Genomic DNA, 72,089 nt, shown 5'->3' on the forward strand with positions numbered 1-72,089 from the left:
TGAACTGTGGCAGAAACTGTCCCTGCACATATCCTGGCACAGCCACAAGCTTCCTTCCGGCTTCCTGGGAAGGAGATTGTATTAGTAAGCATGACTGGAACTGAGTTTGAGAAGTCAGCCTTCATATGACAATATCACCCTCTTTTCATCCAATTATAGCAAGTAAAATCACTGATGTTGTGGATGTTTGAAGACTGAGTTGGTATTTTAAAAATTATTCTCAACTTATGTTTCCATTCCTGTCAGGTTGTCCAAGTTATTCTGCACTGGTAGGTGTGCAAATAATAGGAGAAAAGGACTGGGATTTGTGGGCAACATTTTTGGAATATCGGGCCTGCTGTGGGTTGTTAGCTAGAATGTGCTGTTAAGTGAAATATGTTTCCAGGGCTGCTGCAAAGTCTGCGCTTGGTTCAGCAGAGCTACTCATTCCTCCAATCTATTTGGTCTCTGCCCTGGCTCCCCATTCCTTGCCTTGCCTGAAAAATAATGGTTAATCGCCAGCTACTGCCTACCCTCACCATAGAGGAATACCCTCATATCCTGTTACTCTACGCAACACTTAAATTGTCAAAGACATTGCTAGTTAATGCATGGTAATGAAAGTGAATCAATGGGGTATTTTGTAGATAAGGAAGATCCATTGGGTTTGATGATTGGATGTTGAGTTTTCTTTTTTGTTTTTTTCTTTTCCTTACGTATTTGTTATATTCTGGATTTCTTGATGGTGTATGCCTTATCCCAGGTGTTAGCTTTTAGCTCTTCCTGGCTGACGTCACTGACCTTAGAAAAGGAGAATGTTCACTGGGTAGGGATGAGTTTGTTGATAGTTATTTCTGGGTGTGTGGTAACTACCCATCAGATAAGGATGCTCTAATTTAGTTGTAATTTGCCTTATATCTTGATGAGTTTTTCAAGTGTCAAAGAAAAATGAAGAATAAAGTTGTGATGGTCTCCAAAAGTATGAAGTTTTTGGGATTGTTAATGTACTGCTTCTGAAGTTGATAAAGTACCTCAGGCACGAGCTTATATTGGCTGATGATTTCTTCACTGATACATTCTACGTATTGTCAACATTACCATTCATAAATGCATTTTCTCCTCTTGGACAATTAGTTCCCTGTAATAATCTTTGTCCCCAGATCTTGCTACTGTTTCCAGAAGTAACATTCTGATGGTCTATAGTTCTTGAACAAAGGGACATTTGCATAGATTGCAGCAATCATGCTGATATGAAGAATATCCTGCACTGGGGTATGGTTCTGAGGAAGAAACATCAGCTGTAAAGAGAAGAGTTCTGGAGGAGGTGCCTTTGAGAAGCATTAGATAGGATTTACAGAAATTGCAGTAAGAGGTAGTTAACAATAGACATACTAAGCAGATGAAGGTACGCAAGGAGGAAGGAAGAGTTTGTGTTGGATACCATTCTTGTTTTTCCTCTTGGCTAGTAAGATGTCCAAGATATGCACTTGCATCTATATTTGAATTTTAGATTCAAGTTTGTATTTCCAATGGTAAGGACATCCATCTATGACAGTATAGTTCACTGCATTGTATAATGAAGATGATTGTCATGACTGAGAGCTAGGCTTAACTTAGGACCTCTTACTACTTCTGCAAATACTATGAACTATTTCTGATGTTGTAATTTTAAATCTCTTCCCTCTCATCACATACATTTGATTGAAAACTGGGTTTTGTGAATATATTTGTGTAATTTTTTAAATTTGTTGAAGGAAACTGACAGCAGGTAGGCAACAGACAGTACAACGGAGATTGATGAATGGTTCTGGGGATTTTATAATTTGCTTTTGATCTAGGAAGAGATTGATTCACACTGGGGGAAATGATTCTCCATAATTTTCACAGAAAAATAATTCTGGAGCAGCATGAAGCTTTCAGTTTCTTTTAGGTTCGGGCACTGTATCTGTGAGCACTGCAATGTTTTCATTTTAGGTCTTTCATTAGGATTTGTTAGCTCTATACTGCTCTAAAACTGCTTTGCTTTGTAGGTTTCTTTTCCACATCCTGAGCATGATGTTAGTTAACTGTCAGTTACCAATACATTTCTTTAAATGAAATAGTGATTGCCATTGGATCTTGGCTAGCTACCTTTAAGCAGGGATTTGTACACTCCTTAGTTGTATGTCCAGTGTCTTTGTTTTCATTCTTTTTCACATCACTGATTCCCTAAAAGACCTGTGACACCTCAGCTGGAAAAGTAATATCAAGAATGAATTCAACAATGCTGAGGCAGCCCAATGGAAATTTTAAGGAGAGAGCAGCCTGGGACTGATTTTTCACACTGTTGAGTATCCATCAGGGTTTATATTTCTTAGCTCATTAAATTTTACCCAATAGATCTCACTCAAATTGACCCAGTATTTGCAGCTTTCTATAGTAGTGAATATGAAAGAGAAAGTATGGTTGCTGATTTTAGCATTGGAGGGCACTTTGATTTCTCGTGATGAATGCCTGTTTAACTGCATGAACAAATGAGTGAATATAGATAGTGGATACATATGGGATAGATGGATGGACAGATAGATATCTAGGGGAACAGTATGAATAGATAGATGGATGTGTAATGCTGCACATGCTGAGAAAAGAGTGATGACTATGGACTATATGTGGAAAAACTGGAAAGTATTTCTTACAGCAGTCTGAACTTCTGCCCTTTGTGTCAATTTAAGCAACAAAAACAAGATACAAAAAAATAGGAAATATCTCAATTACAGGCCACAGCAGCTTTGAAGAAAATATGCTGATTTCAGTAAAAACAGCTGAAATACCTCCCCATGCAGAGGAGGGTTTGGCATGTGTGCTGCAAGCTATGGGTAGAGAGTAATTGCCAGCAAACTTTGCACCTCCTCAGAAAGCTAAAATAAAATGTAGTTGAAGCACTTAAAAAAATGCAGTACTCTTCTTATGCTTTACGCTTAAAGAGGATGCTGACAGGTATGAAAAAGCACAGAGAAATGTCTTAGCAGCACAATCTGCACTAAGTGGTTGTGCTTTTTATTTGTGTTTCCTTCTTCTTTCTTTTCCTTGCAACAAGGTAAATTGATTGTGAACTTTGTTTTGATGATTTCCATCCTCCCCTACAAAATTAAGACACTTCATTCATTTCTTGATTTTGAAAAAGATATATATATATATTTGCTGTGAGTTATCATTCTTCATCAAAAAAGCTTTCAATTTTTAACTTAATGACATATGTCTTGTTATTTCAGAGGTGAAGAAGAATCAGTACTAATTTTAGCAGGCATGCAGGGTCCACAGATGAAAAACAAAAGCTTTGGCCATACTTGTGAATTCCCCTGAAAACCTGCTAATTGACGTATTTTTTGTCACATTCAAAAAATTTTAAAGCAAATTTTTTGCTTCCTTTACTGAGTTATATACTTAAAAACGTTTAAACACGTTCATCTTTAACAAGCATTGTTATTTCTGTTGCATGTCTAGAAACCGACTTTCTTTTGATCTTGAATAAGTAACTAGTGTTTTTAGGTAATTCAGTCTTGGTGAAGGTTTCATAGAATGGTTGAGGTAGAAAGGGGCCCATCTGGTCCATATCACTGCTCAAGCAAAGCTACCTGCAGCAGATTACCCAGGACCATGACCAGATTGCTTCTGAATGTCACCTGAAAAAGGAGACTTCATGACCTTTCTGGGCAATCTGTGCCAGTTCTTTCCAACACTCACAGTAAAAACGTTTCCTGACATTCAAGTGGAGCCTCCTGTGTTTTCAGTTCTGCTCATTGACTTTTGTGCTGTCACTGTGTACCACTGAGAAGAGTCTGCCTCCATCTACTTTTCAAACTCCCTTCAAGTATTTTTATACTTGGATAAAATTACTCCCCACTCCCTAAGCTTTCTCCATGTTAAGTAGTCCCAGCTCTCTTTGCCTGTCCTCATAGGAGAGATGATTGAGCCTCTTAATGTCTCTTTGGACATGTATCTTTGGACAGTTATGTGGACCCCTCCGAACTAGATTTGGCTCCTTCTATCACACACAGCATTATGTCAACAGCATCTGTACTCCCCCCTTTCCCACACTACCCCTTGTGTCATTACGCATTAGTCATCATGGTGTAAAAAAAGCCACATTTGTTGCACCATGATATTTCAGGCACTTGGATTGAGAAATCTCACATTATCCCAAGAGTGTGTTGTGGAGGACCTAGGAATATAAAGGACTAGTAGTAGGTGATAAAATAAGCTATGGTTCCTCCAGAAGTTGGCAGTGCTGTGCTGTCTGGATGTAAGCCACTCAGAACCACTAAAACTTCATCAGCAGGAGAGCCTCTCTGGCAGCATAAATGAAGGTCACATTCCTGTATTGTGTTAGCTCTGGGACAAGATCACAGTTATTGTAGGTATATTCTTGTGCTGCTGAGTCCTCCACAGCAGAGCAGCAATTTTTGTAGGTTCTACATAAGCTCAGACACTAGTAAGCCAAAATAAATTTACAGATACTGAAGTGTGTATTAAAATGTAAATAGTAAGAGAGAATAGTTTGTGTAAGTTTAGAGTAAAAAATATATATGATTGTTACAAAATCTGATGTAATGAAACGTGACAGCATGGGACCCTAGGGCTGAAATAAACTAGATTCCACTTTCTAAACTACATTATGCAAGGTTGAAGATATGGAAAATGGGAAAACTAATGCAGTCATTAAAATGTGTTGGAAAGGGAGATAGGGTGAACCAGCAGTCTTTTCCCTTACTCGAATCTCCTGCCAGTATCTTTGAATATAAGTTTTATCTCGGCCTTGTTTATTTCAAGCTCTTTTGAGTCTTGAAAGGATTTGTGGTATCTTTCTTTCAACTGAGTAGAATATGTAAATAACTCTAACAAAGAATAAATGATCATTTGCTGAAGCACATATGGACAGTTTATATTACAGTATGATCTGAGTCCTTGCCTCCTCTCAAGGCTTGATGTACACCCTTGTGCACAGTCATGCAGACATACTGCAGTTTAGATACTTCAGAGGTCAGCACAGCAAAGAGTGGGAAAAATTAAGAAGTCTGCCTTCATGTGGGATGGGAATTTTTGCCTTTAAAGAACACCAAGTGTGACAAGGGTACAGTCCCTTCACTGCTTTTTCTGTTTTGCTCTATAAACTTATGCTTTTGTCTCGCAGATGTGTTGTATTTATGACAGATCTGCTTATAGGCATGGTTGTGTTTATTATACAGCCAAAATTTGCTGATTTGGAAGGGACTTAAATGCTGGTCTGGCCTACAGCCCAGTAATGAGCTTTATCAATCAGTTTCAATAACACTCTGGAATCAAATGCATGGATCTCAACATGCACAGCCAGCATGCTTATGTTCCCATGAAAGAAGTACATGCCTTTACATTTTTATAAGCTGGGAAACTGAGTCAAAAGACATTAGCAGCCTGCTTCTGTTGCCCTGGAGTTGGTAGCAAAATTCCCTTCTACAGTCCCACAAAAAATGGAGAGTGAGGTTTAGATATACTTCAGTAGAAATGCCAAATCTGTTGGCTCCCAAGCTTCTGTAATCAAGCTCACTTTTTTGTTTCATCCCGCTAGACACCAGTGATCTATCATGATCAGTACTTTCTTTCTGTTGCACACCTGTGATGCTTCAGAAGAAAGTGGTACTTTTAATCTACAGTGAACTGATACAGGTTTGCAATCCCATGTCCTGGAAGAAAGAAGGTAGAAGTGGTTTACTTCAGTGAATAAAGCTTACACTGGAGAAAGAACTTTTCACATATATAACTGCAGGCATTATTTAATATGTGGTGGTAGAAGTACTAAACTCCTAAAATCCTATACAGGCATGTATTAGACTACTGGTATTTGGCAAAAGAGCACTCTGGAAAAATATGTGCCTTCCTTGAATTAGCAGTACTGTTCTTTAATGTCTTGAAATCATGCATTATTCATAAATTATAGGTAAAACTAAGGGAGTGAGAAGTTGTCACTCTGTAGTAGCTCTCTTGATCAACAAGTTGCCTTCTGAACATGAAAAGGATGCTTATGTGTCAAAGCAGATGAAACCTTTTGCTCTTTTCCTCTTTGTTCTGCATATAGCATCGGTACCACACATCCAGCTGTTTGAACAGAGAGGATTAATGTTCTCCTGGGACCAATTATACAGCACAGCTGTCTGCTGTCATAGCAGAGCTGCCAAAGAGCCCAGCCAAGGACACATGTGGCAGGGTACTGCTTTAATGAGTGTCCGTGTTTCAGGCAAGAGCTCCTGGCATTTCCCTAAATGTGGATTTGGGTAGATTAGAGCACCAGCTGTTCTTCTCTTGTGGTGATTTCTAAATGGATGCTGTTGTTCACTCTTGGTCACTGCACTGGCAGCTTGTACAAGTGAGCAACAGGTCCAGATATATTGAGACTGGTACCACACATCCAGCTGCGTGCATTGGCCTTTATATGGATCAGGAGATAGGCATGTGAACAGGCTTGTTAGGGCTTGAGCAAATCCTGGGCATTTCTAGGGCCCTGAATCTTTAATCTTTGTTTTAGACATCAGAATCCTGTAAATCAGTGCTCTAATGGGCCCCAAACATGAGTGGTCTGAGTTCCAGGTTATACGTGATAATTATTACCATCACGTTTCTGTGTCAGTACTAGCTGGCAGTATTAAAGAGCAGTGGCACCAGGAGCACAATCACTGCTGAAATCTCTGTATGTGTAATCAAATTTACTTGCTTCTCCTTTAGGGAGGAAGCACTAATATATAGTAATATAGGAAACCTGAAAGAATATTTGCTAGACTAGCCACTCATAACATGTAATTTGGGGATCTGTTTGGGGAACCATCCCCATCTGAGATATAAAAAAGCAGGAGGTTGATAATTGAGGTTGATAATTCTGGAGGTTGGCTGCCTGGGGATACCTCCCAAATCTGAAATGAACACTTCATTGAAGAATCAGGAATAAACAAAGAGTGATGTTTTCCTTTCTCTCTGTCTCTCCAGCTGAGCACACCGGGCCCATTCGCACAAACAAACATCTATTCTTTGATTTTTTTTTCATGTTGAATAAAAAGGGTGGAGTAAGGAGAAAGGAAAGGGAAATTATGCACTGAAAAATGACTATTCAATTATAAGTAGAAATGCTTGAAAACTGAAAGCCAGTCTTAGAAGTGATAGATTTTAAGAAAATGACCTTATTACCTTGGAAGTATTTCCCAAGTGAGTTCCATATTTTGTCAGGATATGGTGAAGCATAACTGTAGTGTAAGTTCAGAAATAATACCTTGAAATGCAGCCATAGCTGTAGCAATGAACACTAACGTATTCTGAAAAGTACATTAAACTTTAAGCCTATTTTTAATCGTTAGGGAACAAGCTGAAACATTACAGAATACTACTCCCACATCTGCTTACAGTGAGCTTCTTCTATAGCTCCCAGACTCTTCTGTTTGGCAGTAGATTTTGGCCTGATTATTTCTTCTCATTTTCTTAATTATGGCAGTGATTGGCCAAATCATTCTGAATAAGAAATTAGGTGTGATCTGTATGTTTACATTTGAGTCACAAAGGAGTCTCTTGGTTTTTTGTTTTGTTTTGTTTGTCTGTTTTTATGTTGACAAGTCTTGCTGAGCCAGATCTCCATTTTCTTAGTGCTTTTCCAATTCATATCTAATATCAGACAATTAATGTTTGTTTCTGGCATGTTTGAGAACTGGAAGATTCTGTTTCATAGTGATCCAGACAAAAGCTGTCAGTTGAGCAGTCATTTCTTTTAGCCTTGCAAAAAGAATATGAAATACCCAGCTGAGAATATGTGGATTGTATGTACTGATGCCTGTGAAATATAATGATTATTTTCTGATTGAAGAAGATGAATGCTGGCTTAAAAAAATAAAAAAGTCTTTAAATAGAAGTTGCAGCAGAGGACTGCATCATTAGATTTTAAATCAAACCATTGAGCAAAGGTTGTTGATATGTAGAGTGGGGGGTAATTGTTACTTCTTCAAAGTCATAAGCTATTGTATATCAAGTGATGAGAGATGAAAGCAGAGTTATGTAAAAAGGAAAAGCAAAGATAAACAAAAAAAGAGATGAAGGCAATCAAAATGCACATGACCCATCTCTTGAAACTGATGGGAATATTACTTTTCCAATACTTGAATTATGTATTATGAATACTTCATCTGATGCATTTAGTTTATGCTCCCATTTTAATTTCTGACTTGGTGAAATAATCTCAAGTTTCGCCTTATTCTCAAATAACTTACAATAAATAAATAAATAAAATTAAAGTTGTGATAAAAGTTCTTAAACTTCTTTCCCCTGCTAATAAATCTGCTACCAAGATATATATCCTAAATGAAGATGAGGATTTTTTTATCAGTGTGCCAAGCGTCCAAGCAGTAGTTGAACACTGAAAGCATTATCTTACATGCAAGCACTAATATATCAACATTCCACAGTTGAGGAATAATTTCCAAAAAAATTCTTGCCCGCTATTCTGTCAGACTGCTACTGGACTGTGATAATCAACCACCTGACTTTCAATGGCCTGTTTTCTTAAGTGCTTCATTATTTGTATAAGATTCTAATAACAGGAAAATATTCCCAGCTGTCACAAATATGCCCCTGGTGGCTTCGGAAAAGTGGTACACCCCTCTACCAAGCTCTGGTCCGGAAGAAGTACCAAATCATGTTGTGGATAAAAATGGGGCTGGGCATATTAAGAATGTTATTGCATAGTGCTTTTTATCTTGGTATAATTTGAAGCCAGTATCAGGTGGTTAGGCACGTTGATCAGAATAAAATTGTCACATTCCACATGTCTGAGATCTGATATCATGTTTTCATAAAACTGGACTGAAATAATAGAAATTTGTATGTGCAGTTCCCAATTACTTGCCTGTGAATGTGATTATCATGTTATTTACTTAACATGACTTGCTGTACATTAGTTAGATGTACATAATGCTTACTTGAAAAGGTCATATCTGAAAAATATTTAACTGTTCTAACATGTTTTTCACAACTGGATTTTTTCTGTGTAGTTTCTGAGTGGACCAAATATCATGGTAGTATCCGTCTTAAAATTGAAGTTAAGCTTTGTTTCAATTTGTTTTCCTTGTCTACAGTAGAAGTTGCTGTCTTATGAATGTGGGGGGAAGTAGGATGTTTCCATGCCTTGTTGCTACTGACAGTATTGAAGATGCTGATGTATTCTATCAGAACTTGAGAAAGTACCCAGACATACATCTGAAGTCCCAAAGAAGGCGGAAAAATATAAATGTGTACCTTGAGCATTGCGAGGATTTATGAGCTTTGCTGAACTGATTTTTTCTGCTGTATAAATGGAGTTACTATCCCTTTTGTATTTGTGTTGTACAAAAGTAGGATTCCAGACAAATGTCTATTGATTATGTTTTAAAATCGTGATGGTATTATGAAAAGAAAATAGTAAGACAGTAATAATCATAATTAACATCCTCATTTATTCTTTGGATAACTCAAAAGAAATTCAGTAGATAAACACAGAGCTCAGTTGGGCCTATTATTTGCAATTAGTCTTTCTGACACAGCTAAGATGTCATACAAACACTTAAAATTTGAAAAGAACAGCATTATTACATGCCAGTTCTGTGTTGTATAGACAATCAGGTCAGCCAGTTTGATTCCAGTCTCTAAGCAAAATAAAGCAAAAGAACTGCATTGAACTCCAAGCCATTAATTTAGTATGTAAAAGCAAAAAGCAATCAAGCTCATAACTCCATTTACTCATTTACTACCAAACAAAAATGATGCTTTCTGTGCTGGAATGAGCCAGACTCTTCAGGGTCAATAATGCAAGGGTCAATAAAGGCTTGCAGAGGAAATCTGCAGCATGTTGAATAAGTAGTTGAGAATAGATGTCAACAGGAATCCTCACTGTGTGCACATTTTTTGTTTGTTTGTTTTGTTGATTGTTTGTTTTTAGATGTTATGCATGTGCAAACAATCCCTGTACACGTATGTACATCTAGACATACATGAAAGTGTTTATCTAGTTGTGTATTTTGAGTACTTTGTCTTCTAGCATCTTACACTATGCTGTCCTACTCTCAGAAGCTCTTAGAGCTTCTGGACAGGAACAAGCCTTCTAAAGTCCCTTCTGATTTCTGTGCAGTTTTTTTGGGGGGGATGTAAAACTATAATCAGAGCAAAGGTTTGACTGAATTTATGACACAGGTTGCTGCTGACTACAGCCAAAGCCAGCCCTGAGTGATTGCTAGCAAGACTAAGCACAGGTTAATTTTCCTACCTGTACCTGGGAGAGTTGTTAAAAGGTTTTGTTATCAAATGTCTTCTTTAATTAAAGCTGAGAAGAAAAGGTTGAACTAATAAAATAGCTGCAGTCCCCATGCTTTTAGAAAGCTCAGTTTCTCCTACCAACAAGCATGTATTCCAAAGCAGTTTTTCATTAGAAAAATTTGCTGTTCCAGATCCACTGCTGAAGTTTCCACTTTCAGGCCCCTTGCTGTGTTACAGAGCTTATTATTAGTTATTATTCATCTGTCCTCAATTCAGTGATTAGATCTGTCTGCTGCTGCTTTAGGAGGCAGAGATTCTAGCCAAGCTTATTGAGAGAAAAATATAAAGCAGGCAAACATAACCATTACATGAAGTGTTTTTCCTGTGGGCTGCCAACCCCAACATAATACAGATCATGATTAATTTTGAATGAAGAAAGGCAGGGCTATTGCAGATGAGGTCTGAGACAGCTGGAACACAAAGTCGTGATGTTCTCATCTCCTCTGTAAAGTTGATCCTGACTGCTTCTCAAAGACATGGGTGACTGCAAAACACCAATTCTTCCAAACACCCTCTTAATATTTCCTCTCACAGTCCAGTCAGCTAAGAGGATGCAAAGAGGAATATAAAGTCTGCAGCAAAGCAAAGGAGAACAGTCCTGGCAACTGCTATTTCTTGGCATGGAAAACCAAGCCACTGAAGGTTACTCTGAAAAAAAATAAATGTAGGTCAACCTGCATCTTCATACATCCTGCTTCCAGGTGGATGAGTCTCACAGTGAATTAGAAAACTCATTCCTTATGAAGGTATTCTCAGCACAGTTCTGTAGGGCTTGGACGACCCTAGATCCATGCATCTGCCACTTCTGCCTCAAAGATTGCCCTTACTGGAAATAAAAAGCGCAGGACTGAGGTATAAATGGTGACAAGAAGTCTGATATGAAGCTGCTTGTAGGAGGAAATTTCTTGGGCCTTGGGAATAGGTCATCTCTGTTACCCTTCCTCTCTCCATGTTTCTTCAAAACACCCTATGTGAAACAGCATGGATTTTGAGGTGACTAGCTGAAAAACCAGATAGCAATCTGAAGTAGAAACCAGTTGTAGGTACAGCCCAGCAAGTTTGTCAGTGTTCATGGAAATTGCAGAAATACAACCCTGCTTGAACTGCGTAGATAGACTAGAGGAATCTGTCCTCCTGGAAAGCGCTAACATTGGAGCCTGGAAATAGTGATGATAGGGCTCCAGAAGAACCCCTCATCATCTTCTCAGTTCTACTGAAAGCCTTTGTGCTTGGCTCTACATCCCTCATTTTAAACATATAAAGAAACTTCCAGTGAAGTTCAAATGCTCAACCTGAAATGCCTTCCCATGAGAAGCTAAACAAGAGAAAACCAGGCATAAGCTCCCATAGGTGGGAGGTAGGTATGAAAGTAATGCTCTGCTGTATTCAGCCAAGGGAGATCTGGGTACCTGCCACTTTGCAAGCCCACAGATTTCTGAGATTATCTTCTGATGAGCAGACGTTTCCTTTAAATAGCATGCTGCAAATTAGCAGTTCTCAGAAATTTTGACAAATTCCCAGATAAAGTTTATTTCTTAACCGTTATGCTTCTGACTTGGAGATATTAAGGGAGAGATACAAAATGGGGTGCTGATAGAATTTCTGTCCTTCTGGTTAATACTGTTGTGTGGTAATCTGAGAGCTTGAGGTGTGTTTGTGATACGGAGGCAGCAGATAAATTCTGAGCTCAGAGGCTTCTGGTTTCTCTGTTTCAGTGCAATTTTCAAGACATTTTACATGTTCCTGTTGTGAATAAATGCAACAGATGTCTGTGGAATAAAAATCAGGACAAACACTTGTATTCATTTTTTTCTCTCCTCATGATGAAATCATCTAAACATTAAAACAACAAGGAATATTCAGTAATGTATTTCACATAATCTTGCACAAACTGACAGGTTTGTTTTTGCTACATGTTTTAAAATCTGAAGTTCTTTTGAACAGACCTTTTTCTTCAAAGAAGAAGTAGCATTTCTCAATGAAAAGCGTTGTCTTGAAAGTTATTATGCTTTGATATGCTTCACTGCAGAGGGGGCTAAAACTGCTATTTTTTAAATACAGGGTCATTTCATGTTCTTGCAAATGAAAGCACAGTAGTCACTTCTGCAATAAGAGGCATGACCCAAAAGGTAAACCAGCGAATCTTATTTCTGCCACTGAAGCAGTGTGAATAATATCAGCCGCATTATTTTGTCCCTGTTTTCTAGAGTAGGATTTCCTAGGACTGTCTTTGTCACAAACAGGTTTTGGTCCTGTTTTTGGCAACACATCCTTTGTGTCTCCCAATGCTTTTTCTGCATCAACCTTTGCTGTATATTTTTGTCCAGATCTGTAATAAACACAAACTTATTCAGAAGATAGATGCTGCCAATTCTTGCAAATGTGTTACTGTATTGGAACTGCTAGATTGTGGCCTGAGCCAGTAGTTGAGCACCAGGTGAGAAGGTGTGGCTAACCCAGGGAGCTCAGGTGCAAGCAATTTATAAAACCTTAACCCTTATTTAAAGGTTATCAGCTAAGGGAGTGGTATTTACATTTGGTGATTGTGCCCTTCTTGAGATTCCACCATCATTTGGAAAGAGGGTCCTCTTCCTCTCCACTTTCTCTCCTCTTCTCATTGGTGACAGGATGAAGGGAAATGGCCTGAAGTTGCACCAAGGTAAGTTTAGGTTGGATGTTAGGAAACACTTCTTTACAGAAAGGGTAGTTAAGTACTGGAATAGGTTCCCCAGGGATGTGGTTGAATTGCCATCCCTGGATGTGTTTAAGAGCCGTTTGGATGTGGTGCTCAGGGATATGATTTAGCAGAGGGTTGTTAGAGTTAGGGTACTATGGTTAGGCTGCAGTTGGACTTGATGATCTTTGAGGTCTTTTCCAACCTGTGTAATTCTATGATTCCTCCCCTGCTTCTCCTCCCCTCCTCCTCCCACTCTATTGCTTTCTGAACTAAATCTTGATGAATAGCTTTACAAGCATGTTCCTGTCCTGGTAGAACGCACTATCGTTGCTTTCTGTTTTCTCCGTGGTTGCGTAGAAATATTACTAACTTTACTTTAAAAAGATCTCTATGAATTCCTCTCTGAGGAAGCGCTATGAGCTGCCTTTTGTACTGTTGACACAATGGTTATCATATACAGTTATATTCAAATCGGGTTATACTTTGTTCTCTGTTCCATTTATTTAATTCCTTTTTGTTTGTATGTTTTCTCACTTGTAGGTGAGAACAGTTTTGTGTTTTTTGTTGTTTGTTGTTGTTGTTGTTGTTTTCCTTCCTCCTCTGTGATTATCTTATGGACCCCTTTCCAAAGTCCATGCTTCACAAACTGCTACAAGTCCATAATCTACAAGACAAGCTACAGAATGTCTTAATGCAGCACTGCTGTTATTCTTAATTTCTGAGAACTTTTCTGTATTCTCTCTCTCATCAAATTGTTGATCATAAAAGTAAATAATCTTAGCCAAGTCTCTGCTCTTCCACAGAGTTTTGTGGGATTTTGCTGGTGTGAATGGGAGCAGTCTCTAATTGAAAGATATACAACTCTGTGTGCTCCGAGAAAGGCAAACACACAATAAGCTACCATCAAATAATGTATGCTGTCCAAAGTCTGAATTGTGTCTATAAAATCTCTTGTTCCACAGCTCTTTCCTGATTATTCTCTCCAATGCTCTAATATCTATTGTTAGTTAAAAAGTAGCATAAGAATGATATTTGGTGTAAGAAAATGCTTTCAGGTCATATATTAGGAAGAATTTCATCTCAGAAAGAGTGGTAAAGCCTTGGAACAACCTGCCCAGGGGAGTGATGGAGTGACTGGCCCTGGAGCTGTTTGAGGAAAGGGAGGTTTTGTCCTAGGGAACATGGCTTTGTAGGCAGTATTGGTGGTAGGTGGATGATTGGACTAGATGTTCTTAGAGGTCTTTTCCAACCTTAATGATTCTATGAACATACCTTTTAAGTAGGTTTGTCTTCTTATAGCAGTGTCCTACCACACAGCTTTTTCATTTCTAAGAAGAAGGATCAGGTGTTTTTTCAAGGCAGCTGGCTCTTTGGGTCTGTTGCATCTGCAGGCTTCAGTATGTCTCTGTCAGGTGTGCAGGTGAAGTAACTGCCGCAGGGCCATGAGATACTGAGGTGTAAGAGAGCAAAGGAAAATATATTGTCCAAAATAAAAATAGAAACGGAGGACTTCTGAAGGCCTTGAGAATCTGTATCTTGTTTTGTATTTAAAGGAGGCTGACTGAACTCAGAACATTGGTTTCTATCTGCAAGTGCTGAATATGGCTCTGATATTTATAATGTTACTGCATCTCAGCTCAGCTACGAGTCTCTTTGCTAGCTTTTGTGTTCTTTAATATGTCCTGCTGTGGCAGCTGGTCTCTATGGATATTTCCCTCCCCAATACAAAACTTTCTTCAGGTTATTTTCTGTACTTGTAAAATGCGAAAGCTGGAATGGAAAAAATCAGTTTGCAATAGGTGTACAGTGCCAAGGTCTGGAACAGTCAGAGCTGATATCTGAAAGAGACTCACTGGTGAAGAAAACCAGGCGAAAATGAAAAACAGAAACAACATTCACTGTATTTAACATCAGTTGTACTACAGCTGGAATTGTCCTTATGAGTACACAAAAGCAGTTGGGACTTTAAATTACAAATGCATAATTAGGTTGTTCTTGTAAGTGGACCTCACTGTAATATTATACTTATTAATACTCCTGAGTCTCATCACAGCACCAGTTTATTGAAAAGAGCTTGCTCTCTAGGAACATAACTACATTATAATTCAGTGTAAGTGTTTATTCCAAGATGCAAGTCTTCTATGCAGAGACAATTGAAGGCAGCATGTAGTGAATTAGTTAACAAAACAAGAAGCGAGGGGTGTCTTTTCCACTGATATAAAATTGTCTTTTGATCTCCCTGTCCATTGTCACTGTCATGCACAGCAAAATGTATATTCATGCCTCCCTGTTTACTCTTAATGGATCATTCATAGTACACAATGAATGGAAAATACTTAGCTGATAAATACTGAGCTACACCCTTTCAAAAGCTGCTTGAAAATAGACATCAGATCTTCAAAGACCTATTATGTCTTTAAAAAGAAAAAACAAAACAACAACAACAACAAAAACCGGGAAAGAATATTAACCCTTATTTCCATCTCCAGGAAAGAAAGAAAATAGGAGTGCAAGGTAAGGAGGTTCTTGAAGCCAGCCTTAACTCAGGCTTCAACTACACATTTACATCAGTATGGTGAGAGTGGATACGATTCAATGCATTCCAGCATCTCCTCCAGCAGTTCTTTCTTGTACTCTTTCAAAGAGCATAGAGAAAAACAATCATCTATTCTAATGTGCCTGTGTTTGGAGGAAGAGGACTTCAAAAAGTAATTTGCTAGATAGAACAGAGAAACTTTAATAGCACTGACTTTTATTTAAATTATCGGCACAAACTTTTGGTCTTCTAATTCATATCAATGCATGAAACTCTGCTTTGCCTGTAGTCAAGCTCTCAAATAGCCGTGCTTGCTGAGAAGAGATACAATCTTGGTGTTGTTTGCTATAAATGCATTGTTTTATTTACTGTGTAATTGTGCTAAATATTTCACATTGTAAAAGATTTACAATACCTTAAAAGATCTTGTTGTAAAGATCTTATTCTTTGTGTGATAGACAGGCAGAGCTAGTTTACTTTCCTGTCATATGCATAATTTCCTATTTCTCTCTTAGGCTTTTACCTATTCAACACAATAAACCGTGCTTTTGAAGGCTGAATTTTTATTTTAAAGGTCTGTACAAACTGAACTATAAATTATCTAAAGCACTGTGCATACAATTTCAAAGCACTGTTGGCAGCTATTCTGCAGTAAGCTAAGAAGGTCAAAGATGTTAAAAATTTATCTCAAACTCTCTTGAAATTTGTATCCATTGTCTGCAGTAATTTCGTCTCTTTAAACCTAACTATGTAGCTTTTTACTTTAAAAATGCTTTGTTGTTTTCTTTGTGTATACCATGTTTGGCTGTATTAAACAGGAGGAAGCTGTTATACAGCGCAACTACAGTGATTAGTTTGAGAAACTTATATATTCAATGAGAATAAGATTCTATTTGTCATTCCACTTCGAAGTTCTGGTTATCTACCTGTCTGTCAAGATATCTGCTTTTTCATCTGTCTGAGTTAAAACTTGGACAAAATTTTCAATTCCTTCAAAAATGGAATATACGACTTCTTTGGAGAATTACAAAATGACTGATTTTTAACAAAAATATTTAGATATTTGGTCTTTGGGAAATGTATCTGTGTCTGCGTGATTCCCTGAAGTCAGTGTGATTTGGTGAATCATTTGGATACATCAGAAGCTTCAGTATACATAAATTAGCATATATATATAGCAAAAACTCAATCTCAAAGCAAAATAAAACTACTACACTCAGCTGTAATGACAAGAAAAAATCATAATAACACAAGAAAATCATAATAATAACATATATATAATTTCACTTTCATTAGCAGCTCCTTTGATGACTTGAAATCCATGTTGTATATTGTCCCGTTAATTTGATATTACATACCTTAACATATCTTTTTTTTCTCAGCCATAAAAAACCAATAAAGCAAACACATCATTTACATGCTAAGAGCATTCTAGATCAGCCATCCACAGAGCAATCTCCATTCATCAGAGACATCTCTGTACTTCATTAATTTTAAGTTAAGGCGTGTGCATCTCTGTAGGGAAAAAGGAAAGTGAGACTGAGCCAAGAAAAGGGAAAAACGTAATAGAATTTTAACACATCAAAGCTTGCAGGAAAAAGTCACCTTGCTTAAGAATATCTAGTGGTTTTTTTTCTTCTTTTTCTTGCTCTAAAATTAGATGCATACATTTCAAAGGAGCCATCTGGGCGATCCTAAGGAAAGCAAGAGACACCAGACCTGACATTCTCAGAAGCTCAGTCAACCTGAGGGGTGAAAAAGAAAAGGAAAAACAAAAACAAAAAAAAAGAAACTTTTTTTCCCCTTTCTGATTTGAGGAATTAAAGAAAGCCAAAGGAGACAAGAGAAACTCCTACTGTGAAGCATAATAGAGAATGTCATTGCAGCTTTTCCTTACATGATTCAAGGAGCTTATTTTGCCAGCATGTATCTGAAGATGTTTTATAATAGGAAAGAAACCAAATGGTTAAATGCTTAATGTAAGGACATTATTCAGCAGATTACCTTCATTTGGGGGGGGGGGGGGGGGTGGAGGGGGGGAAAGAACTTAAATTTTCTTATCCTGCTGGTTTGTCTATTAAGTAAGTGTGTGTGATCCCCAAAAGAGGAGTTTTGGAGCCCAGTGCTGATTTTATTTTACACAAATACCTCCTTCCCACACAAATACCAGAATGGGATAACCATAGCTATGCAAAGGATAAAGAAACAGGTGAATTTTCCTAATTATTCCTGACATGGTGACAGATCTTGCTGTGTTTTCTTACCAAGGCATTTTTTTTTTAGTCATTTTAACATAAAACTGTTATTTTTTTCATATTCACGCTTGCCACTCATTTACACTGAACAGTAACTTCCTGTGATGAGCACCATTAATTTCACTGAGCAACTACAGAGTGAGTCAATGCTCCAACTGAGTCAAAGAAGAACTAAGCCCTCTAGTAGAAAGAAACTAAAGAGTTGAATGGAGCATGATAGGCAGCTCCTCTGGAAAGAAATGTATTGAGTGGGTATCAGAAATCACTCATAGATGTGAGATCTGATAGTCTTTCGCAGGCACAGGTAGGAGTAGCAGAGGACTTTTATGAAGGCATTTTTTTCAACCAGATTGGTCAGACTTGTGGAGAACAGAGCTTACAGTGCCTGCATAAATGAATAAAGCATTATTGTCTTAGTGGCACTTCTACAGTTCTTCCCTATGCTGCTAACTTTGTGCTTGTTTATGTTCATATTTTCTTTCCCATTTCTCCTTTGTTTCTGGCATCTGCACTGCTCATATTATAGAGAGAATAATTTCTTTTTAAATTAAACCTTCAAAATTTTAAATCTACCTGGTCTGTCTTCCTGCAAGCATTTGAAGCATCTCACTTGTATCATGTGTTCTCCATGATCTATGGGTCCAGCCAGATCCTTAATCCCACCACTTTTACACCTAAAGCATCATTTCTGTTCTAAAAGGAACAGTTTCTAAACTGCTTTTGAGTTGTGTATTGTAGTATATGAAGCAAAAAACAAACAAACAACAACAAAACACAAACAAAAAAAGCCTCAAAAGCAGACAAAAATATTCTTGGTTATTCACTCTCTGTGGTCACGCTGCTCCTTCCTAGGCTTGCAGAAGACATCTGCCTCATGCTATCTCCATTTCTGACAACTTTATCCATGCTGATCATCTAGCTCCCCAAATGCATATTCTGTCTCCTCCATTTCTTTCTTCCCTAGAGTAGCTGGCTGCTGGGTTTACAGACTGTCAATGACTTTGATTTTCATACTGTGTCAGTGTATACCGCTTCTTTTTCATCCAAGTTAATTTAATCTGCCATCATGAAGCTCCAATCTTCAGTAACTTCAAGTATAGCTGGAGAATTTTGTGACCCTCTGCAGGCTGTTATTAGCTGAAATAATTTAATTTTCAATCAGTTTTCAATAACCTGCCGTCTACTTATTTTGCTGGCTTAGTAATGCATTAAAAAAACACCGGTGCTGATATTGATCTGTAGGACACTGCTGACTGCCTTTGAAGCATGGGAACTTGAGTCTTTTTATGGGTTCTTAAAACTTCACATACTACATTACTTCAGTTACCCAGTCTTCTTTGACTGTTGATATTATTTTTAAGACTACGTCAGAACGTCCTTAAGGGCTGATCATCCCAATTGTCTGAAATGCTGAGAATCATTTCTATCTGTATGTAGTTTTTATCCACTTAAAGAAAAAAACTGTGACAATGAAAGTTAAAAATGTCACAAAAATATTATCACTCCTCATTTAGCCATGTATAGCTCTTTGAATTGTAAAATCACCAGGTTTTTGGAGAAGGAAATAAAATGCCAACAACTTAATTCATTAATGCAGAAAGTAATGTGTGTCATACCTAAAATTGTACCTCTCCCTGTAGAGGTATGATACTTCTCATGCTGGCACATCATCAGTGCCCCTGTTATAGAACCTTTGTGTATCTCAACTTAAAGTTGTCATGAATGCTTATGACTGATTTGTGGTAATGATTCCTGAAAGGTGATTGAAAAACATGGAGTTATGCGAGTAACGAAAGGGAAACCGTTGTATTGGCTGAGAAGGCACTTGGCTTCTGTTTCTGGTGAAACTGAGCAGAAGAGAGACAGAAGAAATAATATGAGCTGCAAAAGGTGGGTTTTTCCACATAACAGAAATCACAATGAATCGATTTTATTTAACTCCGGGTAGTAGTTTGATTTGGTATGAGTATGAAAGTGAAATTAGCTGTGTGGTTAGAATGAATTTGTAAATGAATAAATGACCTTTGGAAATGAAATTGCAATTCAGACAAAATGAACATTTCCATTTTCTTTTGTTTCAGAACATTTCTCATAATAGAATGTTTTGCATAGAACAATTGCATTCAGGCAGATCTGTGTGTCTTTATAGAAAAAAAACCAAAACAAAACCGTGTGTAGAAACTGAGAGAAAGAAGAAAGAAAACAAGAGGTTATAGGAATAAATTTAGCTAAATAGGGAGCAACATTCATAAGATCCTGCTCCAATTTTTGGACCCATGAGATAACTTACAGGGACATTTAGTATCCTGCACGCATACTTTTATCACCACAGCTGGAAAAGAAGTGGTTGCTGCTGAGTTCAGGCAAAGTGGTGTACAGCTGGGCAGTTCTGGTTCCAGGAGAGGGAAATTGTGTTCAGAGTGATCAATGGTTTCTTCAAGTGATGTATGAGCAGATCTTTTATTTGATTCTTGGGTGCAGATTGTGTTCCGAACTCCTAATTAATTGTGCAGGATATTTTTGTTTTGCTTAGTCTTGCTCTATCTAAAAGCTGAGATTGCAGGTTTGGAACTGTGATAGTTTCCCAGGGATAAGGGTAAGTTTCATAATGTTGGGAAGTAGCCAGGATCCACGGTGGCTAATAAAGAGTCAGGAGAACTCTAGTGGCTTTTAAAGCCTAATTGTGGAGAGAGGATTCGTAAGATTTCCTGCCTACTGTTTTCTTTGTATTTTCATGTAAACTGGGGCACTGCTCACTACACCAGCTACATTAGAGAGACACCTAAGACTGTTGAAGGTAAAGATACTTGTTTTCCCCCTGTGAACTGCACAGGGGATATATATGTCCAGAGAAAGCTTAGCAGAACAAATCTACTATATTATTTGTGTGGTTGTGACCTAACTGATGGGTGATGATATCTGCAAAAATCTGGCAATGCCAGATTCAGAGCATGTCAACAGGCAGCATATAAATGAATGCACTGGGGGCTCTTCTGGTTGCAGTCTGTGCTATCAGTTGTGCTGACTTCTGTTTGGGACTCCTGTTACTGGGGACTACTAAGGTAATTTTGTAAAAATAAAGTAGGTTGTTAAGAGCTACCGTAAGTCTAACCACTCTCTGGAGAAAATGATCTGTGCTGGGTTTCTCTATAATTAGATACTGGAAAGATAGGTGTCCACTTGTGAGTTAGTTGCTCTGTGTGTGTGGTTAATCTGATCCAATTTAGATGAATAGCTCAGGAGGGAATTCTCAACAAATGTGCAAGGCTTCTTGCTGATTGCAGGAGGATTACACCTGGCTAGCTCATGCATAAGCATCTGCATGGGAAACATCTAATTTTACTCAAATGATTTCCACTTAAGCTGTCTCTTTAAAGAGATGGCTCTGGATAACAACAAACTGAGAGAACCTGGATGGAATAAAGGTTTTAACAAATCCTAAAATGAATTTGATCAGATTTCAGCTCAAAACAGATTTTTACCTGTGGCATTGTGTTTGGTGCTGATGGGGGTTTCCAACAGCCACTTACAATTAGAGGTCAGATGTGAAGACCCCCAATTTCACAAGCAGGAGTGTGTTGACTCTGCAAGGCTATTCAAAGGAATAAAATTACTACTGTGATGGAAGTCATGGCATCGCCCATAGCTAGGGTAAGCATGGTTTACAATGGTATAATCTAGCAGGTATGTGATTCTCAAGGTTCATCTTCTGCAGTTGTTTGTTTGTTTGTTTTTCTTTGTTGTTTTTAAAGCATGACAGAGGGATGGAGGGATGAGGTAGAGGTAGGGTGAGGAATAAAGAGAAAAAAGGAAGGAGGAAGTCCTGATGTCATAGTGAAAGTCATGAAAGTGAGTAAAGAAAGTGTGCTTTGCATGGAATTTGGGTGCGTAGAGTATCAAAACTTATGAGCTGCTGGAATACTGAAGTTACATTTGGGTAAGCTACCCCAAGCACTGTCTTCTTGCTTCTCCTGTATTCTTTTACTCTTGTTTTTTGATCATTTGTTTTGTTGTTGTTTGTTTTTAATTGAACAAATAGTCTTGGCAAGATATAAACTATTTTCTGTTCAACTGATCAGTGTGGCAAATCACAGAAGCATAAGCCATCTTTCATAGAATCACAGAATTGCATGGGTTGGAAGGGAACTCAAGATAATAGGGTCCAGCCCCACTGCCAAAGCAGGTACCCAACAGTAGGTCACACAGGCAGGTGTACAAATGGGTCTTGAAGATCCACATAGGAGGAGACTCCACAACCTCTCTGGGCAACCTGTTCCAGCGCTCTGTCACCTTTACTGTAAAGAATTTCTTCTTCATATTTGTATGGAACTTGCTGTGTTCAAGTTTTAGGCCATTACTCCTTGTTCTCTCGCTATGCACCACCAAGAAGAGTCTGGCTTCATCTGTTTCCCTCCTACCGCCTTTAAGATATTTATAAACATTAATCAGATCCTTCCCCAATTGCTTTTCCCTAGCAGACCCAGGTTGCTCAACCATTCCTCATGTAGGAGATACTCCAGGCCCTTTATCATCTTTGTGGCTCTCTGCTGGACTCATTCCAGGAGATTCTTGTATTTTTTTGAACTGAGGAGCTCAGAACTGGACTCAGTATTCTAAATGTGGCCTCACATCTAGGGCAGAGTAGAGGGTGAGGATCACCTCCTTCAGCCTTCTGGCCACTCTCTTTTTAATGCATCCTAGGATACCACTGGCTTCCTTGGCCATAAGGGCATGCTGCTAGCTCATGGCCAGCCTACTGTTTACCAGGGAACCCAGATTCTTCACTGCAGAGCTCCTCTCCAGTGTAGTGTTAATCAGAGAGGTCAGCTCCTCTCTAACCTGTAGTGTTATTCCTCCTTGGGGGCAAGACTCTACACTTGTTCTTGTTAAGCCGCACCAGGCTCCCACCTGCCCAGCTCTCCATTCTGTCCAGTTCTGGATGGTAGCACAGCCTTCTGGTGTGTCAGCCACTCCTCCCAGCTTTGTATCATCAGCAAAGTTGCTGAGGGTAGATTATCCCTTCATCCAGGTCACTGATGATGTTGAACAAGACCAGACCCATCACCAACCCCTGGGGAACACTGCTAGTTACAAGCCTCCAACCAGGTTCTCAGCCACTAATGACAATCCTCTGAGCTCCACCAGTCACCCAGTTCTCAGTCCACCTCATTATCCACTCACCTATTGCATGCTTTCTTAGTTCCATAGCAAGGATATTATGGGAGATGGTGTCAAACACCTTGCTGAAGTCAAGGTATGCAACATCGACTGCACATTCTTACTTCTCATCTCTGTGCATTTCCCTGCACAGGCATCTTAAGTGTTTTCATTAGTTACATGATTATGTACTGGAATGGTGAATTTTATTTATGGCTTATTTGGAGAAATGAACAACTTAAAAATTTTAACTTTACATTTAAGTTAGTAATTAATAGAACTTTATCATATAATCATACTATCGCTGCTTATCAGTCTGTGCTAATACCAGTCTCTTTGGGCTATATTTTTTAACTTGCTTCTAACAAAAACACACAAATTGTACTTTACAAAAAGTTTATAAATTCATGGGAAAAGTTATTTGTGTTCCAGAACTACCAGCTTCCAGTTCAGGGTGCTGATCTGCTTTTGCTTCACTTCTAATGCCTGGATCTTTTCCTAGGGGATATAGTGTCCCTTATCCTTTGTGCACAGTGTGAAGACCAGTGTTTGGATGGGTGATGAAGAGCTGAAAAATTCTGGTTTGTGAATGACAAAAGAGAGTTTGGAAAGGCAATCAGTGTCAGTATCATCTGCTTTCAGAAAAGGAAGCAATTGCAAAGTCGTATGTAACCTAAAACATAAAAAAAATCCTGCTGTTAAACTTAAATATTAATATCACTTCCCAGTGGACTGGGAGACTAGTGCATCTGCAGGACAAGGGAAATAGTTAGAGAACTCAAAATGACAGTATGGCTCAGAACCAAAACACTGTCTGTCCAAACTACTTTATTGGAGATTGAAAACATAGAGTGTGTCAGGGATGTGTGCCTGTAGAATTAAGGGATGAGGGATGGGAGAGGAAGGTAACGGGTTATTGCTGAAATGTAATGAATGAAAACCCCATTATCAGTCTAGGATTCCATTCTAAATGAAGGCACAGCTCAATTTCATATCTAACCTTTTCAGCAGATATTTTCTCTTGCACTTACAAACCACCTAAGAGAGTTTCTTACTCTCTAACTAAATAATGTGCAACAACTGAGAGAACAGTGGTTGAAGAAGGACATTCTAATACTGCCCACATTATTGAGAAAAAAGTCACCACAAACCACCTAACATATTCCTTGAATTAAAAAAAAAACAACTGTGTACACGCATCTATAATGAATGAGCCATGTCCAGTGTAAACGCTATAAAATCCAAGAGAAATTAGTCTGAGTAATAGAGTTAAAATCAAGCTAATTTGTTTGTGAGATTAATGGCAAGTCAAAAATCTCCTTCACACCTCTGTTAGGCAGAAGGGTGGAGAAAGTCTATGTGTTAAGCTCAGAGGAAATCAATGTAAATTTGTTCTTATCAATATACCCGGCTCTGCTGAACAAATTAAGCTATATTCCCAAATGAGTGTTTGAGCCTGGGCCGAGTCCAAAGCAACCAAAGATCTGCAATGAAAAGGTTTGGATATGTGGAAGGATCAGCTAAGAGAGAGGAAGGAGTGCTGTAAACAGCTATGGAGCTCAATGGGAATGCATTAAATACTGAGGGAATAGCAAGAACAATGGATCTTCTCTGCTGCATGTGATGTGTGCTTGGAAATGTAAGAAACAGTGATCAGAACAATAATGAGATACTGATCCTTATTTTGGATCTTTAAATTTTATTCAAAACACTCATGTCTCTACAATTTTTTTCTTTAGCTACAACTTCTGTGCCTTCGTTTCAGATATTCACCACTCCTTCCCTTCTTTTCAGCTCTACTTTAAAGGAGTCATTTCTTTGTGCTGTCTCCACCTACTGCGTGCTTCCCCCAGTCAGTTCCCATCTCTCTTGTCTGCTGTTCAACTGTCTCCTTCCCTCCCTTTTCAACACTGCAGCTTTTAGCATGGAGCAAAATGCCTGAATTCTCCATCTCTCAGAACTGCCTTGAAGCTTTTCTGCTGATATCAGTAGCTGGAAATGAAAGTAACTTTTTGAGCTGTTAGACACAGGATTTGCAGAAACAATGACTTTTCATTTTTCTTACTTACTAAGATGTTACTTTATCTGTCTTCAGTTTCATACCAGTGTGCTTCTTGTTGAATGGACAATGAAGCACTGTCCAGTGGATGCATCATGAAAATGCACAAGGAAGGAGTATCATTACATTTACTACTGTGACCAATGATGAAATTAAACTTGAAGATGGTATTGACTCAGGACAATTAGAAGTGGGTGGTTTTCTACCATATTTGTAGACCACAAAACCTTTTCTCATCAGATGCATCTGGTTGCTGGCAAGTTGGCTCCAAAAGGTCACTGGTTGCATGTGACAGAAGCAAAAGTCTGCACCTATGACGTATTAACTCTTTAGACTGCAAATTGCTGGAATCTGGAAGATTCTTTCTTTTCTAGAGAAGTATTATTATGATCATGTTCTCTTTTAAAATCTTCCCTAGGTATTTGTTTTTAAAGACAAAATATTGAATAGTGTTTTGATTGCGCTCAGCAGTCAGTTTTATACACTGAGGTTTTCACAGCAAAAATTGCTAAGAGTGAAGGGCAAAGAGAGATTGTTCTTTTTTTCTTTTAGGGAATAGAGCTTTCCACAGACAGTTTTGAACTGGGTTGAAAATGAGGCTTATTCTTCAAAATGAAGTTCTAATACAAAATAGAGGCATAACTTCATTTCAACAGAAAATATCAGGTTCCCAGTACTAAAAGCTGAAAAGCAATGATATATAATAAAGAATTAGAAAACTGGAAGATTATTCTCTTGACCATTTAGTAGGTGTTTCAGGTAGATCTTTATCTGAGGTAGTTTCTTTAGCTTCACATTGTAGTCAGCAGAGTGGAGAAAGTAATTTTAAGATCATTATTAATCTTAAAGTAGGTACTTTAAATAGATCAGATGAATCACACCTTAAATGGACTTAATTCTCTCCATTGACTATAAAGGAATCCTCGGGTGACTAGCTCTGAGGTTAACACCTACATTATGGATGTCTAAGTATGGTATGACAAATCCCACCCTAGCTGTCATCTTCAACACTCATTGAAAAGTGTTATTTCTTTTCCTTTTTTTAAACTAAAAACCTAAAGCAGAAAAACAGTTTAAGAAGAAGAAAAATAATTCAGCTTGACACTTCCCATAAAAAGATCAATTTTTATGTTGAATTTTTTATTTCCCTTCAAAAAACTTCCAGTCTTGGTAAAACTACCTTCTTTATGAAAAAAAGCCTTTTACAAGAAAAATGAGCCTCAGCTCTCCTTGGCACATAACAATAAGGGTGAGTGTTCTGCCCCACTCTGTCCATGGCTGCTGGTGTTAATCAAGCTTTACTGGGGCCAATTTGTGTTAGGAATCATAGTAATTTCACAGTCAAGTAATTAGGAGTTGGACTAAGAATATTGAGAACTCATATCAGAAATAGTGCAGCCAACAGAAGCAGGGAGGACATTGTCACTCAGCTCTGGTGAGGCAGCATCTTGAGTAGTGTGTTCAGCTCACTACAAGAATGACACCGAGGCCTTGGAGCATGTCCAGAGAAGGTCAACAAAGCTGTGAAGGGTCTGGAGCACAAGTCTTATGGGTGGTGGCTGTGGGAATTGCAGTTGTTTAGTCTGGAGAAGAGGAGGCTCAGGGGAGACCTTATCACTCTCCATAACTCCCTGAAAGGAGGTTGCATTGAGGTAGGAGTCAACCTCTTCTCCCGGTTAGCTAGCAATAGGACAAGAGGGAATGGCTTCAAGTTGTGTCAGGGGAGGTTCAGCTTGGATATTAGGAAAAATTTCTTCTCCAAAAGAATGGTCAGACATGGGAATGGGCTCCTCAGGGAGGTGGTGGAGTCACCATCCCTGGTGATGTTTAAGAAACTTGTAGATGTGGTACTAAGGAACATGGTTTAGTGGGCAGTGTTGGTGGTAAGAGGACAGTTGGACTAGATGATCTTAGAGATCTTTTTCAACCTTTATGATTTTGTGTTTCTATGATGCTAAGAACAACCAATCAATCTCACATGGATTTGGTTCTGTTGTTGGGGTGGTATAACTTCTAGGTGCTATCAACTTGGACTGGATTTGCACCATTGACCTGGAAGAGAAAAAATAAATTCATTACCAGTTCCTCAAGCCATTCAATTCAGCCAGATAGCCTTGTATCAAAATGTATCATTTATACCTTTAGACTTGCCTGGCAGCAGTTTAACTATAACAAACCGCCTCAAACAGCAGTAGGATGTAGTAATATAAAGCAATTTAAGCATAATGGAGCTCAGAGCTTTCTAGTACTGTGAGATGACAGGTTTTGGAGGGCAAGGTACAAGGTGAGGAACAATTGCTTGCCTTACCCTCAGCCAGCAGTCACTGTCTATAAACATTCTACCTATTCATATTTGTGGCATCAGGGGGGATTTTCAAAGCACTTTTAAACCTGCATTAAGACTGCCTTAGACTTAGGCTTTGAAAAGGCCTCAGGTAATTTTCTTCTGCCTGCTGTGACTTTCTTTTCCAAGTCCTGAAATGGAATGACTGATAGGTGGGTAATTTCTGAATTTCAACTTATATCCTTCATCTTAGCCAGTAATAAACCTAAAAAGCATATCCTGGTGTGGGGAGGAATTGTAACTCTGCATTAGTCTGTGTGCTCCTTTTACATCTGTCCATTCAACACCTTTGCCATTTGTCTTTCTCAAGTCAGATTGAATGAATTGAAAGAAATCAATCTCTTTTTGTAGCCTCTGAATATTTTCCCAGTAGAGTACTTTACTAAAATGTAGTTAAATTGAATAGCAGGGGAGTCAAGTTTTGTTGTCACTAAGGTCAATACAACTCTTCATTGAATCAGTCATTCACTTTTTGGCACTTCACTTAGCACCAGCCTAGATGTTTTTGGAAGAACTTTTATCCATTCACCTGAGTTCATATGTATTTGGCTGATGTGTTTTGTTTGTTGGTTGGTTAGTTGGTTTTGTTTTGGTTGGTTTGTTGGTTGGTTGGTTGTTTTTCTTTGCTTTGTTTTTCCAGTACTTTGTTTCTGGTTTAAAATTTGCTTGCAGTCCTTCATGGTTAAATGATAATTTCGCACCAAGTGCAATTTTGGTCAATTCTGTATTTTGGTTTAGAAGATAATCTCTCCAATGAACAACTGAAATATGAAATTCAAGCTATCATCCTGATCGGAGAAAACAAAGATGTGCTCATCTCCTGGGCAATTTCTAAACAAGTGAATCTTGACAGAAAGTACAGTATACTGGCTATGTGTATGTGCTTATATGACATCATATTAAAACTTCCTCTTAATGAACCGTGTGCTGTGACTTCTAAATCTTCAGTCATTTCTATGTGGGATAATGCATCTATCCCCTTGGGGGAAAATAAATTGCTCCTAAATGTATCTTATCCACTGCATTTTATCAGGGATTTATTCTGAATTGCACTGTTTTTTTTTTTTTGTTTGTTTGTCTTTTTTGTTTGTTTGTTTGTTTGTTTGTTTTTTTAGTTTCTAGTCTTTAATATTTGTTTCATCTAAAAAAACCCACTTAGTTATTAAATGATACACACCACAAGTTAAATAGTGTTAAATTGTGTAAGAAATGGGGGGAAAAAAGGTAAAAAAGGAAAGGATTACTTAATGCCTGAAGAATTACTTACGACTTACTCTACATTCTGAGAACTTCCAAAATTCCACTTAGTAAGCTGCCTATCAGTATTAACTTAGTTTCTTAACCAAAATGTTACTTTCCGGATATTAGGAAGAAATTTTTCACTATGAGGGGGTTGAAGTACTGGAACAGGCTGTCCAGAGAAGTTGTGGGTGTCCCATTCCTGAAATGTTCAAGGCTGGGAAGGATGGTGAACAAGTAAGTAGGAGGTGTCCATGCCCATGGCAATGGGATTGGAACAGGCGTTATTTATGATCTCTTCCAACTCAAGCCTTGCTATGATTCTGTTCCATGGTATCAGTTCAGATGCTTTTATATATACCTCTAAATAGTTCCTGCTCATTTTTGGAATTTTGTTCATTTAGGAACCAATTGTTTTCTTGTGAGTATTAGAATTCTTTTCATGAGTGATAATCCCATGCTGTTGCTTTGCCCAGGAATCTTGGGGAAAGGCTGACGAACCATCCATTTTTCAGGATGGGTGGGTGATGAGCCCTTCCTCTTAAGGCATCAAGATCTGGAAAACCATGATATTCTTGCTCAGGTTAAGCATATATGGGCAATGTGAAATACTTCCAGGTCCTTTGGAAAAACATATTTCTTATCCCATGCCTTTGTCTCCAGGCTGAAAAAGGGCTTACAAAAAGCAGCATACATTTTGATTCTAATTAATGGAAACACATGATCCAGTATCTTTTAATCTTTATCAGAAATAGTTTGGTCTTAAATCCTGGTTAAGTGGAAACAGCTAAAGAAACTAATTTCAGGAAGTTCTATGGTATCAGTGTTATCAACAGTACCTTGCCACCTATCATACAAAAAGCTGAGGAGTCCTCTCTCAAAATATTATTAGCAGGAGTTTCTAGCCCATATTCTGATGAACTTTGTAGAAGACTATAACATTTCAATTATGCTTTCTGTGGCTGTTGCTGATCACAAACATTTTAATCTCTCACTTCCTTGTTTATTTCCTGATGATGATGTTTTTCAACACTTGAGTTCTGCCAGGTGGAATTATCTTCCAAGATGAAGATGATATTGCAAAAATACAGCTGGTTTTGTTGACAGCCACACTGGCTTTTCCTTCTTTTTCTTGAAAGGTTAGCTGTTCTACTTATTTTCTTATTTTATTTACTTCCTTTTTATTTACTTCTGACTCTGAGCCATTCATGAAATTAGATTTATTGTAACTACAAAATGTGCAGGCTGTCTACTGACTGTGTCAGCTTTATAATATTGTGTGTATACTGAAGAAGCATACATGCTGCCAGTAATAAGTATGCACTGCCCTTGGGCCCAGCTCCTACTGTGTATTACAAATCTTAGCAATGTGGCCATTACTTTGTCTTAGCTGCAAAATTACTTTTATTGAATTGCAGTTTAGGAATCTTGTTATTTGATTTTATTTTTTAAGAAGTTTTTTTGTTTTCATTTTCCTCCATATTATTTCCCCTCCTTTTTCTTCTCTATTTGCGGAAACAATAACGTTACTTGATTCTATTCAGGTTCAGAATGTGCTGGATACCAAGGAGTCTGTGAAAATGAAGAGTCATACTTGCCCAACTATGCTTTATGAATTTTTCTAGTGTTTGGGTTAATACATCATTCATGAAATAATGTTCCTTTCCAATGTTTGTAATTTATAACTTTTCATAATGTAATGTAAATTTGTAGCCCTTAGATGGTTCACGGTGTATTTTTTAGGACCGTTTAAATCACATATTATTTAATTGCATAATATATTACTACAGTATTGTTTATACTCAATTACTGGCTGTTCTTTTGGGCTTAACCTGAAATGCCAGTCTCCCAGTAAGAAATACTAACAAGTATTTTATCACATGAATGACAAAAAAGTTCAGAGCGTGTGGAGTCAGAATACTGCTATTTCAACTGGTCATGACTAATTAACACAAGTGTTACATAAGGGAGAAAACTAACAAATAAACAAAAATCCTGGGCAACAGTTTCTGAAAATCTGTCCAAAACTATTACCTACACCCGGGTTTGTGCCAAGGAGCAGTTAGTTGTTTCTAGTACAGGAGAAATAGAGTACAAGAAGCAGATAAGTAAGGATGCCCTTGTCTGTATGGTTGATAAACCCAAAATTATTTCTCGTGCACTGAGGTTTAAGTGGTAGAAAAGTGGAAAAATCTGCAAATATATAGTAAGTATTAATTTGATCCTTAAAAGGAGCCACAAATGTAAGCCTTCATTTGAAAAGAAATCCTTTCAAAGTGGTAATTTCCATTTTGAGAAATTTCTGGCATTGCGTTTTGGGTATGGCATCTCATTTGAATGATTATTCTAACTTATTGCTTCATCCATTATGTGGCTGTTTTGAATGGGATATTTAAAAAGATTGATTCCCATAATAAAAAAGAGTTGGAATGTGAAGATAGTATTCAGTATTTTTTTTCTAAACTAGGAATTTGTTTCTAAATTTGACCCAATGGAACTGTAGATTTATGATGATACAAATAATTCATCTTTGAACAGGCAAACTGCTTTTCATTTTCTTCTTTGTAAAAAAAAATATGTTCAAAGAGAAGAAAAATAAAATGTACAGATTTTTCTAACCAAACAAACACAAAAAAACAACCCATACTGTTAAAACAGAAAAGGTTGAATTTAAAATCATAGTAGAAAGAGTTGAAAGGAATACATCTGTGTTCTTGCCCCAGTGACATTAACAGTAATTATGACATTTCTTAGACAAGATTTTCCTTCTTGTTCTTAAATTGTCTACCAATGCAGATTTCATACCCACTTCAGTGACTCATGAGCTCTACCATTAGAAGACTTTTCTTAACATCTTACTGATTCACTCTTAGCATATTTTAAACCCAGTACATTTTGCTAATTACTTTCACTTTGGAGTCCACTTTAGTGTGTTTCTCATCCCTTTCTATTCCCTCATCTAGACAATCTTTTCTCTCTGTCTCATGGGTTATAATTCCTAGACCCAAAACAAGCCTCAGCCTCTTTCCAATGACTTCTGGCATTCTTAATGTGTTTCCTATAACAATAATATGAAATTATAAACTAAGGGATTATCAGAACCAAGGTTACCTAAACCTACCTAAGAAGTGACGTTGATTGAAACATAATTTATGCAAAACAATTACCCTTTTCCAATACTTTTGTTGTGGTCAGTGTTCTCTCTAGTACTTCTCCATTTTCAGAATTAGTCTATACTTTCTACACAGCAAAGAATCATTAGACTTTATTCTGTTTTCTAGATTTTATGAATTTACTATGAAGTCTCTTTTAAGATTTTTTTTTGCACATTTTTGTTTAGCAACTTCAATCAGAAACTGCTGGAATTGACATTAATGTGTGTATATCTTAATGGAGCACAAGGGAGTCATCTAGACTATAAACTCACTGTTGCCTGAACCTAAACTCGAATAAATCATAAAAGACATTTTCAATGAGTTAATAACAGGGCTTTGATAATGATATAATATATGTCAAATTTAGACTAGCATGACGCTAGTAGCATCCTGGGAGTTTTTCAGTGGTGTGAGATAAATCTAAGGCTCTGTGAATTTTAGGAATATCTCACCCGCTGTCCTACAACACCTAGCAGTGAAAGACGCTTGTGTCAGTCAGCATAACATGTAGAGCCTATATAATGTAATTTAGCCTCTGAGTAGGCTGGTGTTGGACAAGAGGCAGAAATTTGTCTTTTTTAATGAGGTGAAAAAAAGGAATCTTGAAAATTATTTATGCAGGAAATCAATCATACATCATATTCTCAGACTCTGCCGTGTTTGAAATCATTCCTCTCTACTACTCTGTTGGCGTTTCTTTTTTTCTTTCTTTTTTTTTTTTTTTTTTCATTTTCTCCTTGTCACTGTGACTTTTGAGCAATTCAGAATCACAGCCTTGAAGTGAAGAGAAAGAGCTTGATTTTTAGGTCCTCTTGCCATTATAATCTCCTTGTAGTCTTTTTATTGAGGCATACACAGTATCTGTAGATTGTAGCAAAGTGCTGCTGTATTTTGACCTCTGTTTTTGAATTTATGTTCATGTGGCTATGAATTTCAATTTGCTTGCACTTTTGTTTACCTTCTCTAGTGTTCATGGGCCCTTTCTGGCCATTAAGATCTAGAAGGGAGCATGAGTCAGCTGTTTAAAAGCTTAGTATTTCATTTAAACAGTGTTAATATTGTACTCAGTAGAATAGATTTATTGTACTGGAGATACCTGGTGTAGGTCCCACTTACTCATGTTATGGTATAAAGCTCATGGCATCTTCAACTGCAGGAGGGAAAAACAGACACTTCCTGGGAGTGTTGTTAGAAGTGTGTGTGTAAATGGTGTAAATGGTGTAGTGAGCACATGGTGTGCCCCATGGTGCTCCATTGCTAACAAGCAATATACTGCCTTTGGCCAGCTCTGTTCTTTGCTGCATTGCATTTTCTGCAGACTATTGCCGTACCAAATTTCCTCTTGCAAATAACATGAAGCAATAGTAACAGTCTGTTTTGCTGATGTTTCAGGTTGCCGAAAGGGACTTACTCCTAAATCACATGGTGAGATGTTTGTGTTTTGTCACGACCTTGCCTGATTAGGTAGCATATCATCATTAGAAACACACAAGATATATTTATCTAATATGTAATGGCTTTCTAAGGTTAGTTGTGTGGTCTTATGTTTTCCTGGGCTGTGACTATGGTCATTCTATGATTCTATGTTTCTATGAATATGATACAGTCATGTCTGCCATCTGTGCCTTCAGCTCTAGTAGCAGAGCTACTAGAAATATTATGGCAAGGCATTATGGCTCCAATTCTGCAAAACTATTACACATTCTAATGTGAAATTGAAAGCATGTTTCCAGGAAATAAGCATTGCTGTATGGCTCTCTGTGAGAGTTATTCACTTCTTTTTGCTTGCGGGATAAGGAACTAGTTACTGTGATTCAAGTGGAAGTGATGCATCTCCTGCAAAAGCAGTTACTAACAGACTTTGTTTTCTTTTCCTATCCTATTCTATCCATTATCTTCCTGTGGGGACCTTAGCGTGTGTGCATGCACACACACACACAGAGGCTTTTTTGAATGCATTCTCCTTCTCTGAATTTATTGGGAAAAGGATTTTCCAACTTCCCCTAGCTAGAGTCAGAGCTGCTCTGGGTAGAGGCTGTTGTTATGTGGGACCCTGGAGCACCTGGAGGTCAATGACAGAGACAGAGATTTACTTTAAACTACTTAACTTTTTGTCTAGGGGCTAATACTGCATTAGGGTCTCCCTCAGAGCCATAAAATGTTATGTGCACAATCTTTCTGGCTGGCAATCGCACCCACGCATTCCTCCTACTCCTCCCCCTCCTGTTTTCATAGATTTGCCTGGATAATGGATAATCCCCTTCCTGTCACCCCATATTGTCTCTCAGTTGGATACAGTATTGTTTAATGGAAGGGGAAAAAAAGAAAGAAATGACACTTCTACAGCATTTGTTTGGAAAGTTTCTCCAGTTTTCTTTGTTCGTTTTCTGTATGCAATGTAGTTAAGATATGCATACTTTCAAAGAGCTTTCTCACTAGTAATTGTTTTACTCTCCTGCCAGAGGGGCTGTAAATGCCTTTCTCCTCTCAGTTTCATGTTTAATCTGCTGTTTGTTACCCACATCAGCACTGACCCAAGGCTCTTGTCTTCAAATGACTTTAGCATGATCTGTACATATACCAGCTTATCCAGCACAGATTGTATATATATATATATATATATATATATCTTTTAATTATTATTTTTTGTTAAAATCAGCTTCACTTTGGGCTATTTGTGTTGCATAGATATTAAGGATGAGATTTTCTGGGATCCTAGTATGACTTCATGTCCTTGTATGTTGTATAAGAGGATACTGATGGAGTAGAAAAGAGATAGAACAGGCAAAGTGTGAATGAGAATAAAAGGATTACAGAATGGAGAAGTGCTCTCTGCTTACAAGATTAGAACTGCATTTTTACACTTCAGAGCTGCTCTCGCTCCAAGAATCTCTGAGTCAAAAAGCAATTCCTCCATCTCTGTTTGAAGGAAAAATGAGTAGCATGTTTCCACATCCAGATGAAACAAAGTAGAGTCTTTGCTAAGATATCATCACTTAAATAGTCTTGATTATGATGCCTGCAGAGTGAACGTCCTAGGCTTGATGGTTTAACTCAGATTCTTAGAAATCCTTATGGAAATGTTCCATTCCTCTTCCCAGTAGTAAACATTCAGACAAAGCTGAATTATTAATCACTGTAGAGAACCTCCATGTTTCTTTCCTCAAGTAAACGGCTTTCAAAATGAGTGTAAACATAATTTAAGACAATTTTATTGTCGACATATGTTTCCAAGGGAATATTAAGGGGTATTAGCATTCATTAATCATTAAAGTCAAAACTACTGAGCTGAGTGAGAGAAGGTCTGAAGTTCTTCTGAAGTTCTTTTGCAAGCAACAGTATTTTTCTCAATTTATCCTTTTTTTTTTTTTTTTTTTTTTTTTTTTTTTTTTTTCCTCCCTGTAAACTTTCTGAGGAGGATTTTCTCCCCAGGAACATTTTTATCTTTGTATCCAGATAGACCAAGTTGGTTGTTATCATTCAGTGTTTCTGCTTCTTTGTTATACTAAAAGAAAAGGGTCAAAACACACTGATAAATAATAGAGGAGGGACCGCCTTTTGAGCAAGCAAGATCTTACTCAAGTGAAATAGCCTCTGAGGAATATCATTCTCAAACAGCTGGGAAGCTGTCTGCATTACCTAATGATCCTTTGCCCCCTTCCCTAATTTGCAAGAAGAGAAAGTTAGTGAACTTTTTCTTTCTTCTTTCTTTTAACCTTAAAAAAGAGCTGAGATGGAATGTTAAACCCAGTTTCATTTGTGGTTATTTTCTGTTCTCCAGATGGACTCATCTAACACATACTGATAGCTTGTAATTTTATGCAGTCAGTGATGGGTAATAAGCTTTAGGTGTTTGTTGCATGAAATAGGATATTTGTCAGAACTATAAGGTTCTGGCTGCAGGCAACAATGATGTGAAGGACAGGACAGTCATCTCTGTAACAATGCATTGGATAAAATAAATTGGAAAAATAAGATGGAGTGAAAACAACCAGTGTAATTTCTCTGATTTGTTACAAAGTTAGTGTTCTGTGCACACTCCAGGTATGCAGTGGGTGTCCCAACTTTTGGCTTGCCTGGGCTGTGCTGAGGGAAGAGGAATCTTCTTAGGCTGCAAATTTAATAAGTTGCTCTGAAAGTAATACCTCATTTTTAATTCTATGGAAGTGGCAGGAGATACAAAGAGCATAATATCATTACTTGATAGGGCAAATTCTCAGCTACAAAACACTATTTTTCCATGTAGTCACCACTGTTAGCTCTGGATTTTTGCCAGCAATGAACAAGAGCCTCTATGCCAAATATTTAAACATCTGCACCAGTGGAGGTGACCTGCTGTTGCCACTGCTGAAACACACCATGCACTGTTTGGCCTCTGTAGGTGTTCAGCAAGTGTCAGTGAATGTCAGTTGGTGCCGTATTTTTCCATGTGGGAGAATCCAGTTCTACACCTTTGCTTCATCTGCACTTCCATGTCAAGCTGCCCCTCTGCTGCCATCTGTCACATGGCAACAGAGTGTAATGGAATATTGGTGGGAACAGTTCAGCCTCTGCTGCCATAACACCAACATCCACCTCTGATATCGTGGGTGAAAATAAAATAAAATAAAATTAAAATTAAAAAAAATAAATAAACAGGAAAAATAAACAGGAAAATAAAACAGGTGAAAATAAAATAAAATAAAATAAAAATAAAAAAATAAAAAAAATAAACAGGAAAATAAAAGATGTTACTTTCAGAGCATCCCTTGTAAAGTATCAATATCATAATTATGGAAGTAACAAAACATTTCAATTTTTATAATTTGTCATAAAACCTTAAAGAGAGAAACAAAAACAAAACAAATGGGATATTTTATTTATTTTTGTGAAACTAATAACATCAGTCTTGTTTGACGGCAGTGAGGTCTTGATATTCATCAGATTTTTGATGAAGTTTTTCTCTTCATGTACTTCATCCTTGATAACTGTTCACAAATGTGTACTGCTGTGTGAAAAGTACACGATGATGTGAATAAGGCATGATTGTGAAGGATTTTTTTTCCCCTCTGGTGATAAAGGACTTAAAAGTTTCAGCTGACACAGTGTTAATAGTGCACTGTCAGTTTGGCTGTTGCTGAGCAATGGGTGCATGCTGGGGGCCACTCTGTGGTGAAGAGCCACCACTGTGATGGCATGAGGAAGGGGACAGCTGCATTGCAAGCCATGCCAGGCCATGGGTTAGACATGCCTGCCTTACAGCATGTAACATGAGAATGAGAAACACAAATTTCTATCCATGGTCAAGTCAGCATTCAGTGGAATTCTAGTACTCTTGTAGGCTCTTGTACTGCCCATTTCCTCAAATGTTTTCCCAAGTAACACTTTCCTAGAAATACAGCAAATCAGCAGTCACAACTAAATAGGAAAGTTAAGAAGCTGGGCTAGAAGGCAGCATTTATGAGTGACCAGAAGCTGCAAGAAAGCTTAGAAGTTTCAATTCTGGATTTAACTCATGCTTCACTATGACAGCTAGCACATGGCTAGGACAAGTACAAGAAGGTCCCTTCCTCGGAGCTATGACTTTCTGTCTACAAGCTATTTGGCTTTCAGCCAAGGTATCAGAATGTCATAGCAATGTGTTATGAATATTTGCTTTTTAAAAATTTATTTATTTTATTTTTTTGATAGTGCTTCTTACCTCTAGCTAGCATGTGAGTGAAGAAACACCTTATTCAATATTTCATTTTTCAGTATTGTGTCACTAGGTGCTTTTTGTCTGCCAATATTTTCTGTTCATTTGTTTGCATTTATCCTTCCCAAAAGCTGTTCATTTTGTCCCAGCCCCTACCAAAATCACAACAGAACCTCTGTAGGCCAAACTGGGAACAGCTGATCCCAAACTGCCAGTTGCCTTTGGAATACTCACTGTCAGGCCAGTCTTTCCTCCAGTGGAGTGAGTAGGCAATGGCATAGCCTGACATAGAGGATAAGATCTCTTGAAGAGATCTTTCTATTCTGCTTATGCTGAATAGTGACAGTCTGCATCAGCTCAAATGATATCAGCAAGCACGAGGGTAGCTGAATTTTTATGAATTACGTTGCCTTGGGCAATGTGAGCAAATAAGATCATCACTTAGATATATGAAATATTATCTAGTCCAAATAACTTTATTGCTGACAACTCATCAACTGTCACTGACATCAGGGGTGTGTCATTAGGTGGTGGCATTTTCTGACAGTGAGATTATTCCTATTGTTTAATTAATTGCTACAAGCTACTGTTTCACACAGGGTCCTGTTCAGTGGATTTCACCAAACAATGAATTCCCATTAAATCTTGAAAAAATACAGAGCTGAAGCCTGGTAGAGATTAAAGAAGGAAACACAAAGGATCATGTTAATGATAAAGCAACAGCAGAAAGCAAAAATAGTATTACAGTTATTGAAACTCATGGGTAGGAAATGAGAGAGAGAGAGCAGTGAGGTAGTTTGTAGGAGGCAGGATTAGCTTGTTCTCTGACCCCAAAGTAGCTTTTATTTCCTGGATTAGCTTGTTCTCTGACCCCAAAGTAGCTTTTATTTCCTGAGACACTGAATCATTAACTGGCTAACAAAGTAAATCTTGGCTGCCATGCCTACCACATGCCATGTGGAAGGTACACAAGCTGCTTCTCACTTGGGCAGGATCAGATATCTGTTCCCATGGTGCTTCTTTTGGTTATCTTACAAAAAGATATATATAAACTAATGTGTATATATATGTATGCACACAGACTCTGTACATGTATCTCTGTATGTATTTTCTATGTCTATTTCTGTGTAGTTTATAAAGATCTTTGAATCTGCAAGGTGTGAGGAGTGTATGTGGCTACTGACGTTTTTCTCCTGTGGTGGTGCTTATGGGGCTTTTTGTAGAACTACAGCCTTGACTCAACAAAATATACAGGCATATATTTTAAGTACTATAAATGCTCTGCTGAATGGCAGATCAGCTCCTTAAAGGAGTTCTTAGGCAAGTATAAAAATTATTGACTGCTCTATTCTGTGACTTGGACCATATTCATTCAAGTTGCTTTCATGGTGCTCATACCTGCTGAAATTTGATTAGAAGGAAATTTATATCACATCTTGGTATTACTGAGCACAGATGCTCTTTCACAAAGTAGGTAAAATGGTTGCTTATTTGAGATAATGACTAGTTGCATGGTGAAATATCTCAGGAGGGACATTATGTTTTGGTTTCCTTACATTTTGTATGGCTGAAATTTTGGATGTAAAGGAAACAGCTGATCACAGCCTGAACCTCTGATTAACCATCTGAGGCAAGCAATGAGTCAGCTGCAGGAGCACAGGTGAAGTTAATTCATCTGTACTCCTGGAGGGGGTGGAGCTCAACTCCACCTCTCCCAGATCCCATTTAAGGGCTGACCACCACTAAGGTAGCATCTCTTTCTGGAGATTGCTCCTTTGTGGAGTTCTTGTGGTGAGCCTTGAAATTAGTGAGCACCTATCTAGAAGGCCTCAGAGTTGGTGAGTCCTTTTCCTTAGTTACCCTCTGGCTATTTATTTCCAACTATATTTGTATTATTCCAACCATGCAACACTATACTTGTATTATTTTCACTGTACAGATGTACAGACTGAGAATTAGTAAGGAGAACCCATCTTCCATAATGTTCTGAGTTTGCCTTCTGGAAATCCAACACTTAATTGTATTATAGTGTCTCACCTAGCTCTAACAGAGAACAAATGCAAGTTTCTAGACACTTCTAAAATCTTTGAGCATCCCAAGTCTCTGAATAGAGAAATCATGAGTTATCTTTGAAGATCAAGGCCCAAATTTTATATGAAAGGTGATAGTGGATGTCACAGATGTGGACACTGAGATTCACATCCTGGTCTTCCTCCTACAGACTACCACAACCAGGATTACATGCAAACATTTACAAGCTCTATCTCTTTTCTTGCATAGTTTCATGTGCTATATAGATTTATTGATAGCAGTAGAAGTGACAGTGCCACCTATTGGGGACCAATGGTTTAAAACATTCACTATCTGACAAACTCTTCATTTGCTATTCTGTTCTAGGCTTCTTTCCCTTCCTCAAAACAGGCTGTAAATTAAGGTTTTTGACTATGAGAAAAAAAATACCATTAAAGAATTGCTTGGGTAGGGAAGTTTTTGTGAAACACCAGAAAATGGGCATTGAACAAGAACATGATAGGATTCCGTGCTTGCCTTCAGTGGTAAGAGACACGGATAGTGGGGTGTCAGAATGTCCTGCAGATACGTTTCCTTCTTCTAAAATATAGTAAGAAGATTTCCTCAGAGTCATAGTTTCTCAAGTGTCACAGAGCTGGTTTGCTACCTCCCTTCATTCTGTGCTGGGTGAGCTGATAATGATTTACAAATTAAAATATACCATCATTAACAGATTTTTGACAAATGAGCAAAGGGGGCCAATGGAGCCACACAAGATGTTATTTGGTCCATGAGGAGTGATGTACTTTATGATTAGTTTCATTTACATGTGTTTAGTGGCTACTGCACAAATCATTTTTTATCCCTGTCTCCAGAAATCATTCTCAAATAACTTTGTGTATATGCAGTACTGATGGAAATGCAGTAATTTGTTGCTAATGCTGGAGAACCTAATAATATTCACTGAAAGTCGATGCAGATAAGGAACTTTCAAACGCTGTTAGACCTTTGTGATTCTTTTCTTTGTAATTTAATGTCTAGCCTACTTAGAGATAAAAATAATAGATTTTATAAGCTAGGGTTTTAGTTCTTGACAACAAAGGCTATTTCCTAAACCAGCCCAACACTGTCAATGGAAGGAAATGTGGTGATGAAAATGGAGGCTTTTGTGACCCACGGAGAGTGCTTAAAGCTATGAAGAACTCCACTGTTTTGCTTGAGTTACCTTGAGCAGATACAGAAAACTAGAGTATCTTTTATTCTTGCATGCATGTACATACCTGCCTCTTGCCTGTTCTGCAGCCTTTCTTCTTCAGAAAGCCTCTGTACGCTAGGTCTGGTGGTCCTCGGCTGTATTTGTTATTGAGACCCCAGAAGGCATGGAGAAATATTATTTAAAAATAGCATTGAGTTCAGTAGTCTGTGCAACCTGAAGAAAAGTACTTCCTTTAAAAACTGCCATCAGAATATAAATGGAGAAAATTAGCCAAAAGTAAAAAGGGGTGGCTGAAGGATAGGAAGCTTCCCAATGTGTATACAAAATGCCAGAAGGACAAGGACAGCTGACAAACAATTTTAAGCAAGACCAATTACATACATGAAGACAAGGAGATGGTAGGTAATTGGAATGAGAGTTTGGAATTGCAAACTGAACTTGAGAGGAAGCTGAACACAGAGTGTTGAATGCTCTGAAGTGACAGGGGCAGATCTTCTTCAGCTCAGAACCCTGAGAGAATTGCCAAATTAAATCTTCATTCATTCAGGAAGGATTTTAAATGTGCATTTCAAATTAGCAACAGCATAAAGCTGGAAAGAAGAGACTTCAGTGCTTTTTTGTAAAAAGAGAAATGAACAGAAAAGCAAGAAATCCATGGGTAAGACCTTGGAAGCATGTTAAGTATTTGAGAAGAATCGCTGAAGAGACTGATGTGCAGTATGCTACAAGGGTTTATTAGACGTACATAATGCTAAGCTAATCTGATTTATTTTTGTGGGCTTTTTTTCTATACAAAGTAAACACATCTGCTGTTATCCAGACAGACTTCAGTAAGTTATTTCAGATATGATGCTGTGTTTATTACTAGTTCTATGTAGGTAGGTCAGTATTGTGTAGCTCTGTAGAAAACACAAAATTGTTAAGAATGTGACTCAGTGGTCAGGAAAAGGGGTAGTGCTAGAACAAGAATCATTGGGCAGTAGAACTGGTTTTTCTCCTCAAAAATTAATCTTATGAGTGATCTAATAATTATTTTTGTGAATGATCCTAGTCCTGGAACAGAAAGAGCTGGTGACACAAACACAAAAGGTAACAGCTTTATTAATCAGCTTCAAAGTAATACCCATGAAGAGTTGGATTTCAGAAGATTCAAAGTAATAGGAAAGGGGCAAAATGAGTGACTCTTTACCACTATGCAGTATATGTTTAATAACAAGAATTTATCATATTCCCTGAGATCTCACTAGCTAGAACTAAAAGAGAAGAAAAATGATGTGTATCTACTATTCCCAAAATTTGTCAGTGACTGAGCTGTTGGTATGATGCCATGAAGATGAGTTGTTTTCCTTGGATATATTGGAGGGATATACGGGAGTTAATAGCAAGGTTGTGGGAAGGTGTTTTGAATGCTGTGAGTAAGTCCCAAATTTGTGAGGAAAATGACTTCAGACTGGAGTAAATGTAAAGAGTGAGTATTGAAATGATTATGAAAATGAGTGAGTGTCCTGTTGTGAAAGAAAAGGAAGTGAACATAAGCAGTTCAGTTTAGCAAAACAGAAACTGAGATATCAGATGGTTATTACTTAGGAATAAAGTAGGATAAACAGTAAAGGAATAGAGCTATTTAATCTACAGGACAGTGTTGACTAAAGAGTAAAATAGATATTCATTTCTCACAATTAAATATGTGATGGATATGGGAAACTTTCCAATCATGCCAACTCTATAGCAGTGTGCTACAACACTGAAAACTCTGTAAAACTGTAGTCAAGAAAGATTAAATCAACCTGAAAGAGGTACAAAAAAAGAGTTACTAGATGAATAGCTAAATAATGAGTATATTGCTCAAGAGGCATTAGAAGAAAACTTGCCTTTTCAAGCCTTTCAAAATGAGAACGGGGAGGGAATATTGCTCTTCTCTATAAATACATCCAGGGAATAAAGATCAGTGAAGAAAAGCCATTTTAAGCTAAAGGAAAACATTGATATGAGAATAAATGAATATGAACTGACTATGAATAAATTTAATCTACAAATGAGAAAACGGCTTCAAAAGATTAAAGTAGGAATGGTAAAAACAGTGAAATAATCAGTGAATTTTAGTGAAATTCAAGAAAAAGAAAAAAAAAAAAAGCAGAGTCACTGCTGTTTGCTGGCTATAGTTACTACCTCTGACAGCAGAGAGTCAGTGACCTTGGTGACCTAAATGGACAATTCAGATAAATCACATCTCAAGTTCAGCTGCAAAGTTCAATAAGAAGAAATAGGGATTAATTTGAAGTTGTTCTATACAAGCATTTTTTTTTATTTATTTATTTTCATTTTCAGTTGTCTCATGTTCCTAATTTTATTTCTATTCCGTAACAGTCAGTGAAGAGTCAGAAGAATCTGCAGAGGAAGTTGGAGGACAGACAATGATTTTGGACACATCAGGTTTGTACAGCTTATTGTAGATGCTGGAAACTGCATTGGAGATCTAATATATATATATATATTTCTTTCTTTTTCCCACTCCAGAGAAAGTAATCAATTTCAGGTCACATTTACTTCTTTTTCCCCATCATCTGCTTTGGCCGTATATCTACTTATATAAATATATCTATATAAAATGTTAATGTAGAGGAGGAGAAGAGCAGAATCTAGTTTAAAAGTTACCACTCTCTGTCCTTTCAGTGGATTGCAGCACAGCATGGTGCAACAAAGTTATTGTATTCTACGTTCTTAGTGCTAGAAGAATACCCATCCAGTAAAACTTATTGTACTCATAAATAACTATGGAACTCTCTTTTAAATTCATGTTGTTTTTCCCTGAGAAGTTTGTGAGTCGACTCAAACTATGAAGACAGAATTTCTTCTGGTAGTTGGACATTTTTCTCCATCTTTGTGGGAGACAGAACAAGAAGTTAAAAATAACTGTGAAGGGAAAGAAACACGAGGTTTTGATTTTTTGAGAAGTAATTGTTTGATGCCGTGTTGAGTTTTCAGTTAGAGGGTCACAAAGATCTCATTGTTGTCACTGACTTTCTCTCTCCAGGCACAGTGGATATGATGATAAATTTCTCTTTTGTTTGCTTCAAATTGCTATACTTTATTTACCTTAAGGACCAGGGGAATTGGGCTGCTTCATGAAAACTCAAGGCCCAGAGCACTGTTATTACTAGCTGTTGAATGTGTAGAAAGAGATTTGAGGAGACAATCAAGTGGTGTCACTAGCTGGGATGATACACTGAGAACCAGTGTTTTTAAAGGTCAGGCAACAGCCTGATTTATTTCCCCTTTCTTGAATGATAGGGCAGTGTGAATAAGCTGAATATAAAAACGTTGCTCTAGTTGCACTACAGGAAAGAAATTGTTAATTGGGGCCATATCAGGGTCATATTTCTTTTCTTCCATTGACATTTTCCTGTACTTTTTTCCACTCTAGTTCATTCTTCGCCAATAGTAGCAAATTATAATTATTCTGTACGAGCCATCTGCATTTTTCTCCAACAGAAATCTCAAGTGTTTCTGCTGCTCTTTCCCTTTTCTTGTTTCAACAGGATTTTTTATTGCTTTTATTAATAGTTATGTATGTGAGTGCAGTCCTGAATATCTCTAAAAACTTTCACCAAACCTCAAATTCAGCAATATCTTCAGTCTCTGTTCAGGTGTGCTTGATGCAGTCTTGCTATGGGCAGGAATGGAAGGACAATATCTATTCCACCTTGTAGCTGTCCATCTTACAAATAAAGATATTAAATAGTGTTGTTCCCAATACCAGCCCCTGAAGAACACTACTTGTAACTGGACATTAAGCTGTAGACCACAGCTCTTTGTGTGCAACTACTCAGTCACAGTAGAGCCTTACAACTTTTCTGGTCTTCTCACTTTCTCTAGGGAGAATTTAGTGAATTCTGTCAACAGTTCACAGTTTGTAATGCAAATAAACAAATTCAGACTTAAAATGCCATATGCTGCAAAATTGCTCCCAACCTTTTCCTGCAGGAAATAAATGAAACTAGGGTGAAATGATTGTCGTGTTCATCATTTGGTTAAAACCTTTTGCAGTCCATGTAATCCGAATGCCATTATGAATGGTTGTCATTGAGACTGATGTTTGATGGAGAGAGTCCCAGAAAGTTAAAAAAAAATATTGTAGTCAAAGAGAGAGTAAATGAGAAATAAAAAGCTTACCTTCTCTCCCTTCTACCTTCTGAAAGAAAGAAAATAATCAGCTCTGTATCTCTGTACCCACAGACAGCTGTGTTTTGGAAAAAAAAAAAAAAAAAAAAGACTTTTCTGCTCTAGAAGTAGAAAATAGCAGCATCTTGAATCCTGGGAGAATTCCCAACTTACAAAATCTTCTCCTTTGTTTTCTTAGAACTGCCAACAACAACAGCAAAAAAAGATGATAAATTGAAAGCCTTGAAAGTTAAAATCAGCTCTGCTGTAGACCAGCTACTGCGTAGACAGTAGTAGGTCACAAAAGCTTTCCAGATTTAACCTGCTTTCTTCTCAGATGTATATACCTCTTCTGAGAATCAGGGAGATGTTTGGTCCTCTTTAATCATTGTTCTTTTGGAAGGTTTGTTGAAACTCCCAACATAAAGAGAGTAACAGTGTTGAAGTTTTCCTGAAGACTGACAGAACTCTTTCAAGCAGAAGCACACATCCAGCAGATTTAAAATGGGAATTCATCTTTTCAAGCCAAGGTTTCAGGGACTTCCCATGGTTATGCTTGTGTGAATTGCATATGCAGCTCTAAAATTTAATAGTTGCTAGAGCTTTGAGTCTTTCTACAAAGCTCATCATAATCTCTAAGCCCTTCTCAGCATTAGCTGCCCAGCTCTGAAAAGAAAGTGTGGTCTGTATGTTCATTCAGGAATGCATTGTCAAGAGTTTGGCCTGACCAAGAGTGATTTGTATTCCTCTCCATCTTCTGTCTCCTGGATGACTTTGATCTGGCACTTTTGCCCATTTTACCTTTGACTACATTGCTTTACTGAGAACTAAAATATCAAGTCCTTCAGTGAAGGGACTGACTGTTTTACAGTGTGTATTTCTTACCTATCACCAGAATCTTTTGTTAGGAATTTAAGAAAGGAAGAGATTAGGGATTTAGATAAGGTCTACAAAAAATATTTAATGGGGTCAGGTACATCTCGAAGCCCAAAGTTTGATCCTGTCCTGTGAGTATAGTACTATTTCCTGCTATTCTACACAGTGTTTAAAAAATAAATGTAACAAATGAAAAAAACAACAACAAAACTGCAATAAAAGCAGACATTTGTGAAAAAATACAGATGTTTAATCCCATATTACCCTCATCATTTAAATTGGCCTTGATTCATACACACTGATGATTTCTCTTTTTCAGGGCAGAGCATTTATTTTCTAAAGCAAGTACATTTCTGTCCCTTCCATGCTCTCAAACTGTATGTTTAATATCATTTATGTTATAGAAATGTCTGCTGTATTTTTCACCTCTCTTAAAATGCTATTTTACCTCCACGGATAAGAGCCACTTTCATCTGTTGGTGCAAGTATAACTCAGGCATCATAGTCACCAGCTACTGAGAACCCTAGCTGATTTTTAGCCAACCTTTATTGGATTTCGGTTATGAGCACATTGTATTCACCATGAGATATTTTTTTATGTGAGATCTAAGCCATATCTTTAATCTCACTGGTATTCTATGACTCACATCTTTTCATCCAGTGTTACAAAAACTGTTCATTACTGATTTAACAGCAAGCAGGAATTAAGATACTTCTTTGTATTTCGTTAGTCTTAAGTCTTCAGACTTATGTGAATTAGTACTATCATTGATAATGGGGATGAATTCACTTCAGGAATCACTTCAGAACTTCATTCTGATCATTAAAAGGTAAGACTGTAGAAAGGCTGATCTGGGTTATAGTGGTGTAACAGCCACTAGCTTACTGGGGAAAAGTCACTAAATTTTCTCATGCTTCAGTTTTCTGTTTGAAACATACCAGTTTTCCTCAAAATGGGCTGAGTACTTCACCTTCTGATTATGGAAAAATGGCTATTAAGGATTGCTTTATTATTTACAATGCCTTTTATTTTTAATAAACATTGTCAGCCACGAGAATCTCTCCAGACACCATGAAAATAATTAAGAGAGCAAGAGAATAAAGATAAAAACTTCTCTAATTATTTTTTTAATAGGGCTTTTGTTGGATTACAAAATATCACTGAAATAATAACAACATAAAATAAGAGATTTGTTTCTCTCTTTCATTTTCCAGAGCTGGTGATCTGTAACTGCCTGTTAGCTGTTACACAATCATGTCTCTTGGTATGCATTTAATACTTTAAATATGCCCCTGATTATATGAAAGCTTGATTATTCCAACATCTTTTAGGTTCTGCATGATAATCAAGGCTGTGCTGAAAGGACCTGATCTAATGCCAGCTGTTGGCAAGGCAAAACCCAATACTAAATGCTGCGGGCAATATTATGTGTTTTCTAAATCCATGTTCTCTGAGGGGAACCCATGTAGCTTCAAGTTGGACAGCAGTAAACAACGTGGGCCTCTGCCATGATTTTTCTCTGATGTTTCACATTGCATTGTGGAAAAAAATTTCTTCAGCTCTTATGTTTCCAAAGACCTATTTGGAAAATTTAAAGCAGATGTAACTAGCCTCATGACAGAGGCAATCTAAAAGTTATAATTTCCCCTTAGTTCAGTTTCACATGTTAACTTCTCCGTAATGGCTTTGTCAGATTGAGTTTCAGATCTCCTCAGCATTCGTTTACCTGTGGTCTGAATCAAGAAGGTTCAAGAAGGCAAAGGTACAGCAATGTGACTGATAAATTAAGAGATTGCTTAAAAATCCTCTTCATAGGAAAGTATATAAATAGGTTTTATTAGGTAACTATATAAACGAGTAGGCAAACTGTAGTAAAGATATATCACCTATTATATCACTTCCTGTATTTCCTAGGTTGACCTATGTTAGACAGCTGCTTTAGAGCAAGTTAAATCACATTTTGGGAGTACCTGTTTCTCCCCATTAGATACAAATCTAGGGTAAAATCACCACAATATATATATTCAGGTAATGAGATAAGTCTCATTCTCACATGCTCCATCTTCTGGTAGTACTTTGGGCTCAGTTTTTCTAAACTTAACTAGAAAGCAAAAAACATAGTACCAAATCATACAGTAGTCAATGCTAAAATGTCTTATTCCTGGAAATAATTGTGTTTCAAATCTGATTTTGTAGTCAAGATTCTATTGTACAATAATGTATCTTCACTCCTCCACAATGAATACTTTCAGTTGGTCATTAATGTTCTAGCTGATATTATAAAAGCCATCTATTTCATTATCTTCCTTTGAAACTGGGATAATATTTTCTTATCATTATGCTTTTGTGAAGGTGAAGTGCTTCCATTAGTGTGCAAGGTGAAAGATGTTATTAATTGGTTTCACGTCTTGCAGTTCACCATACTTTTAGATACAATTTCTAATCATATCTGCGACAAATCATTTTGAGTTGCTAACATTTTGGAATATCTTATTCTGTAAATGGAAATCCTTCTGAGGTTCCAAACTCTAAAAAGTAGATCAAAAGCTCTATTTGAAATGGGGATTTTTCCTCAAATAATGTAAATCTGCTTCTGATTATTTCTCATCAAAAGGCTCACCTGTATCTGAGGACTCTGCTCCGGTTCCTTTTTTTCCTCCCTCATTCCTCTGTCTCTGCATACATTTCAAAGTCTAATTTGGGCTTCCAACATCATACTAAATGTTATCTATTCTCTTAGATCCTTATTTAACTGTTCTTGTCTTAATTTCATCTCTTACAATTGTAACTCATTATTCAGGTTATTTCTCACAAGATTGATTTGAGTAATAGAGGATCATTTCCTTTTCCATTATAACAGCCACTTCAGGTTATAAATTCTGACTGTAAGGAGAAAATGTGCTTATCGCTTTTGTCAGCATTTGTTTAAAACAGGCCTGGGCTTGTGCTGAAGAGACTATCACAGCATATACTGTTTCTTTCTTTGCATTTTCTGTGGATAATCCTGCTGTTGAATCTTGTACGCTGAACGTAGGGGAAAAGGCTTGAATTCTGTTGACGTTTTCTGCTGTGTATTGAGTAAATGCCTGAATAAGAGGATCTTTTCTATCACTTGCCAGTGCTAAGAGTTGCTGGTTGGATACGCAGATGGTTGGGGTGATTACTAGCTGTGGCTCTATGGCTTACTTTGTTACTGTTGGGAACAATTACGGCTTTTCTTTCTTGGTGTTGCATTCTAAACTTGCATAGAGCTTGCTGGAGGCTGCTGCCATTTTATGTTCATTTCAGACAGTGTATGTTGCAGAAGATCCTTAACTCTCTGCTGTGGGGACTTTTGTTCTTCTGCATCAGGCTGGTTCAGTGACAGTGGTTACAATTCTCAGTGTGTTCATCATCAGAGATGAGTTAATAGTGCATTGATGTTTGGTTCTTACTGAGTGATGGGTGGATGCCTGGAGTTGGGTAGGGCCGAGTGTTTTATGGGGAAGAGTTGCTGCCGTGATGGCACAGGGCAGAAGGCAGCCGCATTGCAAGCAGTGCTGGACCACATGCAATCCATTGGCTGCATGTTGGACATGCCTGGCCAAGTCAATATGAGGGATCATGGCCTTGCAACAGTTTTGCAGCAACACTGATTTGTTCACCTGGGCCCTGTCCAGCTCCTCCTACACTGGGCTCCTACACAGCTACTACTACTCCTACACAGGGCTTCAGGCAGTCAACCCTTCTCCCGCCCTGCTCAGCTGTTGGGCTACTGAGCCGGACCCACTGAGCCAAGTGCACCAACTGGCCTAGCTTTGGCCAGTCCTGATCCCTGCCTTGGTGCCCCCTACCAGCCCAGCACCCCCACACCTCTGAGCACTCCTAGCCCTAGGAAGTTGCTGGCCCACATGGTGTGATGACAAGACGCACTACCAGTGCTAAATGTGAAGCTGCTCACTTGCATCTAGCAACAGTCAGGTTTTAGTGTTGGTTTTGTATGACTGATTGCTTGGGAAAAGCTGACACTCATAAAACGAAGCACAGAAAATCTTGTTAGTGACTTGTCATAATTTTCCCCGCTTACTTTATGGGAGCAGACTAAACAAACAGTTACTCGGCTCTACACAGAAGGGCCCGGCAGCTTTCCCCAGCCCCCAGACAGTGACATTGATTAATCACAGGACCATAAGTTGAAACAATGCAGAGTAAATTTACTGTGCAGTTCCATTTGGAAACCCACTGAGTAAGAAATGTGAGATATCTGGAGGGGAATGGCAAAGTGGCAGAACAGAGTTTGCCAACGTATGTTTCTCTTGTCAATTATTTACAGGACCTAACTGTGTTGTGAGCAGGACTCAGCTGTGCAGGGCTTGGAATGCCAAAATCAAATGGAAGGACTTGTACTGCAATGCTGCAAGACTTGGCTGGGTGCTTGCCTTGGTGAGACACAGCAATGGTGGCCCTGAAGCAGACAAGGCCTAAGCATGAGTGTTTCTGAAGCTACAGATATTTTTTGTGAGTGCACCAATTAGCTCGTCTGTGGCTAACATAGTGGTTTGTGAGGGAATGTTCCCATGTGTAATAAACACCACAAATGCTGTACTGGAAATGTCAGCCTCTTTAAAATACAAACAGGACAGGATTCTTGGATTAAAGGGCATTTACTGGCCTGCCACTTAAAAGGTGTAGCAAGTAGTTGACAAAAAGGTGCAAATAGGCTGAGCAGAAGTGGGAGAATAACAGGTTTAACAGATAAAATTTCATAGCTTCTGATCAATTTGTGTCAAAGAATATACTTTCATTCTAATATGAACATTAAGATATTGTAGAACTGGTGAATTAGCACGTTTAAGGAGCAGTCTTTTATTTTTCCATCAAGTGGGAAAAAGGAGAACATAGAGGTAGCTTATTTGGTTCAGCAGCAGCAAACTTCACTACTGCAACTCATGCCACTGAGTTTAGCTTGTCCATAATTTGGGAGGAATAGAGCAGTTCACTAAATTCTTTTCTTCAAGACAGGAATTCTGCAGAGGAAAATCACAGAATCACATAACTGTAGGGGTTGGAAGAGACCTCCAGAGATCATTGAGTCCAACTTCCCTGTCAAAGCAGGCTCCTTACATGAGGTTGCACAGGGCATTATTTTATGCTGTCTCCTCTCTCCACCATGAAAAGATTGTCTTTACAGACATAGTTATCTTTTATCATTGCAAAATATTTCTAAACTAGTGATATAGTAGAGTGAGACTCTGACCTGAACACAGAATCACAGCGTATATCCTAAATCACCCATTTAGTCTTTCGAGAGATAAGTAATTATAGGTGTTAGCTACCTAAAACTTTGGGATCTGAGTTTCAGTTCTTTTCATCAGTCTGCTGACTCTTTATAGTTATCTAGTTTATTAAGAAATACAAGCCTTACAACACATTTTAGAAAACTACTTTGTTGCTTAAGTAGTAGATTGGAACAGCACTGAAGGGCCATGCTGTTCTATTGGGTATAGAAAAGCATTCATGAACCTATATAAAACCATATCACGTGCTCTGTTCAGAGCTGTTCCAAGTCATCAGCTGCATCTGCTTTTGTACATACAACATATGGCATTGAACTACTACATTTGAACTGTTATAGCTCTGTTACTGAGTTCCTGAGATTGTTTCCACCTTGTGGCAAATGAGGGATATACAAGTTTCCAAACATCGCTCTGTGCCAGATTCAGGTACGTCTTCTGTGAAATGTGTCCCTCTTGCTCATCAGTAGTGATTTATGCTTCCATTTGTACTAGTGAATACATGAGGCTTGTTTGGTAGACTCTTGCATAGATGAACCAAGAAAATATTGTTTACATTAAGGACAATCAAAGTAAACTGACCGATCACATCTGTGGTTGCTAAGTCTTTTCATGAATCCAGTTGAACCCATTCAATGCCTTATGAGCTGAAGTGTGTGTTTGGATGTTTGTTTTCTGTAGTTCTTGTTCTCTTTTGTGCTTTTTAAATTATTATTTTTTTTTTTTTAAGTGGACCAGAATAGATAAATGTTGATGTTTCTTCCTTCCTGTCTTTTTGGACGATAGCTGTAATATTTGCTTTCCCCCCCTCCAGTAATTAGAGACCTTTTTCAACAGCCACAACTCCTCAAAAATGACAGAGTGACCTTGCCAGCACTTGCTTCTTCAGGACTCTTATGTTCATTAGTAACAAAGCAATGAGAAGAATACCTGTCAAAGTAAGTGACTGGATGCTCCAATTTACACATTTCTTTTGGATGTTGCTTGTCTACTAGAGAGGTTGTGCAAACTGTTGATTGACACTTCAATGCTTTCCCAGAATGTAAACTCCTGTAAATGGATGTTAAAATAAAACAGATATTAATATTTGAGTGAAACAAATTGAAGTATTGCATGGTGCACAAACCTCACAGAATTGATGTCAGTTTACTTGAAATGGTGCTTTGTCCACGATATTTGCTGTCTGATTTTATGAATTGCTGGGACATGCATTGAAGGAAACTTTTAAGAGAAAGATTACTTGAATCCCTAGCCCAGGAGCTGCACCAAGGATAGTTAAAACAAGGGAGGAAGATCTTAACTACCTGGGAGTGTGAATATATTAAAATGCACTGATGTGATCCTGTGTACTCAACGTGTTGAATATTGCAATTGCACAGTAACATTTATACTTCTGGAACAAAGACTACATAAAAATTTAGAGCCTTTACCGTGCAAGATAATACATATGAAGTACAATGAATGTTATCTACTTGTTTGGCTGCCTGATAGAACCCTTGCTTATATGATGGTCTAGATAATCTGAAAATTCCCTTTGGGCACAAATCAAGTAGATTTTGTTTATCACTTTTCTCTAAAAGGAGCACGGGACAACTGATATAATTAGGTTTTTAATTAAATTTGATTGAATTCATGCTTAAATTATTTCACAAAGAAATTAGTATGTATTCTGCTGTTTTTCACTATTGTCTTCTTTTGGTCATATTTTAAAGCCTTCATCAGAAAGACTGACTTTTCCACAGCTGACAAGACTAAAGAACCTAAAGATTGCTCTGGAAGTGAATTATGAACTGAGATGGATTCATTCTTGGCAATACTCAGCAAATCAGTTTTCTCTACATGAAAAAGAATTTAACTATGTCACAAGAATACTGGGAAAATTAAGCACATATTAATCTTTCAAGACCATTCTGAAATTGGTCAGTTAAGACGCATCCACCCGCGAGGTCTGTGTTATTGTTATCATTATATTCTGTGAATGCATTCTTCAGTTTTAAAAACCTATTCCTGTATGTCTCTTCCAGTTTTGGCTGCCTCTAAGCTTCCTAAACACATGGGAGAAAGAGAATGTTCTATCAATGGTGCTGGTTCCTCAACTGTGATGTAAATAAATCCCAGGTGTTATGATGTTATATATTTGACCGCACAGCTGCTAACACTTTCCTGTGATGTGCATCTTCATATCTGTAGGAGCTTCCTATCCATAAGAGGTAAGGACATTCTGTGTTCATTTCAGATATAACATTTTTACAGAGAAAATGTACTTGCTGTTCCTTTTCATAAGAATGTTATGCCAGTTTTCGTATTTTTTATAAATTTCTTTTATCTTACCCCATAAGAGTCTCTGAGGATATGAAAAGAAAATGACAGTTTTCTGTTTATAACAAACACAGCATTAATGTGCATCTTTCTCTTCTGCATTTTCTTTCTGATCTTCCACCATGCAGAATAGTTTTTCTGCTAATTCATTTAAGGCTGCTCTTGCAAACCTGTCTGAACACCAGGTAGAATAGGAAAATATGCAAGCATAAAAATGTGGAAGCATTTCCTACACTATGATTTGGAAGGATAAAGCAGGCAGTTCCAGAATTGCAGAAGGGTTACTTCTATTTGTTGCAGTGTTATGGTGGCTGAGCAAAGGGCTCCTGGGACCCTCTTGCTGCTCAGAGGTAAAACTGGGGGCCAGGTCATGTGTACCCTTTTCACTAGACTAAATGAATTGGATTTAAAATGTTCCTAAATTTTCCTACTTCCCTTCAGTTCTTCAGGTCATCTGATGCCTTACTATGTTCTAATTCCCAATATCCAATAGATAAAGTGGCTATTTCTATGTCTGAGCTTCTGGCTTCAGTGTTTTGCCTTGTAGGATTGGAAAACCAACAAATTCTGCTTAATTTGGAATCACTGTCCTCATATATGGCAAATACTTCTCATTCACTTTCTCTCGATGGTTTCTCTGCAGGCTTATTTTCTCTCTTGCTCCAGGCTGTGATGATTGATTCATAAAGCACAGAGCTGTGCTTTGCAAGGTCAGCATCAGCAACGTTGCTACTGTGTGCATAGTTTATAATCCCAACATACATTTAAAACTTTGAGCACAGAGGGATGTAGTGTCTGTTAATTGAAAATCTCCAGGGCTCTGTGGTTTTCTTGTGTTTTGTTTTGTAATGTGTTGTTAAAAAACAAGCACTCTTCTGTTAGCAGAGAGCTGGGTCTTATTTAATTACACCCACATAATGGATTGTGGTCTGGTCAGTTTAGCAAAAATTTGGGAAAATATATTTGAAGAACTGGAATGTTTGTGAAGTAACATGGAAGAAAAGCTGCATGATCTTGGATCTCAGTCATGGGATTGTTTTCAGCTCTCTGTGAACAGGGTTCAACTGACAAAATACTCATACATCAGAGGACTTACCTAAGCCATTGAGTTTGTTTCCCTTCTAAATGAAGTGGAATTTTGCATTCCATGAAGTGCATGAGAACTTAATCATTCACTGCGGTTAAAATAATTTAATTCAATTTTGATCTCCTGACTTACTAACGAATGGCCACCTCTTTAATGATATGATGGGGGAAAAGATCTGAATTGCTCAGAAGAATAGCACACCTTTGCCACTTAGTTTACAAAGAATGATAGTAAATCTGGTGAGCTGAGATCTGTAGAGGGTGAAGAAGCCCATCCCAGTGAGGGAAAGTACTGCATAAAGCAGAATATTCTTCAAGGTGAGAAGACGATCTTCTCAGATTTCCCTTGAGAATTAGAGAAGCTCTGTCTCAGTTGACACATGTAGGCAAGTTTTTCTTTATTATGTATTCCAGTTGATTTGCCTTGGACATGCTGAAAAAGAGAAGAAGATAAGGAAGCTTCAAAGTAGAGGCAATTTGACAAGATGGATGGCGTGGGAACATTAACAGAAGAAAAGGAATAGCCTAGCAGAAAAAAGCAGGATGTCCGTATATGAAGAGATACCTTCATATTTGAACGTCTTGTGCAGATGGTTGAGGTGAAGTAAGAAGGGTAAAACAGGTAAATGGGAAAGGAAAAAGTTTACACTTCAAAGAGATGGTTCAGTGTTGTCACATTGTAACAAGATTCTCTTCAGAAGTGCAGTTCCATTAGAGCTGATTTCAGCTCGACGATTTGATTTTAAGTGTGGAAATTAAAATGACAAATATATATATATATTTTTTTTTTCCAGCTTTCATTTCATTTTTAACAAATAGAAAGGGTTGTAAAATACACTTGAATTTAATTCCGGGGGAAAGAAAATATGACACTTTTGTCAATTTAATTTAATTGAAAATACAAACATTTGTTGTTTGGAAGCTTTGGAAGCCAAATAGCAGCGTTTTCAAAGTTGTAAGCAGTGTACTTGGTAGGGTATTTTTGATTTTGGTTTTGGTTTTTCTAGATTCTGGAATAGAGAAATATCCAGCCAGAACACATTCTGTTCTAATGCAGCGCCTTAGTTGCTGCAATCACTGTGAAGCACTTCCATTTGCTGCTTTGCTTCCTGACTTTGCTCACAGCTTGCTGCAGCTGTTTACTCAGGCTATTGTGGCAGGGCTTTCTAGAGCTGTCAGGGCAATATTTTTTCCTTGTTGTTTTCTGCTGTTGGTTTATCATGGTTTTTTTCACAGCCTTGCACCTGCAAGCGCATATACTGACTGTATGGATGGTTCTCATGGGATACATTTGCTGTGTATATTGGAAGTCACCCTTTCTTGCCCTTTTCCCATACCTCATCTTCTGTCTTTTAGTTTACATTAATGGATCTAAAACTTAGAGCACAGGAGAGGTCTTCTAGATACCTGTTCCGGTGATATTCAATTACAAAACATTAGCAACAGTCCACATGTAATGCTTATGCCCATCTAAACATGATCCTGTTGGCACAAAATGCATCATGAATGAAAACAACCCACAGGATCTTGGGCAAATCTTGATGGAAAGTATAGAGTGCTCACAGACAAGAATGGCAATGGTTTAATCAACATCACTGTCTCAATCTGCTATGCTAGAGAGACCACAGAGGGGAATGTTTTCCTGGTGATGACCCACAGCTTTCCACAGAGACAGCTTTGTCTTGTCTTGCTTTTTATCTCTTTCTTCCTTCCTTTTCCTTTTGTTTGTAATACTTTTTGGAACTTTAAAGTTGCTACATGCCTTCACCTCCTGAACCCACTAATAAATCTTTATTCATTAATAATCCTATATCTCAATATCCTGTTTGCAACATTTTTTCAGAGAGACCGTACTAGTAAAGGTTGACTTACACTAACTGTGATTTATTGCAAGGCAGGTTTACTTTGAGTAAGACAAGCACATGTCTGTCAAACTCTTCCTGACTTTTCTTCCTTCAGGATATAATGGGAAGCCAAGAATGTATGTCTCTTTATGTGGATTGTGTCATGCATTCCTGTTGTTCTCTCCCTATACTGTGAATTTCAACTTGAGAGGAGAACTGGGCAAACATGCACAGTAAAAGCTTCAAGTGCCAACAGGTAGCTTGCCAGGATAGATCAAAGCTGACATGGGGAGCCAAAAAAAAAACAAGCTGTTTCTTGCCTTCAACCCATATCCACCTGCTTCTTCACATATGTTTCTGCATTACTTTCACTTTTAAACACCTTTTGCATAAAGTAGTCCACCGTCAATGTCCTTTGACAGTGTTAATGTATTCCCCAAATAGTATGGAGTAATATATGACCAGCAGAATGTGTTGAAAAGAGTACAGTGATTGTTAGTGAGACAGATTTTGGGTTATGTCAGCAAGAATTTCACCATTCTTGTTGCAGGTGGCCACCCAGAGAGATTGTGACCCATTTATGGGAGACTGCATCATCTTTAATTCTACAAGTAACACTCTTATATGCTGCTGGTAGAGTGGGAAGCATTAATCAGCTGCTTGAAGTGCATCTATCTGCCTGCACAATGGCTACAGAGGTAGTCTACATGACTGATATACATTAGACACTTCAGTTTTAGATGGCTAAAAGAGGAGGTAAGATGGATCCCAGTCTAAGTGCTCTGCTCCTCTGTATCTTATACTTTTCCTAAATGTTACTCCTTCTCTGTCTTCATCTAAAGATCATGTAGCAGGACTGTGTCCTGTCAAAGCATTTCCTTCTGCTCTTCCTGAGAGCAGTAGGATTTTTTCATCACTTTTCATAAGTGTAGAATCAAGTCTAATGCCTCTTGTTGTCTGGTACAAATGCCTGTATTAAATAGGAAAGACAGATGCTGCTATCTCAGAGGCAGAGCATATTAAAGGACTCTCAGCCTGTGGATCTTCTCCTGGCTGCCAGCTTCCCTCCCCACCTCAGCTGTGCAGGAGATCAGACAGGGTAATTATGCAGGTTTGTTTCTTTCCTCTTCTTAACCTAACCAAGAATTGATCACTCTTACAAACTAAGTTACCACCCAGGGGATGGAAATGGAGCTGCATTTTTCTCCTGATTGGGTACACCTCATTAGGTCTGTGACAGCCTTTGGCTGGACTCCCTACCAGGGGTAATTGGTAGTGACAACAGTATCATTTTGCCACCTACCAGTCAGCATTCAGAGGAACAGCCAGATCAGAAACAACAAGCAGGAGGAGGTGAATCGTAAGATTACAAAGATATCACAAGATCAGTAATTAAGGAAGACCTCCAGAAAGGACTGTCTTAATTTTATTAAGAGGTGTTGAGAGCAGTCATCTGTCTTAAGTAGAAGATGACTGAGTGTATCACTATGAAGTGCCAGTTAATGGAATTAGTAGCAGACCGCGAAAACTTTCAATCTTGGCTGCAAATAGAGCTCAATAGAAAATACAAGCCAATCTTCCCTTTATTTTCCTCCTATCTATTATCCAGAAGTTCTTGCATGTGTAGTGTTTCTTGTTTTTGTTTGTTTGTTTTTTTTCCCTGTAAATAAACTCCAGTAAGTTGCTTACTGGTGATTTCAGCTAGGCCTGGGAGACCTTGATGGATAGAGTTTATTGTGAAACTGAAGAAGAGGACTATATTTAGCTTATAATGACAGAGCCACTGTGAAACTGCTGTTAAAATTGTCAGAGATGATATAGCAAGGCTAGACAGACATTGCTCTGATCCAGTCTGAAGTCTGCTTTATTCTGTAAGCAATATCATTTGACCTTATCTGTCCTACTTACAGATGATCTCGATGCCATGTATGCAATTAAAATATCATGGGCAAATCATTCATTCCTTTTTAACAGAAATATGAGAAATATTTTCAAAAACTTCCTTGCTTGATTTACAAGTAGAGATCGTGAATGCGAATAGAATCAGAAATGTTTTGATGATCGTTTCCAGGATTATTCTAAGTATTTAGACTGGAATATGGCAACAGAATTGTCTCCGTGTTCTGTAAAGTAATTAAGTTAACTTACTTATGTGTATTGTGCAGGAAAACCTGTGTAGTACCATCACTAGAGCCCATACAGAAATAAAATAAGACAATGTCTGCCACAAGAATAATAAAATCTGAATATCACACTTAAGGTATTTGCCTGCACAGATTTGCACTGGTGTTATTAAGTTATGTTATAGAAAGAGAAGCTCAATGTGTGGACCAGCCAAAACACATTAAATATATCATTTCTATTAAGCTTTTCAGCATAAACAAACTAAATAGCACAGCATGTTGTCTGCCAAAAGATGCTGTGTGGCTGACAAAAGGACATATAAAATGAGAGCTTTTGAAAAAAAATGGGGGGAAAAAAAAAGTCATGTCAATGATGTTGAAATTGGAAAAAAAAAAAAAAAAAAGTTTGATTGGCTCTACAGATGTCTATAAATAATGAGTAGGGAGGGAATTTCTTGCTCTATGAAAATCAGATACTGAAAAAAATACTGTTCCTTTCCAACTGAGATGCAAATTAAAGCTGTTCTTTAATTTACACTTAGTTCTTGAATTGTATTCAATTTCATAACAACAGCAACAACAAATAGAAAACTGTACATCTTCTGAAAATCTGAAATGCTCTTTTGACAGTTCTGCAATATTTTCCTAAAAAAATGTGTAAAAAAGCTCAGACAGAATGGCTGGCTTATAGAATTTTTTATGTTATTTTATTGATCAGTATTTTCTGAAAAGAAATGTAAAAAAAAAAAAAAAACAAAAAAAAAAACCTTCTTGTTTTTGTCAATAAAATATCTATCTCCAAGAATACATCTGCAATAATTCCGCTGTCTGTAATTACTTGTAATTTTCACTCCCGTAAAAGAGGCCAATATCGCGTTGCTTGAAAGTTCCTTGAAGCTGTGCCTACTACTAAGCCTTGCTGTTATAACGTTTATATAACTTCACTGATAAATGTTTCTTTTTGTCCAGAAAGTTATAAGAAAAGGTGTTTTTCCTTCTTTCTTTCTCCCTAGTTTTACCATTCTCCCTTTTTTTAATTACCATTTGTTTCAACCTTACTTTGTTCTCTTCCATGACATTCCTTTGCTCTTATTCATTTTTAAATAATTGAACAATGGGTGGTATCTTGGTTTCATGCAAAAGAGGGGAAGGGGGCAGGAGGGGGAAGGCCCCTTTCACCCTCCCACCCCCCTGTCAGAGGACAGCCTGTTGAATGATGTCATGATATAGAATACTGATAAAACCAGTGCAGGTGGAAATACCATGAAAAAGTGTCTTCTCTTCTGTATGTTATTTGAAGAAGTAGGTACAAGGCTTGTCTTCACTTGGGAATGTATTTTTATGAAGTATGAGTTCAACATGTCTGTGTAAAATATATCTTGCTTGATCTTTCCCTTATGCAATCCGGTGTGCTTTGTTCACTGACATGGGCTTCTTTACGGCAGAACTAGCAGCTGCTTTGAAAAAGAGCAAGTGAAGACTACCTCCACCAAAGGGGCATTTTGTAGGCATAGAAACTGTAAGTGAGCACACCTACTGCCACCAGCTGCCCTCTCAGACTTGGCTGATGGTGGGTAAGCATAGCTGGATTCAGGACAGCATCTCAGAGGGCAACTTATGGGCAGAAATATGGCAAAGTAAGGACGGGCTGGACAAAAAGTACATGGTCCTGGAACTGTCTTAATAATAGGCTGGCTCTACAGTTTTAATTTTTGTTGCAGCCTTGCAAGACAACCACCTAGAGAAGAAGGAAATGGGTATTTGTGTTCTTTTGAGATGTCATGGTCTTCAGATTTCCCTGGTCCTTCCTCCCCTTGTGTGCCTTTTCACTCCACAAAGGGATTATGAATCCAGTGCTATTTGTATGGATTGTGTTTTTCCTGCCTGTGACATTCTTTGCCTGCAGAGAATCTCACATGGAGCCTTTGCTGCCTGCCCTGTCTTGTTTTGTTCTGTACTGAGGCTATCAAAACAAAGACCTGCCAGAGTGTAACCCCTCATTTATAGGGTTGTGTTCTTTTACCTGGCTTTGAATCTTGTTGTTAACTACCTTCCCTTGAATGTGAGAAAGGCAGCCCTTGCCTCTAAGCCTTATTTCACATGGATAAACCTGTGTTGCACAAACAGACAGAAGGGATTTGCTCATGCTGTGCCTTTAATCCCATCTAATTCAGAGCAGATGGCTCTGAGAGCTGTGCAGGAGGGAACCCAAAGCATGAGCCTGTTCACACACACTGGGGTCTGCTGGTCTTCAGTAGAGTATTCCCAGCCATCCACACAGGAACCTGATCCTAAATGTCCCACACTTGTAGGAGGCCAGAGTGTCTTTTCACAGGCCTGCCTCATCTCATTATTCGCAATATACTGCAAGAGTTTAGTTAACCTTAAACCTTCCTCTGTCATATAAAATCCTGTGACCCCGTTGTGGAGGAGGAATGCAATCCGGTTAGCGGTTTTACAAGCAGTGACCATTCACTGAGGTGAGGAGATGCAGGTGCAGCCTATGACACTTAACTAACAGGTGATGAATTGAGAGCAAGGAGCAATGGGTTTACTGTTTACCTCTTTCAGAATCAAGTATACCTTTGGAAAATACGCAGTGACAGACTTCTCTAGCAGCCCTGAGAAGAACTGGTTCTCCTAGGGGGCCTCTCATGGCCTGTGATTTCAGTGTCCTACAGCTGGCTCCCACTTCTGCCAGATGCTGCAAAAGACAAAGGCAACAGGCTGTTGAAAGCTGGGCTTTATTCTGAAGGAAGGAAGGATGTGGTGTCCTTATGATATGGTAGATAAGAACAGTATCAAGTTTTTTAAAATTGCAAGCTCTACTTCATTCAGTCCAATCACAAGATGTAATGATGCTAAGATGATAAAGACAGCATTTGAATTACCTTCAGATTTTCAAATTTAGTTGAGGGTTGAGAACTTTTTTATTTTTAATGGAAGCTGACAATCTGTTATAATAATATAAGTATCAGACCTTTATAAAATACAGCAAATATAGCAAACTCATCATTAGAATTACTGATACTGAATCCGTTTCTTGCCCTGAAGTACACTGAGTGACAGTTCTTAGAATTTTTAAGCCAGCAAGAGGAGCTGAAGATACTATCATTATTTGCCCAAATAAAATGAATTATGCTTTTACTAAAGCTTTCTTAGCTAGACATCAGGACTTACAGTTTAGTGAATTCAGCTTAGGCATTTATACAAGTCCCATCAATCTGGTATCTGAATAGCCTGTGAAATTAAAGAGTTTCAAGGTGACCGCCCCTTGGCATTAAAGTAGCCTCTCTTTTCCATGAAGAGCAGACTATTCTGATTTACATATGACTTTACACTTTTTAGTCTGTTACTCGTGGCTTGACAGCATTGAAGGTGATCATCCCATAATCTTCCAAAGAAATAATGCTTGAGTCTCAAATCAGGCTGGTTTGTGATTTTGGTCTTTACTTATTCAGAGTAAGACAAGATATTCTACAAAATTTAAGATAGAAATCATAAACTTTCTTTTGCTCCAACAGAACAGTAGTTAAAAGACTAGAGGTATACAGTGTAGGTTGTTTAGGTTTTCTGTATCTGCAGCATTGAGGACATGAAAAATGAGTCCACACATGAACAGTGAGAAGTTTAAAGCATTAAAGAGAGACTACATGAGTTACCCAGTGGATATGAAAAGTGAAATCAATAGTCTGGGTACCTTAAATAAATCTTATTTATTTGTCTTTGGTAAATCTTATTTGTTTGTCTGCAGTTTAAAGGCATAGATACTTTTGTAAACATCCCATCTGTTCTAATGAGACTATAACCACAATGTGAAGTAAGAAAACAATATGAATAACATATGAACTGAGAGTCCCTCCAGTTAGGATGGGCTCCTTGATTCATGAACCAGATCTTGCTTTTCAGGATAATCTAAATATACTGGATTCAATACTAAGTAACCATATTATAACATTGTATAATCAACAAATGTACAATTAGCAGAGTGGTATGGTTAGTCTAGTATTTTACAGGTCATATAACTAGAAGGATTATCATAGTGGAAAGAGATAATCAAAAATAAATGGAAATGCTTACCCATGTCCTAGGCTCACAGAAAAACTCTAAAGGGAAAGATCTCCAGAAAGAGATCTTTCCCCAGTGGCAGTCAGCCCTTAAATGGGGTCTAGGAGAGATGCAGCCAGGCTCCAACCCTTCTGGTCATAGAGGTGCATTGCTTTCACCTGTGCTCCCACAGCTGACTCTGCTTGCCTCAAGTGATCAGAAGTTCAGGCTGTGATTCAACAGTTCCCATACAAACATTAATCCACAGGACTGGTGATAGTTCTCAGTGTAATCAGTGCTTGTGATAATCTAGGCAAAAATAAATCTTCATGTTTCTGCATGAATGGAAGCTGTAAATTTGTATCCTCTGCCACCAGCATATTGCAGTTCTTTCCTCAACTAGCTAATCTAACTAAACTAATCCTGTGATGTTATGGACTGAAGCAGGGAAATTAACTGCATCTTCTGCCCCCTCTGTCAGGTTCCCTTCTGTCTGGTGTATTCAAATATCACTACATTCAACTGTTGTCCTAGAAATGGAAAACGAAGTCTGATCCTGAATGGTTAACAAGAAAATATTGAAATTCCCTAAGACTCAGCAAATACACATTGCTCCTTTTTGGAAGGCAACCCCCAGAGCTCCACTGTGAAGTAATCTGCAAGTGATTGTGCTGAACAAACCTATTTTGTGTCTCTTGATATTGAGATTGACATTTGGAGTACATTTTAACACAAATCCCTCCTACTTCAGAGGCATTCACATTAAAAAAAAATGCAATAAATACATAGAAGTATATGTCTATTTCAAAGATTACATTTCCCAGAAAGCATTCATAATGAAGAGCAGAACAACCTGTTAAAAGGTGAATCTGAAGGGGATAAACTTGGCAGTTAAAGACTCAAATTCCCATGCACCAGTTTGGGATGAACTTAACTTTAAGAGACCCAGCTCTGACCATATGTGACTATTGCTCTTGAGTTAATTTCACTTTTCTGTTGCATAATATGGAGGAGAAAAAAAGTCATGAGAAATCCACGTGAACCAAACTTGACATATGACCAGATACTTAACTGATGCTTCTGTAAAACACTTCCAAAGCTGAGAAGTACATAACCCTGGTAGGTTCTTCATGGTTCCATATGAGGAGAGTTTGTATACAGCATTTGCCCTAAAACACAGCCCTCATTCTCAGGGCAGTGCCCCCGGTCAATGAAAGGCTGCAAAAACTTCACTCCTCTTTAGCTGAACACAGCAGAATTCCCTCCGCTCTCCCTTTGGCATCTTGGCTGTGCATTGGAGGTATCTGCTGACTGCAGGTTTGTGATAGCATATGGTAACAGTGATGTATGAGATACAAAAATGAAGAGACCTGTATAGAACACCACTGCTGCATGCGTAAGGCTTTCACTTCTGCCCCACTTCGCTGTATTCTTGTTTTCCTGTCTCACACTGACCTGGCTTATGCTGGTCTTGCAGAACTTGCAGAACTAGGATACTAATCCTTGAAACCTTTCAGGTACGCAATAGCCATTAAGAAGAAAAGTAAAGATAGCTGAAGGGCTTCTAGGAGCAGTGCCTGAAGTTCTTGTCTTTTTAAAGAGAAATATGCGTTTGAAAGGAATGAAAGGTATAGGCAATGAAGATGGTGATTAACAGCAATTAGTGCAGAGCATCTGTGTTCATCTCTCCCTTTTTACACTACCCCCATCAGTGACCTTGGTCATTTCTTTGTTTCTTTAGTGCAGAAGAATGAGAATGCTATGGAAATAGTTTAGCAGACCGGCACTGGAGGTAGACATAATTACTACATACATATGAATATATATAGTTTTATATATCAAAGTTGGTTTTATTTGGGACATGTCTGAATTGCCTATATATTTTCATAAACAAGGAAAGACAAAGCTGTTTGGTCACCAAGCATTCAGTGCTGGGCAGAGAAAATTTACTTCTATATGAATACCTACCAGAAATAAGCAGCACAGTAAATTGAAACAATTTCTATGTCTCTGTATAAACAAAGAGAAAGAGAAGGGAAGTGAGTTCAATTGAGGTGACGGTGTGCATCACTTCCATGATTTCTTACTGTAAATTATAGGAAATACCTGCAGAAATCCACTGGAGTCTCTCTCTTGCTGTCAGTGTTCTGAGGGCTGTGTTTCAGTTTCATCTTCTGACAACACTGACATCACACAGTAGTCAGATGTGGATGGGGGCAGTTGTATTTTGCCTTAGTTCCTGAAATCTGTACACTCTGTGTCGCAATAGTTGCTTGAGTACATGTCCTACATGGATATGACTGAGGAAATGTATTTTCACAGAAGCTTAAAAAAAAAGAAAAGAAAAAACAGTCTTTGCAATCAACTGCACAGCACAAGCCTCTTTATTTTTTTTTTTTTTTTCACCTGCATGCCATCCCCTACACAAGGAGAAATTTCCACACAGTCTCTCTCCAGGGTTTCTTTCTACAGTCTCAGTGCTGTCCAGCGATCAAGGCTTGGGACCCTGCTATCATAGTTGTGAGAACCCTCAAGAAATCAGGAGAACTACAGGAAAAAAACAAAACACAAAGAGATTATCTCCCAGAAATCTGAGTAGTCTCATACTCACATATTCTGTAGAAGATCCTAAAAAGTCAGTGCAGTTTGAATTCATAAAAAGGTTCTTATTTCAGTCATGGTTTTCTAAGTGTTGTCATTCATCCAGTGATTTTTAAGTACTGGAATCAGAAGTTGAGTCTTACATGGTGTAAGAGACAGGAAAGAGTTGTAGAAAAGAGACTGAGTCAATAAACATCTAGTGATTTGTTCTTTGGTCCTCTCTCAAGAGAATGAGTTTTTTAGGTCACTGTAATGCTATAATATGATGGAAAATACAGTGATAATAATGGTGGCAGAGCCTGTGACTACAGCAAGCGAGGACAAGCTGAAATGCAGCAGCTATTGATAAAGAAATGGAAGAGAGAAGGAAAAAAAAGAAAGTTGCTTACCTTTAGAAGACCTCAAATAGGCAGGGATCTCAAGCAAGATACCCTTACCTCTACTGCCAACCCTTAAATGAGGTCTGGGATGGGGTGGATCCAGGTTCCACTCCTTCCAGTTACTCAGGTGCATTGCATTCACCTGAGCTCCCCTGGGTTGGCCCTGCCTTCCCACCAGGTGCTCAATCACTGTTTCAAGCTGCAGTCACCAATTTTATTCTTAGGTACCTGAGGTTAGATTATTCATTTGGGATCAACTGGCAGAAGTCTCCATGAGACTCTACCCATATATGCTGAGAAGTTTCCCTGATGTCTTGTGTTTCTTCGCTATGTTTTAAGAGGATTCTACCCTTGAGAGGGCAGTATGGTGTTAAAAAAAACTGGCGTGAGGTAAAACTTGAATACAGTCTAATTCAGATGTTTTTATAAAGTCTTGTAGACTTCTCTCCAGAAACCATTAGGTCCTAATTGCCTCACTAATGTTATTTTATATTGTAACTGCAGCTCCCCACTCTTGATATTACAGCACCCAGTGGAATGAAAGTAGGCACTTAGCTTTACCATGTGCTCTACTGTAACCTTTTCAGTCTGTGATTATTATTCTGACAATGCACACTTGTTCATTATTACTTAAAGGTGTCATCTCTTCCACCAGGACAGCATGCTGCTGTGTAAATGAGAGCCATAACTAACCTGGTTCAGTGCTGAAGCAAATGCCTTTCCTCTGACAAGCTATGAATTAAGGTCTTCTCTTGTCCCTATGGAAGGAGCCTCTCTCCTTCGTTCCTAATAAGGACGATGCTGAGATGGATTTAAAAGGTTCTTTTCTGTGAAAAGGGTTGATCTGTGATAATCTCCTATAATCTGAAGTCTAGGAGCAAACTCAGCACTAGGCCTGGATTGTAAATCCACTTTCTCTTTTCTTTTTTCTTTTTTTTTTTCATCTCAAAGCTCTTAAATACAGTTCCTTCCTCTCCTCTTCCATTAGGGACATTAAGGAAATGCCTTTCCAATTAAGATTCAAATTGGATTAATTATTATTAATCTCAGTTCTAGTAACTGCATTCCTTCTTCACAGGCCTTTTAGAAATTAAATGTTGTTAGGCTACAAACTGCATATTTGCAATATATGCTACCCTCACAGTTGATATGCTTCCTCTATGAATGCAGCAGATGTTGTGCAGTTCAGGAAACATCATTATTTTCATTTTAACTGACCATTAAAGCTCTTAGAATTACATTTTCCAAGTAAATCATTCAATGAACTTGATTTGTTCTGCTCTTGCTTTGTTTTCATTCATGAATTACTTCTGAACAACCCTAATTTTAGCAAATATTTGTCTAACTTGCACATCATTTTGGAGGAAAACGTTATTCTAGGATTTATGCTTATATTGCTAATTTCAGCTATTACATTCCCTATATAGCCATTTGTGATAGATCAAATGTTATTACTGATACTCCCTTGCTGGATGAGAATAACTTTTTCTGTGGCCAAGTAATGAAGAAGACATGATGAACGGCAAATAATGAATGGAGAATACTTGTACTCATGTGGGAGTACTATGTGCTAATACAGGCAGTGGTAAAAGGACCATTCCCCACACATCCATATGAATGAAAAATAAGTGACATGAATGTAAATTAACTGAAGATAATGCAGGATAGGCAAACCATGCTGGAACCAAACATGTTACGAGTCTGGTTGGGTTTCAGTCATTGCAGGTGGTAAAGAGAGCGTGATTTTCTCATCATCTGCTTTTCAACAAGTAAAAAGTATCAGGGAGAAAAATAGTTAAAAATCGACTTTTACCAGCACAGGAAAAGACCGTGCCCCAGCTGTTTTGGGGAAGTCTACTCAACAAATCTTATTGAGTGCTCTGAGGATGACAGAAAAGGAGACAAAAATGTAGACCTGAGGAAGCACTATCGCAACCCTTAAAGCTGCTGTAATCTATATAGATCTCTAGCATTGATTATATTACTTGGGAGGTTACGGGGCTTGTTAAGGTCAGAAAAAAGTGCAGATCTATCTCTGTTCAGCACATCTGGGGCTGAAATTTTGTGCAGAAAGCATATATGAATATTTCTGTGAAGAGTTATTTTGTACTTAGCTTTCATACATAGAACCATGGAATTGCTTGAGTTGGAAGAGAGCTTTGAAAGTCATCTGGTCTAACTTCTCTGCAATGATCAGGGACACTTACAGCTAGATCACATTGCTCAAAGCCCAGTCCAACCTAGCCTTGAATGTCTCCAGGGATGGCTCATCTACCACCTCTCTGGGTTATCTGTGCTTGACTACTTGTCATAAACTTTTTTTTAATTCAATATAAATCTCTACTCGTTTAGTTTGAAATCACTTCCTCTTGTCCCATCACAGCATACCCAGCTAAACAGTCTGTCCCATTCTTTCTTATAGCCCCCTTTATATACTGAAAGGCTGCTCCCAGGTCCCCATGGAGTCTTGCCCTCTCCAGGCAGAACAGCCTCACTTCTCTCAGCTTGTCCCTGTAGGGGAGACATTCCCTCCCGTGGATCATTTTTGTGGCCCTTCTCTGAAGGTGCCTTCTGCCTCCGGTGGCGCAGCGGTAGAATTCCTGTTTGCAACACCAGGGGGCCTGGGTTCGAATCCCCCCCTGTGGAGCAGGGGGTAGAAGTGCCGCTCTGCTACACAGAGGGCTCGAATCCCGGGAGTTGGACTCGATGATCTCTAAGGTCCCTTCCAACTCGCACAATACTATGATACTATGATACTATGATGAAAGCACTTCAAAAATTATCCCACTGCAGATTGTAGATTCTTCCTGGTGCATTCTGGAGAAGATTTGGCCAAACAGGATTTCATGCCAAATAAGAAGTGCAGTTGCTTGTAATCATCACAAGTAGTGTGGATAAGGGGAACCCTTGACACTGCTTTCTAACTACAGAAATGAAGTTCTGTATACATATACGAGCTGGATATATAATAATTAGCTTATTAGAACTAGTCTCAAAAATAGCCAGAAGGGTATGAGAACCTTTCCTCACTAAAATGAGATCCAGGTCACCTGCCCTAGAGATTAACAGCGAAGCTCATCACCAGGTATAATCCATATTAATGCCATATGCAATTTAACTGTAGTGGCATTAACAGTAAATCTAACATACCTGACAGAGCTTACCTTTCAGCTGTTTGAAATCTGGGTCACCAATTTGATATTCCCAAGGGAGGAAAAAAAAAAAGGCTATGAGTTGTTTGCTATATGAAACAATGACAAAATAATGGGTTGGTGTTTTCACTGTTTTTGTTTTTTGTTTTTCTAAAATTGTCCAGAAATAACCATTGCTGAGCTAATCAAGAGTGAAGAGCTAGCAAGGCCCTGAATATTGAAGTACATTCATCCCATCTCTTGAAAGAGCACTGAGTGGTGACAACTGCTTCTCAGAAAACTTCAGTTTGTGAATGAAGAAGGAGCTCCATTCAGCTAATTATTTTTTTACACTGAATAATTCAAACATTGGTCTCTGGAAACAAAAACAGATATAGCAGGGGAACTGAGAAAGGAACACGGCCAGCTGGATTCAGCATGTTTGTTCTCACTAATGCACTATTTCTTCATCTTGTCACAGAATCACAGAATTGTAGGGACCTCTGGAGGTTGTACAGGAGGGCAACTGGGCAGATTGTGACTGTCTTCGGAGAAGGAGATTCCACAACCTTTCTGGGAAGCCTGTTTTAGCATCAAGTGGGCTTACGTGTACAGCAGATAAAAAATAAAACATCCTCTCTCCTGAAATCCAGTGATAAATTAGTGAAGACAGGGAATGGAGGAGGTAAGAAACATGGTGAGGAGTAGGTTTGATTCCCAGAAGGCCAGTCTAGATAGCAGAAGCAGGGTCTTTCTGCTTCTGTAAATTACTCTCACCAAGGAAGGGTAAGTTCCTCAATCTCATTCAGCCTTACGCTTGGTGGTCTTTCCTGGAGGACGTCCAGCTAAGGCGGCTCTGACCCACAGACTTCAGCCAGCCTTGGCTGCCAGCAGCACACTGATCTGGGTGCCCAGCAGGTTGCAGATAGCTGTAGCCCAGGAGCTGCAGCCAAAGCTGCCTTGCTCTCATCTGTATTCATGACTTCTAACCAATGCTAACCATTAGCCAACACTTAGCATATCACAGGCAGTTACATTTCAATCATTTGAATCTGTGTAGTCATTTTGGATCTGTTTGTGTAGCAACCCAACCAAATAGCAAGCTGAGGCTCTCTGGCAGCCGTTGAAAGCGTTTGTTCTAATGGCTCCCAGACAGATTGCATTTTCATGCACCTACTGAGCTTTGCACTGGCCTTGCAACCCAACTGCAGAGATACATAATCTCACTGAGCTTTCTTTGACAGAAATCTATCATCTTACATCCTCTATTAACAGGAAGACAGTCTTCTAGGGACAGCAGCTTATCTGGATAGAATTGGCACTATACTGAGTGTTTTCTGTGTGTCTTCCCCAGATATCACTATACAACCTGGCACAGGGCAATGAAGTATCCTGGAAGACGAGACTGTTTTTCTATACAAATTTTACATTATATCCAGAGAGGTATTTGAATGGAATAGAGAATGGTTGGTCTTTTGTTTCTCAAAATCAAGTGAGAGAGGTGCTTCTTGAGGTGGTGGTGGTGGTTTCTGTTCGTTGCTTAGATTTCTTTTGTTTCTTTATTTTTAATTTGTTTCTGTTTTATGGCACAGTTTCTGGTTTGATATAGTTGCTATTGATCCTGTTGTTGCTTTTGCTGTGCACTTTGGTCTTTATTTAGTAAAATATTAAGACACACAGGAGGTGCACTCTAGCCTTCTTACAGATGAGGACATCATCTCCACATCTGTGCATTTCCAAACTCCTCTGCAACCCACTCCCAGATGATGAGGGATTTTTCTCCAAGTCAGATTTGACAGGCTCGGAGGTAGAAGCTTTGAAACAAGAAGAGTAAGTCAAAAATTGCTTCTGTTCCAGGTTTGATTGTCACGGTATGAATTTCAGAAGAAATTCTCTGCTTCCTTACAGAGATGAGGATAAAGGCTTAGTCTCTCAAGCTCTGAGGCAAAGATTTAGGGAGTTTTCCTGAAATGACCAGTGCCAAATTCTGTCACAGGATACTGAAATAGAGAAATCTATTGCACTAGTGAGGTATAACATGTTACATGACCATGCCTCCTGTCCATGCTGTGATGTGTGCAGTAGCCCCTTTCTGGGGATCGCACTTCATCTGGGACAGCCTTTATGTGTGACACCTATTCCAGCAGTGACCAGCATGCATCTGCCTGTTGCAATAACATTTGGATCACGTCAGTCCACTGAGTGCCAATTTTCTGTCATAGTACATCAGATCTGTGGGCCTAGTTATTTGAAGTTTCTCATCTCTGAGTCATGTTCAAAGGAAAGAAGATTAACACATCCTCTCTCTGGATTTCTGTTTCATTCTCATTACCATAGGGTAAAAAGTAGATGTTTCACAGCATGTAGCCTTGCCTATGCCTTCTCAGATGATACATTTCATACCAGTATACCAGTAACGTAGGCAAAGAAGACCAACATCCCTGTAACTATAAATAGAGTCTATTTTTTAATCTGTGAAGGCAAGTATCTTGCGATTAACAGATTGTTATTAAAATATTTCTGAATTATTAATTGTTGAGAAGAGGATGGGAGTATTAATACTTTCAAAATAAATTAGTTCCATTGAAAGAAACTTGAGATGTATCATAAGAGACATCCATTCAATACACAAATTGCTTGACAAATACTATGGGCAAACATGGCAGCGCAACATTGTCAGAATTGCCTGGCACATACTGTTGGATCTCTGTCTTTCTGTTGCTAAACTTTTATTTGGAAAATTTCAGCTAAAATTATTTTGCTGTTTTCAAGAGAAAAAGAAGGGGAAAAAAAAAAAGTTCCTTTTTCTTATATTAAAAACAAAACAAACAAACCAAAACACAAACAAACTGCAAAACAAAACCAGAGAGAGAGAACATGAGACACTTTCTGAAATGTTTTTGTGGTGTTTGTGCTTTGAAGTTCAGCCTGGATAATTTGCAGGTGGTGGGACACTCTCTTAAATGGGCCTTGTGATACTCCGAGAACATTACAGAGACCTGCCCTAATCAAAAGCCTGCAGAAAACATCCCTAGTGTACATGAAGCATAAAGACCTAATAGGATTTGTAAATAAAAATGTATAGAGGTTATGCATTCTTCTTCTCACAGCTCCTGCATGTGTTCTCCCTGCACATGTATCAGCCTCATAACAGAGCAACTGAACTGGCTACAGCTAAAAGCTATGGGTTTTCCTTTCATATGGTTGCTCTATAACAGCACTGGAGCTTAGATCTCACCTCTTGTATGTTCTCTATAGTTCCCTGGACAACTACCAGGAATCATGGAGGGGGTGGAAAATGGATATGGCAGTAGAAAAAAGGATTATATTAAAGCTAAGAATGTGATAAAAACTCTGGGTAGTAGAAATTAGATTCACTCTTGGGGTTTGTGAGACTAAGGGGTTTCAAACTATACAGATGAGGAGTGCTTAAATGCACTTGTTTGGGAAGACCAAATGAGCCCTAAGTTTTTGGTGGCATTATCGCTGATGTTTTTTTTCCCCATTGAAATTGCCTGCACAAATGTGGAAAATAACATAAAATAAAATAGTCACTATAATAAAGGCTGACCATTCAGTAAATTCCAGGTGTAATGTGAAACTTGTGGGTA

At 38.1% G+C, this 72,089-nt stretch overlaps 2 long non-coding RNA genes across 2 annotated transcripts; one reads left to right on the plus strand and one right to left on the minus strand.

Moving 5' to 3' along the window:
* Positions 1-39,180: 39,180 nt before the first annotated feature.
* On the plus strand, positions 39,181-50,286 carry LOC140250805 (uncharacterized). The gene is made up of 3 exons (XR_011903282.1): positions 39,181-39,248; positions 43,004-43,069; positions 49,987-50,286. It is a non-coding gene; the product is annotated as an uncharacterized lncRNA (long non-coding RNA).
* Positions 50,287-64,219: 13,933 nt separating this feature from the next.
* LOC140250810 (uncharacterized) lies at positions 64,220-65,381 on the minus strand. The gene is made up of 4 exons (XR_011903284.1): positions 65,357-65,381; positions 64,773-64,913; positions 64,473-64,691; positions 64,220-64,376 (listed from the first exon to the last, which is right to left on the minus strand). It is a non-coding gene; the product is annotated as an uncharacterized lncRNA (long non-coding RNA).
* Between the last annotated feature and the right edge of the window lie 6,708 nt (positions 65,382-72,089).

Source organism: Excalfactoria chinensis, chromosome 3, assembly GCF_039878825.1.
Source record: "Excalfactoria chinensis isolate bCotChi1 chromosome 3, bCotChi1.hap2, whole genome shotgun sequence".
NCBI lineage: Eukaryota > Metazoa > Chordata > Aves > Galliformes > Phasianidae > Excalfactoria > Excalfactoria chinensis.